Here is a 72,089-nt window from a genome sequence, read left to right on the forward strand (position 1 = left end):
TGTCTTCTCGTGCCCTTTCTACACAATTTTTAACCCTTAATCAGGTCGCTTCTTTAAATGTCACTTTATTACTCTGTTACTTTATTACTCTTAGATTCTCTTGATAAGAGTCCCCAAGAGTTTTGTTTATATTACCACTAATATATTGGCATTATATCTATCTATCTATCTATCTATCTATATATATATATATATATATATATATATATATATATATATACATATCTAACTCCACCATCCAAAAGTATGAGGTCACATAGAACTGTCTCTGAAAACAAATGTTGTCTTTTAAAATGACATGAAATGCATCAGAAATACAGCACAGGCATCATTAATGTTATAAATGACTGAATGATTGTAGCTGAAAACGGCTGATTTTTCAGAGGCTCTTTATCACTCCCATCATTCCTGCGTTCCAACGGTACGTTGTGTTTGCTAATCCAAGTTTAACTTTAAAAGGCTAATCAATCATTAGAAAAACCCCTTTGCCATTTCCAAAAATAAAATAACATGGTGGAAGACAATTGGTATTCAATACCTTAGTATATATCTAATTAATAATATAAAAATTAAATAAAGATTAAGTAGATAAAGATTCCCATTATACATATATAAAAGGAGAATGAAGTAGATAAATAAATAATTAAATAAAAAAGTTAATAGATTAGTGTACAGAGTCACATAGTATATAATGTAAAGTATCTAAACGGAAAAAGAGAAAAAAAAATAAAAAAAAAAAAATTGCATAATAATAAATGTGTACTAATCGACCAATATTAAAGTACTATTTCCACAGATAAAGTGACATTAGTGTGAAACAATTGGTATTCAATACCTGTAAGTGTAATAATTGCACAATATAAATAATTAATAATATATAAATTAAGTCCATTGTACCTAAATTACTGTGCAAAATCGCATAAAGTGTTAAAATAGAGAAAAAAAAAAAAAAAACTATTTCACAATAAAATGTGCTAATCAACCAATATTAAAGTGCCATTTCCACAAATAAAGTGACTTTAGTACGAGACAAATGATGTTCAGTATGTATAAGTGCAGTAATTGCACTATATATCTAATTATTAATAAGTAAATTGAATAAATAAAGATTCCCATTTTACATAAATTAATGTGCAAAATCGCATATTATAATGAAAAGGGGGAAAAAAAAAAAAAAAAAAAAATAGAAATCTGTTCCATAGTAGTAAATTGTGCTAATCAACCAATATTAAAGTGCCATTTCCACAAATAAAGTGGCTTTAGTGCGAAACAATTGGTATTCTATATATATATAAGTGCAATATTTGGACTATATATCTAATTATTAATAAATAAATTAAGTAAATAAAGATTCCCATTTTACATGAATTAGTATATAAAATCACATAATATAAAATGCAAAAATATAAAAAAAAAAACAAAAAAAACCCATAATGATGCCCGTGTAGTCAGAATGGAACGGAAGGGGCCTTGACAGGGATGCAGAGCAGGGCTAGGTCAGGGGGTCATAGAAAGTTCAGTGGGGAGGGGGAGGAAGTGAAGGGGGTATATAAGGATGGGGCTTAAGGGGGTTCGGGGCTTTTTGTTGTGCCAGCATACCCGGTGTGTTTGTCCCACCCTCCCTCCCTTTATTTTGTGATGTTTCATGTGGATATGTGACCTTGTTACTAATTTTCTTTGTTTTGTTTCAGGATTTTGTCACAGCCGGGGGGGCGGTAGCTTGCCAGGTTGCCGGGGGGTGTTATGTGGTTATTGCCACTGGTGTTCAAGTCTCGGTGGGAGGTTCCTGGCTGGGCGGTTGCTGGAACCTCAGGTGGGGGAGGGGCATCATGGTATGCCCTCCCATACGGTTATGCTTACGGTTCGGCCCCGGTTGGTCCTGGCAAGCTTACGGGTGTTTATGGTATTTGGGTCATTGCCGTGTTAATGCACCTTTTTATGTTTACAGGTTGCGTGGCAATGACGTTAATAAATTGGCTGTGGCCTTTATTCATCCCACATTTCGTGTCTGTGTTTTATTGGGGGGTGGTTATCTGGATGACATAGCCCGAGAGTCGAGGCTACCCCTGTCAATAAATAAATAAATGAGAACTCATCAACCAGCACTGAAGTGCAATTTCCACAAATAAAGTGAACTTAGTGCAAAATAATTAATATTCAATACAAAAAAAAAAAGAAAGAAAAAAGAAAAAAGAAAATCTGTTCCATAGTAGTAAATTGTGCTAATCAACCAATATTAAAGTGCCATTTCCACAAATAAAGTGGCTTTAGTGCAAAACAATTGGTATTCTGTATATAATTATTAATAAATAAAATAAATAAAGATTCCCATTTTACATAAATTAGTGTATAAAATCACATAATATAAAATGCAAAAGTACAGAAAAAATAAATAAATAAATAAGAACTCATCAACCAGCACTGAAGTGCAATTTCCACAAATAAAGTGAACTTAGTGCAAAATAATTAATATTCAATACAAAAAAAACCAAAACCATACAGTACAGATAAATTATATAATAAATTAGCTACTCAGTCCATTATTGGCTTTCAGTTGAGATTAGATTATTTAGAAGGTCGTCAAGTTCCAAAGAATTGTTAATTATGTGCGGTCCACCCTCCTTAAACACAATCAGTTTAGAGGGGGAACCCCATTTATATCTTATATTCAAATCGCGGAGTTTCTTGACACCTGTAGAAAATTGTTGCCTGAAGTTGATCCTATGATAATTGTCGAACAAATGGTTGGGTGGACAGTCTTGTTTTACAAAGGTGGATACAAGACCATTTAAATATTCGCCTAAATTAATAATATTTTCAGGAATCCCTCTTATCCTAAGATTTTTACGCCTTGATCTGTCCTCCAAGTATGTAAATTTCGTTTCCATAGCTTGAATTTTGTCTTTCAAGACCTTAGTCTCGTTCCTAGCAGTTCCCAATTCAAGCTGCAATGTCTGAATGGAATTTGCCTGAGAAGTGAGTGTAGCAAAAATGGAGGCAATATCCCGTTTCAAAGAAACTGTGTTAGATTTCATTTCTGCCATGAGTTTTAAATATAAATCATTTATATTTTTAATTTTGGTAGGATGAATTAAATCGGATTGTATAGTATCTGGACAAATGTCCAAAGAGAGATATACTGAAACATCCGAAGAGTCCTTTGAAGGGCGTTTAGTTATATGGGAAGCGGTGGAAGTTACAGATTTAGGAGAATAATATGTTGTCAAGGCTTTAGATTTGTCCAAGCTTATCCTCCTTTCCTTTTCTCGATCTTTTTCTTTTTTGGGCGGCATTATTTCTGATATGACTTAGGACGCCGTTGCTTGTCCTTTAAATATGAACTTCACCTCTACTAAGCCTCTTCTAGGGCTCTTTATGTGTATTTCCAATTATATTTCTTCTGTGTTCTGTGTATCTTCGTCTACTTCACTCCACTCCTTCTCCTATCCTCCCTCCAATCTCCCTCCAATCTACAATCCGTCCCCTCTTTGAGAGATATTTGTCTTATCTTGTATCTTGTATCTTATTTTCCTTCTCAGCTTTATTGTTTTGTATATTTTGTATAGTTATATAGCCAATAAAGCCAATAGTCATCAGAATATCTCCAATAGATGATATTTAACCATACAATCACGTGTTAGCTATGTGAGCTGATATATTATACCAATCAAACGATAAGGATCCAAATAATAAATAGAGTTATAAATAAAGTCACTGAAATCACTTATCTTGGTAAAAAGCCACGTGTACAGACGGTCCGTATTTCTGAATTCTCTATGGCGTGGAGGCTTCGAAGAATTTCTAGGAGTCAAACTCTCTTTGCCCAATATGAGAGCATAGAATCCATCATCATTAGGATGAGTAGCAGGAGAGAGGGAGTCCAGTAAGGGGGGGGGGGGAGAAGTAATCCAATTGCAGTCAGAGACGAAGGGATTCACAGGAGCAAAAAGACGCTGTTATGCGTTTTGGATTCATCAAATTCCCCCGTTCGCGGTAAGTAGCATCAGTCAGTAGCTGCTGCGTCTCCAAGGGCCGGCACTAGCCGCAGGCGTAGTTACGTCGCACGCATATTTTTGGAAATGGCATTCCCATTATTATGAAATAATTTATTTAAATATTTATTTAATTTTTTTTTTTTTCTTTTTCTTTTTATAATTTTATTAATATTATTATATATTCAAAGTATATTTAATTTATTCTTATGTTTGCGGCGTCTCCACCCGTCGGCACTTACGCATGATATAGCCCAATACACTATATGGGGCAACAAACACATGATATGTTTTCTTGTGTAAATAGTACGAATGTAAATGTAATGTTTATGTTTTTTTGTGTATGTAGATGTTTATGTCTTGACGGTAGACCAGATCTAGGGGGGGAGAAGGAGGGACTAATTGTATTTAATATGTATGACACTTAAATTAGTATCTATCAATTGCCAAGGATTAAACTCTCCATATAAAAGAGGTTTCCTATATGATATGTTAATTCGAGAGCAAGTGGATATATGTCTAGCGCAAGAAACCCATTGGAAAAAGGATGATTCTTACTGCTGGAAATATAAGAGATTCCCCATTATTGCATAAGCTAGCTTATGCGGGATAAAGAAAAGAGGTGTTGCAATTTTGATAAACCAAAAAATCAAATTTGAACAGATATATTTGGAAAATGATCATGAGGCAAGATATAATATTCTTCTTTGTAGACTGAACGATGTACTATATACACTCGTTAACATATACACTCCTAATGTACATACAGTAAAATTTTTGGAAAAGATTTTTGATAGAGTTCAAAATATCTCAAAAGGTTCTTTATTGATAGGTGGAGACATGAATTACATTTCAGATGTTAAACTAGATAAAAGTTTCCCGTATGGTTTTTATCCATATTCAACTTTGAAATCTTTGGCTAGATCCTTCTCTCTTTGTCTTGCTCGAAACAAAATATATGACATTTGGAGGACACAAAATCCATCTGTGAAGGAGTTTACTTATTATTCTGCTGTGCATCATTCCTACTCAAGAATTGACATGTTTTTGTCAGATATTAAGTCTATTGAAAGCTGTGAATCCTCTAGCATAGGAAATCTCTCCTGGTCTGATCATGCTCCTATTTTTATAATAATCAAAAATAATGAGGACTTTAATATAAGATCCAATTGGAGGCTAAACGAATCTCTTTTGTCCTCTAGAGATTTTAAAGAACAACTTCGAAAGCTAGCCATAGAATTCATAGAGATGAACGACAACGGTATGGTCTCAGATGCAACTTTGTGGTGCGCCTTTAAAAGTACTATGAGGGGTCATCTTATAAAACAAGGTGCATATATTAAGAAATTAAAAGGGGCACCTCTTACTGATCTCTATATCAAACTAGCACAATTAGAGGCTGCCAATAAACTAAACCCTCTACCCCAGATTTACGATGAGATTAAGGAAATCCAATTTAAGATTAAGGAAAGACTAACGGAGAAGATTAACAGAAACCTAACATCTTTGAAACAGGAATGGTATTATAGCAGTAATAGAGCTAGTAAACATCTAACGAATAAAATTAAAAACAAAAATGCCAAAAATAGAATAAACAAGATAGTGCTAAACGGTAAAAACTTATTTAACTCCAAAATTAACCAGTGAAGCTTTCAGAGAGTATTATTGCACACTATACAATTTACCAGTATTATCGAAAGATAAAACGCAAATTAATTGTTTTCTTAATACTCTCAATCTACCGAAAATCTCTGAAATAAAATTACAAGAACTAAACTCGCCGATTAATTTATTTGAGATAAATAAAACTATAAAAAATTTACCTTTGCACAAAACTCCAGGCCCAGATGGATTCTCGTCTTGTTTTTTTCAAATTTTGGAACCCATTGTCTCTCCTTTATTACTGAGATTATTTAATGGAATATCCTTAGGGAATAACTTTCCATCTGAAATGTTACAGACCATAATTACTCCTATCCCGAAAAGTGGGAAAGACTTAACTAAAGTCATGAATTATCGTCCGATACCACTGATAAATCAAGATATCAAAATATTTTCCAAAGTTTTAGCTGACAGACTTAGTTCTGTTATGGGTGAGTTAATTCATTCAGACCAAACAGGATTCTTATTGGGCAGAAACAGGGAAGATAACACGCGTAGAATACTAAATTTAATTTATGAGATACACTTAAGTAAAACACCAGCTATCTTTCTTGTGCTTGACGCCGAAAAAGCGTTTGACCGCGTGAGTTGGCCCTTTTTAGAACAAACTTTAATTTCTTTTGGTCTGACTGGCCAATTTTTAACTCTCACTATGGCGCTTTATAAGAATTTGTACGCAAAAATCTCAGGTCCTGATCTAAATTCCATGAGTTTCCCCATTAATAATGGAACAAGACAGGGATGCCCTTTAGCTCCTTTATTATATGTCCTCACAATAGAGTCTCTTGTGACATTAATACGTCGATCGAATAAAATTATAGGAATAAATACTGGTCCGTATGAGCACAAGATTTCTTTGTATGCTGATGACATTTTACTTACTTTAGCTTCTCCTGAAAACTCTCTTTTGGAGGTTTTGGAATGCATTAATAAATATACATTATACTCTAATTATAAATTAAACTTAGATAAATCACAAATCATTGAGTTTAATATGGAAAATTCTCGATTTGAGTTTCTTAAGAATAAATCTGCAATACATTGGAACCAAAAGTATATTGATTATTTGGGAATTAAAATATATCAGAACCTCTCAGCTATCATAACTAATAATTATTTGATTCTTTTAGATTCCTTTAAAAATCAATTTACTCAATGGAGGAATTTGGAAATTTCCTGGATGGGCAGACTTAATACATTAAAGGCATATATTTTGCCAAAATTGATCTATCTATTCAGAACTATTCCTCTATCAGTTCCATTGAAAATTCTAAACCAATTCGAAAAAGTTTTCTTATCATATCTATGGATGGGTAAAAAAACCTAGACTTTCACGTGCTATTCTTATTAGAAACCTTACAAGTTCTGGACTTAACTTTCCTAATTTGAGTACTTTACAACAAATTTGCTTATTTAATCATTTTTTAGCTTGGGATATAAAAAGGAATTCGGAACTACCTTGGTATAATTATGAGAGGTGGAAATGTCAAAATTTAGATCCATTCCTCTTATATTGGTTTAACAAAAAAGATATAAACAGACTTAATATTCTTAACCCAACTGTTTCTAACGTATTAAGCAATATGATTATTTTTAAGGGGAAATTTGGTAATATGGAACTTTGTTCGCTATCTTCTCCATTGATGGCTGTGCAAAACATGATCAAGGATATAGATCTGAAATCCTGGTTTCTCCAGGGTATAGATACGATTTCAGATATATGCATTCCTTCTCAGTTGGTTCCATTTAATGAAATTCAAATTAAGTATAATTTATCAAGTAAAGAACTATTTTCTTATTTAAGAATTAGAAATTTCATTAAAAGTAACCCATTAACTCCTTCCACTAATTTAGATAGGTTTATACATGCTCACCATAAAAAAAACTTAATTACACGATTAAGGAACATTTTGGATCAAGAAGAAATGTTAGATAAACCAAACACTATTCTGAAATGGGAAAGAGATTTGGGTGCCTCCTACTCTTTTGATATTTGGTGTGACTCCTGGAATAAAGTACGGAAAGCAATACATTGTATTAATCTTCAAGAACAATATTACAAACTCCTTCACAGATGGTACTATGTTCCAACCTTACTACATAAAATGTATAATACTACCTCCAACAAATGTTGGAGATGTAAACTAGAACTGGGCTCAATGATACACATTTGGTGGGAGTGTGATAAGTTGTTAAACCTTAGATCTGAAATTGTCACTCTATTTAAGAATCTATTTGATACTGCCATAGTTTTGAATCCGCAATCTTTTCTTTTTCATATCGATCTTCCTTGGAAAAATAAATCGAAACTGTTTTTGGCTATTAATGTTTTGGCAGCAGCCAAAATATGTATAGCTCGATCTTGGAAAACAGACCAGGTTCCAACCTGGTCTCAAGTTATAGCTCAAATAAACTATCAATATACAATGGAGAGGCACTTTTACCGAACTCATAACAATATAAAAGATTATGAAGTAATTTGGTCTCCATGGAAAAGATGGCTCTCTGGAACTGGTTATTCATATCAAACTATTACATAATCCTGGCAATACTAATTAAATCATTATATTAATATATAAATACTATCAATGTCTCTCTTTCTTCTCTCCCCCCTAGACGATAAAGAAAACATCCTGGTCTTGATACCGTCTCGTATGTGAATGTTATAAATTTAACCTTTTGATATTGCTTGGTATATTATAAGGATGAAAGGTTATATGTTATGTCTTTTTATTTTTTGTTATAAAAAAAAAAAAGAAAAAGAAAAAAAAAAAAAGAAAAACCCCTTTTGCAATTGTTACAGCTAGACATTTATTTTCCAAGTGACCCCACATTTTAGAATGGTAGTCTGTGTGTGATATATATATATGTGTGTGTGTATATACCGTGTATATATATATATATATATATATATAATCACACACTACTGTTTCAGAATTATATATTGACATTATAACTGTAAGCATTTTCTAGCCGGCTTGTCGCTGAGAGTTCCGAGCCCCACCCTGCTATTGTGATGTAACAGATGTGCCACGCCCTTCTACTGTGACATAGTGTAGGTTATAAAAGCACTGGCCGTTAGGCCAACAGATGCTTTTGTAAGCTGACAGTACAAGATGAGGAGCATAGCTCTGGTTTTCGTTGTTACTGTTCTGATCCATGTGATCTTTACTTTGGAGATTTACACAAATAGCTGGGCTGTGCACATACCTGATGGCTCTGTAGAGGCAGAACGTATTGCACAGAAATTCGGTTTCATCAACCTTGGGCAGGTGGTGCTTGGCAGTGATTTCTACCATCTATCTCATCGTGGCATTCAAAGGAAATCCTTCAGCCCTCACTGGGGTAGAAATATTCAACTGAAAAAAGAACCCAAGGTTAGCTGGTTTGAGCAGCAGACGCTGAGGAGAAGGGAGAAAAGACAGCCTAGTATGGTTCCCACAGACCCCCTCTTCAGCTTGCAGTGGTACCTGGGTAAAAATCTTGACTTAGGCATCCAGACTGCTTGGAACCGTGGATATACCGGACGAGGCGTGGTGGTGACCATTCTGGATAATGGGCTTGAAAAGCACCACCCCGATCTCGCATTAAACTATGATCCGGAAGCGAGTTATGATTTTAATGACGACGATCCTGACCCTCAGCCCCGATATAACTCATCTAATGAGACCAACCACGGGACCCGCTGTGCAGGCGAGGTGGCTGCGGTTGCCAATAATGATATCTGCGGCGCTGGAGTAGCATACAACGCTAGAATAGGAGGTGTGCGAATGCTGGATGGGATAGTCACAGACATTGTTGAAGCTCAGTCGTTCAGTTTGAACCCACAGCATATTGACATTTATAGCGCCAGCTGGGGTCCCACTGATGATGGAAAGGTACTGGATGGACCAGGAGTGTTGTCTTCTGAGGCTTTTTACAAAGGAATACTAAATGGCCGCCGTGGCCTTGGATCTATCTTTGTTTGGGCATCTGGAAACGGTGGCAGGAATGACAACTGCAACAGTGACGGCTACTCCAACAGTATCTACACTGTTGCTGTTGGGGGTGTCACAAATCATGGAACAGTCCCTTGGTACAGTGAGGCGTGTGCATGCAAACTTACAAGCACTTACAGCAGCGGTGGTGGTGAGGAAGAGACTTTTATCACCACTGATATACGCCACACGTGTACAGATAAACACACCGGGACTTCAGCCGCCACTCCACTTGCTGCCGGGATCCTTGCTTTGGCATTGGAGGCAAACCCAGCTCTTACATGGAGGGATATACAACATATCGTGGTAAGAGCGTCCAGTCCTGCCCACCTAATGGCTGACGATTGGGTCATAAATGGAGTGGGAAGAAAAGTGAGCCACTTTTTCGGCTACGGACTCTTGCATGCTGGACGAGTAGTGGAGCTGGCCGAAACATGGGAGACAACGCAGCCTCAAAGAAAGTGCCTCATAACAATTGTGAGCACCCCTAAAAGAGTGCATTCAGATCTGATTTTGACTTACAATGTCACTGCCTGTTCTGGGTCCCCCAATCACATAACATCCCTTGAGCATGTCCAAGCCCAAATGACCCTCAGCTACAGTCGCAGAGGTGACCTGGAAATCTATCTTACCAGTCCTATGGGCACCCGTTCTGTGCTGATGGGCAAGAGACCACATGATACCAGCACTGATGGGTACAGAGATTGGTCCTTCATGACCACACAATCTTGGGATGAAAATCCATTGGGCCTTTGGACCTTAGAATTTAGGAACAGAGGAAGCTACACCAACCACGGATTTCTACATCACGTCACGTTGATTTTGTACGGGACAGATGAACACATGATGTCCAGGAAAATCAAGAAGTCTGTCATGAGAAAGTGTCTGAGGCGGGATAGAAATGGGTCATGCATAGAATGTTTGGCACCATATTATACCTTTGGAAAGCTCTGTCTATCTTACTGCCCTGCCCAATACTTTAAGTCTACGCAGAGAGCGGAGGTGTCAGAGCCCAGCAGCTTTCACCTTGTTCGTTCTTGTGCCGCTTGCCACCCATCCTGCTTTACGTGTAAAGGGTCGTCTGCCAATAATTGCACTTCCTGTTCCCCTTTATACGAATATAATGGAAAAGACAACTCATGCGTAAGATCTGACTCCCCAAGTGTAGACTTACAGAACGCCTCATTCATCCGGATCCCTCAAACAACATTAGTGGCAGTGATAATGAGTGCGGCCATTGTAATGGTTATGGGACCGCTGGTGGTTTTCATTCACTGGTATCTACGAAAAAGATCACGAGTAGACCCCAGTCCCGTCTGATGGGCAACCACCGTGCTCTAAATCAGATCTGGAACCTGCGCAGGGAGGAGATTTCCTCTGCTTTTGAACGCTGATGAGGACAAATTCAACAAGGGAGAGCAGAGACCCAACCTGACGCGGATAGCACTGTTACATCAATAAAATTCCTTTTACTATTTGGCAAAAATACCTTTTCCTTGTTATATTTTACAAATTTAGATTTTAAGTACCTGGAAATTTTATGTTAAATAATAAAACAATTAAACTGTGCTCGCATGCTTGAAGGAAGGAAAAGCATAGACTCAGATTTCTTACCTTGTGTGGATTCCAAAACCAAAAATCAAGCTAACCTGACATTTGGAGACGCTGGCTGTCATCAACTAAGAATTTGTGCCGTTTCTATAATAATTACAAGTTGGCTTTTTGTTTGGGCTGCTGTCTCACTTGCTGAATTTTACCCATTACAGAAATAACTCTTTAATCAGTTTGTCTCATATTTGATCAGAGAATATATAGCTTTTATGTGATTTAATGTCACCACTGACAAATGTATTTTTGAATTTAAGTGACTTAATAGTTATGTATTTAATGAGAAGATGTTTTTGCATTTACAGGTGGGAAACTATATAGATGTCATGACCGTACCGGGTAGCTCATCCTTTTCTCTTTTTTTCTTTTGGTATTTTTTGGCAGAGTAAATGGGTGGCAATTAAATGACCCCAAAAATGCTTGCAGGTGGTGGTGGCAGCGTTGGAATTTTGGGGACACTTATGGTGCAATAAAAGAATATTATTAAACTGCGATAATATGGGATTGGTTTGGGTTATTAACACATTGAAGGCTAAATCTGTGTGATTAATTTATTAAAGCATTTAGTTTACATTTGTTCGATCAATCATATTTGGTTAGAAGCTAAGCATATCCCGGGGAAGAAGAACGTTCTAGCTAACGCCTTGTCATGCTTTGATTTTCAGCTCTTCGGGAAGGTGGTACCTCAAGCAGAGAAGAAAGGGTTGAACTTTCCAAAGAGCATTTGAGAATTGACTTCACCCAGATAAGTGTTTTAATTGCTAGATCTTTATTGCGAGCATTTGGGATATCTATAAAAAGGCATGGAAGTTGTGATCGTGTTTTACGAATATTGTGGCTGCTAGCATTGAGAAGACATTGGCGTTTGTTTTGGACATAATGAAGAAGGGTTTTTCACTGTCTTTTATTAATAGGTGTTTATTATGGTTTTTTTTTCTTTAAATTGTTAGGTAAGCAATGTTTTTAAAGATTTCTTTTTAAGACTGATTTTAAAGGGCTCTGGTTGTATTAAACACAGGACTCTAGGAGACCTCTATATGAGTTACTGCATGAGTTGATGTTTAGGTAAAATTTGTTGAAACCGTTTTGAAGCGTGTCTGTTTAAAATTGCTTTTGTTATTGCCTTTTTTTGAGCTTTTCGTGTTGGTGAGGTTAGTGGCTTTCAACAAGCAGGGCGGCTCAGGTTTACAAGTGGAAGATGTGGTTTGCGGTGATAATTTTAGGAGATGTGGAGGAAACCTCAGGTTTGAAAATGACAAAGTTGATATTTTTTGGTTAGGATAGGTCCATGCAGAAAGTTATGGCGCTGGAAGGGGGGGGGGTTAGTTTAAAGTTTAAAGCATGTGGACCTAGAAGGTGACTGTGAAGGTCTTTACAGAAGTAATGGAATACATTTGTCAGACATCAGTTATGATATTTTTAATTTGAATCTGCAAAGTATGGTGGAGCAGGCCGTGGTTTTTATGGGATGGACCACAAATGGTTGTTGTTTAGTTGGCTTTAGGGCGGATGGCCTGGGACTAGTTTAAAGCTTGGGACAAGAGTGTTTATGTGGTTACAATTTGTTTATGTTCATAAGTAATACGTTGATTTGTAATATTTTATAACGCTAAATAAAAGACCACAGCGTGTTTTATCCAAATTGAATTTATTATTCAAATGATGTATTTATGTTTTATGAGCATTAACTGTTTTGCAGGTGGTGCTTGGCAGTGATTTCTACCATCTATCTCATCGTGGCATTCAAAGGAAATCCTTCAGCCCTCACTGGGGTAGAAATATTCAACTGAAAAAAGAACCCAAGGTTAGCTGGTTTGAGCAGCAGACGCTGAAGAGAAGGGAGAAAAGACAGTCTAATGTGGTTCCCACAGACCCCCTCTTCAGCTTGCAGTGGTACCTGCATAAGGATGAAAATCTTGACTTGGGCATCCAGACTGCTTGGAACCGTGGATATACCGGACGAGGTGTGGTGGGGACCGTTCTGGATGACGGACTTGAAAAGGACCACCCCGATCTCGCATTAAACTATGATCCGGAGGCGAGTTACGATTTTAATGACAATGATCCTGACCCTCAGCCCCGATATAACCCATCTAATGAGAACCACCATGGGACCCGCTGCGCAGGCGAGGTGGCAGCAGTTGCCAATAATGATATTTGCGGCGCTGGAGTAGCATACAACGCTAGAATAGGAGGTGTGCGAATGCTGGATGGGATGGACACAGACATTGTTGAAGCTCAGTCGTTGAGTTTTAACCCACAGCATATTGACATTTATAGCGCCAGCTGGGGTCCCACTGATGATGGAAAGGTACTGGATGGACCAGAAGTGTTGTCTTCTGAAGCATTTTACAAAGGAATATTAAATGGCCGCGGTGGCCTTGGATCTGTCTATGTTTGGGCATCTGGAAACGGTGGCGGGAATAATGACAACTGCAACAGTGACGGCTACGCCAACAGTATCTACACTATTGCTGTTGGGGATGCCACAAAACGCGGAACGGTCCCTTGGTACAGTGAGGCGTGTGCATGCAAACTTACAAGCACTTACAGCAGTGGTGGTGGTGAGGAAGGGACTATTATTACCACCGATATACGCCACACGTGTACAGATCAACACACCGGGACTTCAGCCGCCGCTCCACTTGCTGCCGGGATCCTTGCTTTGGCATTGGAGGCAAACCCAGCTCTTACATGGAGGGATATACAACATATCGTGGTAAGAGCGTCCAGTCCTGCCCACCTAATGGCTGACGATTGGGTCATAAATGGAGTGGGAAGAAAAGTGAGCCACTATTTCGGCTACAGACTCTTGTGTGCTGGACGAGTAGTGGAGCTGGCCGAAACATGGGAGACAACGCAGCCTCAAAGAAAGTGCCTCATAACAATTGTGAGCACCCCCAAAAAAGTGTATTCAGATCTGATTTTGACTTATAATGTCACTGCCTGTTCTGGGGAAAAAAGCAACTCATGCTTAAGAGCTGCCTTTCCAAGTGTAGACTTTCTAAACACCTAATCCATTCTGGTCCCTCGATCTATGTCAATGGCAATGATAATGAGTGTGGCTATTGTAGCGGTTATGGGCATGCTGGTTTTAGTTCAATTATTTTTTACTAAAAAGATTCAGTTGACCTGTTTTTGACATGTAAATAAAGTTTCCATAAATGTTTAGCAAAATAACTTTTCTTTTCTGTTTTATTTTACAAAAGTCTCATGGTCTTAAAAGAAATTCAAATACAAATTTGGTATGATAGTTAAGATATTAGGCTTATCTTCTTTTCTCTTTTCTTTCTTCTGTTTTCAAATCCCTTGCATGTTGTAACTGTAGAAATTAGGACATAAGGAACTATTCTCAAACATTAAATAGTCCCAATATTTGCCTAAAGGGCTAAATTAAACCCGATTCAACTGAGGGTCTGTAGTAGCTGTGAAACTATAAGTTTACTATCTGAGATTTGATGAAAGCTGAATCTGAAACTGCTGTGTTGCACGGAATAACTAGGCCCACAGTGGTTATATTAAAGGTTGATTCACGATATTGTTATATCCGTGTCTGCTCAAATAAATCTGTCTTAAAATGTAATCTAAAAAGTTGCAGCAGAGAAAGGCTTCTCCAAAAGGAAATAAAGATCAGAAGCAAGGATTCTCCAGTCTCTGAAGAAGGGGAAGATGGATCATTAATGGAAATTTCATTAATTCACACATCCACTATTTAGGTTGAAAGTAATAGTCACTCCAGAGCTGTTAAAAAAGCTGTTTAAATGGTATATTGGTTGAAATTAAAGAATTAATAACTAACTCAAAATAAATTAAGGCAGATATTAATTTATTAGTAAACAGAATACAATTGTTGAAAAACAAATCTGGATGACGATTAACAATTTTTATCTGTTAACTGACAAAAATCAAGCCTTAGAAGTAAAATTAAGCTAATTGGAGACAAAATCTGTGTTTTAGAAATATAGAAGAATTAACGCCGCCGCCACCACCGCATGCCACGGTGCCGTCAAAGTCCTATGATATTGTGGAAATTACAAATAGCCTTTACCCACTTAATATGTCAAAACATTTTTAAAACGCGTTAGTGTCTTCTATTAATTTGAATTACATACGTTAAGTGATATGAATCTTTGTATCTTTTAACCAGAAAGTGTAACATAACCAGATCTATATCTACTATTAATTTGAGATACGTTTTTAAGATTATGTTCCTCCAAAACACAACAATAATGTATTGAGGAAACAAAAGATTTACCCAGTTAATATATTATGGTGGTCAAAATAGTTTTTGTTTCAGGAATGACATTCGGGGTGCGTTCCCAAAGAGGGAGGTTCGTGACACCTTCTGGACTCGACTTTCATTATATACATTTTAAAGAAAAAAAGGTTCTCCCCGCCCCAGAGGTAGGACGGTCAAAGTAGTAGCAATAGAAGAGCATTGAGCTGGCAGAGAATGGCAGGTAATAGGCACACGGACCCCCATGGAGAAGGACTGAATTTCCCCAGTATTATAGAATTATTATTTTATTTTTTTTAAAAAGGATCCCCCAAAATAAGGCATGTCAAAGAGGTGCAGCAGCATTAGTAGTAGGGCACTGGGGCTAGACAAGCAGATACTGGCAAATGATAGGCACACGCAGCCCCATGGAGAAGGACTGAATTTCGCCAATATTATAGAAATTTATAAAAATGGTTCCCCCAAAATAAGGACTGTAAAAGAGGTGCAGCAGCAGCATTAGTAGGGCACTGGACCTGGGCAGACAGGCACTGGCAGATGATACACACATGCAGCCCTGTGGAGGACTGAATTTCCCCCAATATTATAAGAAAAAGATGTTAAAAAGGTTCCCCCAGAATAAGGATGGTCAAAGAGGTGCTGTAGTAGTGGGGTAGTAGTAGTGGGGCACTAGGCCTGGGCAGGACTCTACTCAGGAGCAGGGGACAAAATGTCTGCTGCAGTCCCTGTAAAACACTACAATAGCCACTACAGCTTTTCCAATCCACCTCATAACGGTACATGTCCTGCGCTAAAATAAACTATTAACTTGCATTATTGTATATGAGCTAACTGCCGATGTGTCACGCTACAGCTCTTATCAGTTTGTAACTGTGGCAACTGACAGTTTAAAGTGGTGTCGGCACTAATGCTTGCCCCTCCCCTGGTAAATGCTGATTGGCCAGAGTGAAAACGGTGAGGGACAAACTCCCACAGGTTGTTGAACCCATCAATCACAGCCATACCTATCAGCCATTGATATGTAATCTTCTACACACAATCCCTCTTACTTTACCTCATTAATCTATATCATTTTTAAACATAAAATCACACCAGAATAAAAAGTGAGTAGTGCGCAATAGAATTATATAAATAATATAAGATACAAATATACAAGCAAAAAATGTAATAAATAAATAAATGTGAATGTGCTGCTGGTACACCTCAGAACAAATCCCCACTTTGTTAAAGAAAAACTACAATAAACATATATAGGTGACCGCGCCCCTCACACCAAGTGAGTATAAATAATGCAAATGATACCAATTCAATGTAGCTTCAAGGAAATCCGAGCAGTATGTAAAATTCAATCATAAAACAAAGAGAAAAGAAAAAAACATCATAGTGTAATTCATCAAAATAGTTGTGTGTATATATCTAACAGGCAAAATGGACCCTTACGTTTGGTGGGGCTTATTCAAGCCCATAAACCGCGTAGTGGGGTGAGCGGGAGGGATTGTTCGTCTCCCGAATAAATTTAAATCTCCACCGTAGAATTATTCAAAACTTCGTGATCTCGGAAGAAGAGCGAGAAATCAAGGTAACTACTCCCAAATTCTTCAAAGCACAGATCCGGAGGCGAGGGTGAGATAAAGATGAATACTTTAATATATAAAATAAATAAATAATCGGACTAGCGGCAGTTTTCAAAATCACGGCGTCCCGCGTTCATCCACTGCTGCACAGCCGAATGTATATCCGCAAATAAAAGTCACGTCCTCCTTCTCCTCTGTCACAACGTGCAACGTACGACGCGTTTCGTGCTATACTTCCTCAGGTACGTTGGTGGATCCCTTTCTGTGCTCCTTTATAGCCGTCTTTAATTGATTAGATCAATGGTAAATTGTCCACATAGATTTGTCAATTGTCCATAATTGGGTTCTTCATTATAATTAAAGTATATGCATTTTAATAAATTAATTAAACAGGATCACAATATAGAATCATATTAAAATAGTCCTTAGATATATTCAAAACAATCCTTAATTATATTTGAAACAGTTCTTAATTGTATTTTAAAATGTAGGTCTTTATCATTAATACTATAAGGGAATAAATTAGTTAATATACATTATCATAAGTAGTAAATCTATAAGATAACAACTATATAATAGATCATATGTAAATATACAGGATAAGAATATAAATGAATAAATATTTGCGTAATTCGCATGTGTGGTATAAAATTATTATCACCATCCACATTAATTGACCATGTAGTTAGGGGGCTATTTAAACTTCTTGCCTTAAAAATACATTGTCTCCTGAAATGGATTTATAAAAATATAGTAAGAATTCGATAAAGAAAGTACTAATATACCGATAAATAAACGATAAGAAAAAGGCCTCAAAACCATTTATACACTAGATAAAACAATTTTTATAAAATACATCATAAAATATATATAAAACCAAAGTATTGATATATATATCATAATAAATAATTAAAAAATAATAATTTAGAGAAAATGACAAAGTTCAAAGTCATTATTCAATCCATTTTTAAATTATAAATCCATTTCATTTCAGCCTTACCTAACTGGTCTAAAAGGTTGCCCCCTCTCCAAAAGCTATTTATTTTTGCAATACCTAAAAATTTGAGACATTTTGCATCTTTATTATGATGTGTTAAAAAATGTAAGGGTACACTATGGTTTAATGCTCCTTTTTTAATGTTTCTCATGTGTTCTTCTATTCGGATGCGTAATTGTCTCGTAGTGCGTCCTACATACTGTAGTCCGCAAGGACATGTTAGCATGTAGATCACATTTTTTGAATGGCAAGTTAATTGTTGTTTGATGCAGTACTGCTTCTTTGTTACAAATGAAGAGAAAACCTTAACTTTGTTTCTACTGCTTTCTTTCTTAATGATATAAAAATATATGCAGCCATCCTAGCTCAGAGGAGTAAAAAAAAAACCCCTCAGTTATACCCACATATCAAATAGGTTATGTTCTAAAAAGATCAAAATACAAGAAGATGAACTGATATTTTAAATTTAACAGAGAAAAATAGATGCTCCCCTCGCTTACCCTGTCATTAGATGCCGAGAAGGCCTTTGACAGGGTGGGAGATTTCTTAATAAAACAATAATATTAAGCAATAATGGCATTGTATTTTCCCTCATCAGCTAGAACTGTGGCCCCCAACGTATGCTCTAATTGCTTTCATCTAATATGACTATTGAATCATTAGCAATTAATATAAGAAATAATCGAAAAATAAAAGGTAAGAAATAATCGAAATATAAAAGGATTCCCAAACGGTAAAGATAGTGTTAAAAATGATCTTCATGCATCATCATCTTTTGCCTTATTTATTGAAAGAGATTGAAGATTATAGGAAAATCACAAAATATAAATTAAGCACAAATAAATCAGTCGTACAAACTAAAAACGTAGATGATATTTAGGTATAACTTTTACAGAAAATCTGATGGAAATGAATTTCTTGAAAATAATTTAAAGATACAAATTATTTAAGGAATTGAGGCATTTAGATATCTCTTGCTGGGATATAATAAAAACCTCAAAATCTTATACTGAAAAAACCCTGTGTAAATAGCACAGGGTTACATGTGGTTGTTGGGGAGCTAAGGATGTGAAAGGGTTAACTCTGCAGGGGTCAGGCAAAGGACAGCCTGGTTTGTGTTTGGCATGCGCTCGCGCCGCTTAGTTTTGCCCCCCTTTTTTGAAAAGAATGTTCTGGTAGCGGCTCGCGCCGCTTAGTTTGCCTCGCGCCGCTTAGTTTGCCTCGCGCTGCTGCTTTTTGTTGCGCTCGCGGACAGCTCGCGCTATGGTTTGGGCGGGATTTTGCCCTATATAAGCGCTGTTCCTGAGGCGTGCTTTTCACTACCCCAGGCTGCGTTAACCGACTGCACTGAACTTTATTGCGTCTGGTGAGCAGCGGTTTTCAGCAAGGCTTCGGGGGGCAGCATGGAAGAGCTGCTGAATTGTCGCCCGCCCCCCCTCCCCTTTTTTATTTTATGTATATGTATTTTTCTATTTTATAAAAAAAAAAAAAAAAAAGTATATATTTTGTCGTGGCTTTTATTGGGGTTAAGTTGCTTTCTGTAAAGAGAGTGAACATAGGGGTTGTTTTCAGTGGTAGGCCGACCGGCTTTGGGGCAGTCGGCCTTGTTTTAATTTATTAACTCTGTGGTTTGGCCCAAGAGTTGTGGTTATTTATGAAGTTGATACTAAGTTATTGGTTGAGTGTTTATATGGTAAATTTGTGATATGCTAAATAAAAGACCACGGCCTTTGTTCATCCAAAGAAATTGTGTCTGTGTTTTATTTATTATCTGGTTACATTGTAATACACCATACAACCACATGTTCCTAATGGACGTATTTTATTATTGTTTTTAAGGATGGTAAAAAAAACCTAAAAGATGTTAAGTTCATTAATAGTCATAAAGAACATGTAATCAATATATCTTTTATAGGTAACTAGATTTGGATCAATATATACATATACAGGACAGTCGCTCGGGGAACATCTCTTTGTCTACACTAAATAAGTTAACTTCCATCTTTTGTGGTGATGAAGTTGGTTTTTTGGACCTAAACATTTATGTTGTAAATTCTAATTTAAAGACCTTGAAATCAGTCGATGTAAATAGTTACATTAATTATAGTAAAAAAAAGAAACTGTACGAATAAAAAAACAATATGTCAAACAAGCCCAAACAATTAAGAATTCTTTTATTGAAAAGAAGTATGATCCAGAAAGATCTTTTATATGTTGAACGCAAGAAAAAAGATCAGCGGAGAATGAGAAGCATTCCTCTTGTTTGAAATTATAACGGAGCAGGTGAGAAAATGAAAAGGATTATTAAGCGTCGTTGGCATCTCCTGAGTAAGGATGATGACTTAAGAGATATTTTGGAAGAACATCCCAATATAGTTTTTAGAGGGGCACCTAAAGGGAAATTAGTGAGGAGCTACTTAAAAGAGCTATGTGTGTGCGAGTGAAGTATTCACCGTAAGCAGACATGGAAGTTGTTAACCCATTAAAACTGCTAGTTTACCCTTTTGTTTTTATAGTGACTTCGCTATCAATACGTGGCTTGTGACTAAAAGTCCGATGAACGGTTATCAATGATTATATTAATTCCACCTGTCTTGTGTTATTATAGATGTATTATAAATGTATGAAACGGATCAGGATTTTGTGTCGTTTTTCTCCTTAATAAAATTCCATGAACCCTGGTTGTACCTTTTGCTTCCCAAAGCTTCTGATTATGTCTCTTAATTAATGATGTCGCTGGTTGAAGAGTTGGGGCTTGCCTGATGCGCAGTGTATGATGTATGTTGTATGCATCTCTTCATTGCATAGTGTGATAGTTATGTACGGTGGTTTTATTGCCCATTGGGATAACACAAAATGTGTCCCCTACATTGCGATCGTCCACAAGGAGTTCACGGTATGTCTGGAGCCGCTGCTGTTACAATGTTATGTCACAAAATGACTGAGCTGAAACCGGATGCTAACAAGAAAGTAGGTTTTTTAACCCTTGCAAGAAAAAACACGTATTTGTTACAAGCAGAAAATGAATAACTCGTAGCCTAATGGTCTACTAATTAAGTAGGTGTTTAGGGTACCAGAACCTGCATAAGTACACACTCCTGTGAAAAGCGCTTTGGGCATGCGCACGTTGACGATTGAAACACATAATATAGGCATTTAGATTAATGTTAGTGTATATTCTCATTAAAATAAGGTCATCATGGAGGACCTTGTGGATCCCACAGGTGACCGTCCCCAGGGTTATATATGTGTGTATGCATTAGCTAACACTGTATCACACTGGGGAAAAAAAAGATCATTAAATCATATTTAATTTTGTACAGGAAACACAGGAATAGAGTTTGACTGCAGACTCCGACCTTAATCAGTCCTTGGTCGCATCTTCACTCAGTCGTCGGGATAACAATATGCCGATCCCGTTCTTATCCCAAGACCTTGCTAGGACATACAGCTACATGCCATGGATTTGATGTTTTTATATCCGGAGCCATCTTGTTCAGTGTTCAAGGGTTGACCCTGCGACTGCTTGTCTTCTCGTGCCCTTTCTACACAATTTTTAACCCTTAATCAGGTCGCTTCTTTAAATGTCACTTTATTACTCTGTTACTTTATTACTCTTAGATTCTCTTGATAAGAGTCCCCAAGAGTTTTGTTTATATTACCACTAATATATTGGCATTATATCTATCTATCTATCTATCTATCTATCTATCTATCTATATATATATATATATATATATATATATATATATATATATATATATATACATATCTAACTCCACCATCCAAAAGTATGAGGTCACATAGAACTGTCTCTGAAAACAAATGTTGTCTTTTAAAATGACATGAAATGCATCAGAAATACAGCACAGGCATCATTAATGTTATAAATGACTGAATGATTGTAGCTGAAAACGGCTGATTTTTCAGAGGCTCTTTATCACTCCCATCATTCCTGCGTTCCAACGGTACGTTGTGTTTGCTAATCCAAGTTTAACTTTAAAAGGCTAATCAATCATTAGAAAAACCCCTTTGCCATTTCCAAAAATAAAATAACATGGTGCAAGACAATTGGTATTCAATACCTTAGTATATATCTAATTAATAATATAAAAATTAAATAAAGATTAAGTAGATAAAGATTCCCATTATACATATATAAAAGGAGAATGAAGTAGATAAATAAATAATTAAATAAAAAAGTTAATAGATTAGTGTACAGAGTCACATAGTATATAATGTAAAGTATCTAAACGGAAAAAGAGAAAAAAAAAAAAAAAAAATTGCATAATAATAAATGTGTACTAATCGACCAATATTAAAGTACTATTTCCACAGATAAAGTGACATTAGTGTGAAACAATTGGTATTCAATACCTGTAAGTGTAATAATTGCACAATATAAATAATTAATAATATATAAATTAAGTCCATTGTACCTAAATTACTGTGCAAAATCGCATAAAGTGTTAAAATAGAGAAAAAAAAAAAAAAAAACTATTTCACAATAAAATGTGCTAATCAACCAATATTAAAGTGCCATTTCCACAAATAAAGTGACTTTAGTACGAGACAAATGATGTTCAGTATGTATAAGTGCAGTAATTGCACTATATATCTAATTATTAATAAGTAAATTGAATAAATAAAGATTCCCATTTTACATAAATTAATGTGCAAAATCGCATAGTATAATGAAAAGGGGGAAAAAAAAAAAAAAAAAAAAATAGAAATCTGTTCCATAGTAGTAAATTGTGCTAATCAACCAATATTAAAGTGCCATTTCCACAAATAAAGTGGCTTTAGTGCGAAACAATTGGTATTCTATATATATATAAGTGCAATATTTGGACTATATATCTAATTATTAATAAATAAATTAAGTAAATAAAGATTCCCATTTTACATGAATTAGTATATAAAATCACATAATATAAAATGCAAAAATATAAAAAAAAAAACAAAAAAAACCCATAAATAAATAAATAAATGAGAACTCATCAACCAGCACTGAAGTGCAATTTCCACAAATAAAGTGAACTTAGTGCAAAATAATTAATATTCAATACAAAAAAAAAAAGAAAGAAAAAAGAAAAAAGAAAATCTGTTCCATAGTTGTAAATTGTGCTAATCAACCAATATTAAAGTGCCATTTCCACAAATAAAGTGGCTTTAGTGCAAAACAATTGGTATTCTGTATATAATTATTAATAAATAAAATAAATAAAGATTCCCATTTTACATAAATTAGTGTATAAAATCACATAATATAAAATGCAAAAGTACAGAAAAAATAAATAAATAAATAAGAACTCATCAACCAGCACTGAAGTGCAATTTCCACAAATAAAGTGAACTTAGTGCAAAATAATTAATATTCAATACAAAAAAAAACAAAACCATACAGTACAGATAAATTATATAATAAATTAGCTACTCAGTCCATTATTGGCTTTCAGTTGAGATTAGATTATTTAGAAGGTCGTCAAGTTCCAAAGGATTGTTAATTATGTGCGGTCCACCCTCATTAAACACAATCAGTTTAGAGGGGGAACCCCATTTATATCCTATATTCAAATCGCGGAGTTTCTTGACACCTGTAGAAAATTGTTGCCTGAAGTTGATCCTATGATAATTGTCGAACAAATGGTTGGGTGGACAGTCTTGTTTTACAAAGGTGGATACAAGACCATTTAAATATTCGCCTAAATTAATAATATTTTCAGGAATCCCTCTTATCCTAAGATTTTTACGCCTTGATCTGTCCTCCAAGTATGTAAATTTCGTTTCCATAGCTTGAATTTTGTCTTTCAAGACCTTAGTCTCGTTCCTAGCAGTTCCCAATTCAAGCTGCAATGTCTGAATGGAATTTGCCTGAGAAGTGAGTGTAGCAAAAATGGAGGCAATATCCCGTTTCAAAGAAACTGTGTTAGATTTCATTTCTGCCATGAGTTTTAAATATAAATCATTTATATTTTTAATTTTGGTAGGATGAATTAAATCGGATTGTATAGTATCTGGACAAATGTCCAAAGAGAGATATACTGAAACATCCGAAGAGTCCTTTGAAGGGCGTTTAGTTATATGGGAAGCGGTGGAAGTTACAGATTTAGGAGAATAATATGTTGTCAAGGCTTTAGATTTGTCCAAGCTTATCCTCCTTTCCTTTTCTCGATCTTTTTCTTTTTTGGGCGGCATTATTTCTGATATGACTTAGGACGCCGTTGCTTGTCCTTTAAATATGAACTTCACCTCTACTAAGCCTCTTCTAGGGCTCTTTATGTGTATTTCCAATTATATTTCTTCTGTGTTCTGTGTATCTTCGTCTACTTCACTCCACTCCTTCTCCTATCCTCCCTCCAATCTCCCTCCAATCTACAATCCGTCCCCTCTTTGAGAGATATTTGTCTTATCTTGTATCTTGTATCTTATTTTCCTTCTCAGCTTTATTGTTTTGTATATTTTGTATAGTTATATAGCCAATAAAGCCAATAGTCATCAGAATATCTCCAATAGATGATATTTAACCATACAATCACGTGTTAGCTATGTGAGCTGATATATTATACCAATCAAACGATAAGGATCCAAATAATAAATAGAGTTATAAATAAAGTCACTGAAATCACTTATCTTGGTAAAAAGCCACGTGTACAGACGGTCCGTATTTCTGAATTCTCTATGGCGTGGAGGCTTCGAAGAATTTCTAGGAGTCAAACTCTCTTTGCCCAATATGAGAGCATAGAATCCATCATCATTAGGATGAGTAGCAGGAGAGAGGGAGTCCAGTAAGGAGGGGGGGGGGAGAAGTAATCCAATTGCAGTCAGAGACGAAGGGATTCACAGGAGCAAAAAGACGCTGTTATGCGTTTTGGATTCATCAAATTCCCCCGTTCGCGGTAAGTAGCATCAGTCAGTAGCTGCTGCGTCTCCAAGGGCCGGCACTAGCCGCAGGCGTAGTTACGTCGCACGCATATTTTTGGAAATGGCATTCCCATTATTATGAAATAATTTATTTAAATATTTATTTAATTTTTTTTTTTTTCTTTTTCTTTTTATAATTTTATTAATATTATTATATATTCAAAGTATATTTAATTTATTCTTATGTTTGCGGCGTCTCCACCCGTCGGCACTTACGCATGATATAGCCCAATACACTATATGGGGCAACAAACACATGATATGTTTTCTTGTGTAAATAGTACGAATGTAAATGTAATGTTTATGTTTTTTTGTGTATGTAGATGTTTATGTCTTGACGGTAGACCAGATCTAGGGGGGGAGAAGGAGGGACTAATTGTATTTAATATGTATGACACTTAAATTAGTATCTATCAATTGCCAAGGATTAAACTCTCCATATAAAAGAGGTTTCCTATATGATATGTTAATTCGAGAGCAAGTGGATATATGTCTAGCGCAAGAAACCCATTGGAAAAAGGATGATTCTTACTGCTGGAAATATAAGAGATTCCCCATTATTGCCCAAGCTAGCTTATGCGGGATAAAGAAAAGAGGTGTTGCAATTTTGATAAACCAAAAAATCAAATTTGAACAGATATATTTGGAAAATGATCATGAGGCAAGATATAATATTCTTCTTTGTAGACTGAACGATGTACTATATACACTCGTTAACATATACACTCCTAATGTACATACAGTAAAATTTTTGGAAAAGATTTTTGATAGAGTTCAAAATATCTCAAAAGGTTCTTTATTGATAGGTGGAGATATGAATTGCATTTCAGATGTTAAACTAGATAAAAGTTTCCCGTATGGTTTTTATCCATATTCAACTTTGAAATCTTTGGCTAGATCCTTCTCTCTTTGTCTTGCTCGAAACAAAATATATGACATTTGGAGGACACAAAATCCATCTGTGAAGGAGTTTACTTATTATTCTGCTGTGCATCATTCCTACTCAAGAATTGACATGTTTTTGTCAGATATTAAGTCTATTGAAAGCTGTGAATCCTCTAGCATAGGAAATCTCTCCTGGTCTGATCATGCTCCTATTTTTATAATAATCAAAAATAATGAGGACTTTAATATAAGATCCAATTGGAGGCTAAACGAATCTCTTTTGTCCTCTAGAGATTTTAAAGAACAACTTCGAAAGCTAGCCATAGAATTCATAGAGATGAACGACAACGGTATGGTCTCAGATGCAACTTTGTGGTGCGCCTTTAAAAGTACTATGAGGGGTCATCTTATAAAACAAGGTGCATATATTAAGAAATTAAAAGGGGCACCTCTTACTGATCTCTATATCAAACTAGCACAATTAGAGGCTGCCAATAAACTAAACCCTCTACCCCAGATTTACGATGAGATTAAGGAAATCCAATTTAAGATTAAGGAAAGACTAACGGAGAAGATTAACAGAAACCTAACATCTTTGAAACAGGAATGGTATTATAGCAGTAATAGAGCTAGTAAACATCTAACGAATAAAATTAAAAACAAAAATGCCAAAAATAGAATAAACAAGATAGTGCTAAACGGTAAAAACTTATTTAACTCCAAAATTAACCAGTGAAGCTTTCAGAGAGTATTATTGCACACTATACAATTTACCAGTATTATCGAAAGATAAAACGCAAATTAATTGTTTTCTTAATACTCTCAATCTACCGAAAATCTCTGAAATAAAATTACAAGAACTAAACTCGCCGATTAATTTATTTGAGATAAATAAAACTATAAAAAATTTACCTTTGCACAAAACTCCAGGCCCAGATGGATTCTCGTCTTGTTTTTTTCAAATTTTGGAACCCATTGTCTCTCCTTTATTACTGAGATTATTTAATGGAATATCCTTAGGGAATAACTTTCCATCTGAAATGTTACAGACCATAATTACTCCTATCCCGAAAAGTGGGAAAGACTTAACTAAAGTCACGAATTATCGTCCGATACCACTGATAAATCAAGATATCAAAATATTTTCCAAAGTTTTAGCTGACAGACTTAGTTCTGTTATGGGTGAGTTAATTCATTCAGACCAAACAGGATTCTTATTGGGCAGAAACAGGGAAGATAACACGCGTAGAATACTAAATTTAATTTATGAGATACACTTAAGTAAAACACCAGCTATCTTTCTTGTGCTTGACGCCGAAAAAGCGTTTGACCGCGTGAGTTGGCCCTTTTTAGAACAAACTTTAATTTCTTTTGGTCTGACTGGCCAATTTTTAACTCTCACTATGGCGCTTTATAAGAATTTGTACGCAAAAATCTCAGGTCCTGATCTAAATTCCATGAGTTTCCCCATTAATAATGGAACAAGACAGGGATGCCCTTTAGCTCCTTTATTATATGTCCTCACAATAGAGTCTCTTGTGACATTAATACGTCGATCGAATAAAATTATAGGAATAAATACTGGTCCGTATGAGCACAAGATTTCTTTGTATGCTGATGACATTTTACTTACTTTAGCTTCTCCTGAAAACTCTCTTTTGGAGGTTTTGGAATGCATTAATAAATATACATTATACTCTAATTATAAATTAAACTTAGATAAATCACAAATCATTGAGTTTAATATGGAAAATTCTCGATTTGAGTTTCTTAAGAATAAATCTGCAATACATTGGAACCAAAAGTATATTGATTATTTGGGAATTAAAATATATCAGAACCTCTCAGCTATCATAACTAATAATTATTTGATTCTTTTAGATTCCTTTAAAAATCAATTTACTCAATGGAGGAATTTGGAAATTTCCTGGATGGGCAGACTTAATACATTAAAGGCATATATTTTGCCAAAATTGATCTATCTATTCAGAACTATTCCTCTATCAGTTCCATTGAAAATTCTAAACCAATTCGAAAAAGTTTTCTTATCATATGTATGGATGGGTAAAAAAACCTAGACTTTCACGTGCTATTCTTATTAGAAACCTTACAAGTTCTGGACTTAACTTTCCTAATTTGAGTACTTTACAACAAATTTGCTTATTTAATCATTTTTTAGCTTGGGATATAAAAAGGAATTCGGAACTACCTTGGTATAATTATGAGAGGTGGAAATGTCAAAATTTAGATCCATTCCTCTTATATTGGTTTAACAAAAAAGATATAAACAGACTTAATATTCTTAACCCAACTGTTTCTAACGTATTAAGCAATATGATTATTTTTAAGGGGAAATTTGGTAATATGGAACTTTGTTCGCTATCTTCTCCATTGATGGCTGTGCAAAACATGATCAAGGATATAGATCTGAAATCCTGGTTTCTCCAGGGTATAGATACGATTTCAGATATATGCACTCCTTCTCAGTTGGTTCCATTTAATGAAATTCAAATTAAGTATAATTTATCAAGTAAAGAACTATTTTCTTATTTAAGAATTAGAAATTTCATTAAAAGTAACCCATTAACTCTTTCCACTAATTTAGATAGGTTTATACATGCTCACCATAAAAAAAACTTAATTACACGATTAAGGAACATTTTGGATCAAGAAGAAATGTTAGATAAACCAAACACTATTCTGAAATGGGAAAGAGATTTGGGTGCCTCCTACTCTTTTGATATTTGGTGTGACTCCTGGAATAAAGTACGGAAAGCAATACATTGTATAAATCTTCAAGAACAATATTACAAACTCCTTCACAGATGGTACTATGTTCCAACCTTACTACATAAAATGTATAATACTACCTCCAACAAATGTTGGAGATGTAAACTAGAACTGGGCTCAATGATACACATTTGGTGGGAGTGTGATAAGTTGTTAAACCTTAGATCTGAAATTGTCACTCTATTTAAGAATCTATTTGATACTGCCATAGTTTTGAATCCGCAATCTTTTCTTTTTCATATCGATCTTCCTTGGAAAAATAAATCGAAACTGTTTTTGGCTATTAATGTTTTGGCAGCAGCCAAAATATGTATAGCTCGATCTTGGAAAACAGACCAGGTTCCAACCTGGTCTCAAGTTATAGCTCAAATAAACTATCAATATACAATGGAGAGGCACTTTTACCGAACTCATAACAATATAAAAGATTATGAAGTAATTTGGTCTCCATGGAAAAGATGGCTCTCTGGAACTGGTTATTCATATCAAACTATTACATAATCCTGGCAATACTAATTAAATCATTATATTAATATATAAATACTATCAATGTCTCTCTTTCTTCTCTCCCCCCTAGACGATAAAGAAAACATCCTGGTCTTGATACCGTCTCGTATGTGAATGTTATAAATTTAACCTTTTGATATTGCTTGGTATATTATAAGGATGAAAGGTTATATGTTATGTCTTTTTATTTTTTGTTATAAAAAAAAAAAAGAAAAAGAAAAAAAAAAAAAGAAAAACCCCTTTTGCAATTGTTACAGCTAGACATTTATTTTCCAAGTGACCCCACATTTTAGAATGGTAGTCTGTGTGTGATATATATATATGTGTGTGTGTATATACCGTGTATATATATATATATATATATATATATAATCACACACTACTGTTTCAGAATTATATATTGACATTATAACTGTAAGCATTTTCTAGCCGGCTTGTCGCTGAGAGTTCCGAGCCCCGCCCTGCTATTGTGATGTAACAGATGTGCCACGCCCTTCTACTGTGACATAGTGTAGGTTATAAAAGCACTGGCCGTTAGGCCAACAGATGCTTTTGTAAGCTGACAGTACAAGATGAGGAGCATAGCTCTGGTTTTCGTTGTTACTGTTCTGATCCATGTGATCTTTACTTTGGAGATTTACACAAATAGCTGGGCTGTGCACATACCTGATGGCTCTGTAGAGGCAGAACGTATTGCACAGAAATTCGGTTTCATCAACCTTGGGCAGGTGGTGCTTGGCAGTGATTACTACCATTTATCTCATCGTGGCATTCAAAGGAAATCCTTCAGCCCTCACTGGGGTAGAAATATTCAACTGAAAAAAGAACCCAAGGTTAGCTGGTTTGAGCAGCAGACGCTGAGGAGAAGGGAGAAAAGACAGCCTAGTATGGTTCCCACAGACCCCCTCTTCAGCTTGCAGTGGTACCTGGGTAAAAATCTTGACTTAGGCATCCAGACTGCTTGGAACCGTGGATATACCGGACGAGGCGTGGTGGTGACCGTTCTGGATGATGGGCTTGAAAAGGACCACCCCGATCTCGCATTAAACTATGATCCGGAAGCGAGTTATGATTTTAATGACGACGATCCTGACCCTCAGCCCCGATATAACTCATCTAATGAGACCAACCACGGGACCCGCTGTGCAGGCGAGGTGGCTGCGGTTGCCAATAATGATATCTGCGGCGCTGGAGTAGCATACAACGCTAGAATAGGAGGTGTGCGAATGCTGGATGGGATAGTCACAGACATTGTTGAAGCTCAGTCGTTGAGTTTGAACCCACAGCATATTGACATTTATAGCGCCAGCTGGGGTCCCACTGATGATGGAAAGGTACTGGATGGACCAGGAGTGTTGTCTTCTGAGGCTTTTTACAAAGGAATACTAAATGGCCGCCGTGGCCTTGGATCTATCTTTGTTTGGGCATCTGGAAACGGTGGCAGGAATGACAACTGCAACAGTGACGGCTACTCCAACAGTATCTACACTGTTGCTGTTGGGGGTGTCACAAATCATGGAACAGTCCCTTGGTACAGTGAGGCGTGTGCATGCAAACTTACAAGCACTTACAGCAGCGGTGGTGGTGAGGAAGAGACTTTTATCACCACTGATATACGCCACACATGTACAGATAAACACACCGGGACTTCAGCCGCCACTCCACTTGCTGCCGGGATCCTTGCTTTGGCATTGGAGGCAAACCCAGCTCTTACATGGAGGGATATACAACATATCGTGGTAAGAGCGTCCAGTCCTGCCCACCTAATGGCTGACGATTGGGTCATAAATGGAGTGGGAAGAAAAGTGAGCCACTTTTTCGGCTACGGACTCTTGCATGCTGGACGAGTAGTGGAGCTGGCCGAAACATGGGAGACAACGCAGCCTCAAAGAAAGTGCCTCATAACAATTGTGAGCACCCCTAAAAGAGTGCATTCAGATCTGATTTTGACTTACAATGTCACTGCCTGTTCTGGGTCCCCCAATCACATAACATCCCTTGAGCATGTCCAAGCCCAAATGACCCTCAGCTACAGTCGCAGAGGTGACCTGGAAATCTATCTTACCAGTCCTATGGGCACCCGTTCTGTGCTGATGGGCAAGAGACCACATGATACCAGCACTGATGGGTACAGAGATTGGTCCTTCATGACCACACAATCTTGGGATGAAAATCCATTGGGCCTTTGGACCTTAGAATTTAGGAACAGAGGAAGCTACACCAACCACGGATTTCTACATCACGTCACGTTGATTTTGTACGGGACAGATGAACACATGATGTCCAGGAAAATCAAGAAGTCTGTCATGAGAAAGTGTCTGAGGCGGGATAGAAATGGGTCGTGCATAGAATGTTTGGCACCATATTATACCTTTGGAAAGCTCTGTCTATCTTACTGCCCTGCCAAATACTTTAAGTCTACGCAGAGAGCGGAGGTGTCAGAGCCCAGCAGCTTTCACCTTGTTCGTTCTTGTGCCGCTTGCCACCCATCCTGCTTTACGTGTAAAGGGTCGTCTGCCAATAATTGCACTTCCTGTTCCCCTTTATACGAATATAATGGAAAAGACAACTCATGCGTAAGATCTGACTCCCCAAGTGTAGACTTACAGAACGCCTCATTCATCCGGATCCCTCAAACAACATTAGTGGCAGTGATAATGAGTGCGGCCATTGTAATGGTTATGGGAGCGCTGGTGGTTTTCATTCACTGGTATCTACGAGAAAGATCACGAGTAGACCCCAGTCCTGTCTGATGGGCAACCACCGTGCTCTAAATCAGATCTGGAATCTGCGCAGGGAGGAGATTTCCTCTGCTTTTGAACGCTGATGAGGACAAATTCAACAAGGGAGAGTAGAGACCCAACCTGACGCGGATAGCACTGTTACATCAATAAAATTCCTTTTACTATTTGGCAAAAATACCTTTTCCTTGCTATATTTTACAAATTTAAATTTTAAGTACCTGGAAATTTCATGTTGAATAATAAAACAATTAAACCGTGCTCGCGTGCTTGAAGGAAAAGCTTAGACCGATCTTAGATTTCATATCTTGTGTGGATTCCAAAACAAGAATCAAGCATTCTATAGCAATGCACATTGATTAAAGATTGGAAATACATCATTTTTATGTGACTTAATGTCACCACTGACATGCTTTTTTTTTTTGCATTTAAGTGACTTAAAAGTTATGTAATAGCCCAGAGGCTATTCCACTTTACATCACACGTAATCATACAGAAAAATATTTTGTTATATCTTACAGAAAATATATTTTGAGCATGAATGTCTATGTGTAAGGGTGAGTGAGCATGGATAAAGTATTATATATTGGAAACAATATTTATATGCCACTCTGCCCCATAATATGCCTTTTAACCCCCTAAATGCCAGAGTGGCATATAGGGGTATAAGGCATTTCTGGAGGCAGAGTGCTCTATACAATGCCTTTTAACTCCCTTAATGCCACTCTGCCTCCTGGAATGCCTTATACCCCCCTATATGCCACTCTGCCCCATAATATGCATTTTAACCCCCTAAATGCAACTCTGGCATTATAAGGCATTTCTGGAGGCAGAGTGGCACATAGGGGGTCAAAAGGCATACCATGGGGCACAGTGGCATATAGAGGGTTAAAAGGCATATCATGGGCCACAGTGCCATATTGGAGTGGCGAGCCTGGGGGCAGATGTGCGTAACTGGGGGACAGGTTGGAAAATACAAGGAAATAAAAACAAAAAAAATATTTTTCTCAATCATAGCTTTTATTAAAAAAAATAGTTTACATGAATTAACATTTTCTGGTAAAACTTTTTTCCTTTAGGGTCGTCTTATATTCAGGCTTTTTCTTTTTTTCCTAAATTAATATTCAGATTTGGGGGGTCGTCTTATAATCGAGCAAATGCGGTAATTAGATTAGATGGAATTATTATTACCCTTTATCTGTTCAGAGAAAGAAATTAAGATGCGCTGTACAATTAAATTGGAGCAGTTAACACATTAGTAGTTGAGAACCCTGCATGTGAGCCATTATCACCCTTTATAGCATTTTAAACAATTGCTGTGTTTTAGGGAGTGACAGATGAATGATTAAATGTTAAATGGTTAAATGTCCAATGTAATAAGATGTTTTGTGTTTTTTTCTGGAGTCAAACTAAGTGAAATTATATCTTTTTTTTTCCCCCCTACGGAATGACAGCACTGGGTCAGTGTTCATAGGAATAAAACGTAGATTTTGGTACACACATACCTAGTACAGTCACAGGTTCTAAGAGTCAGATTAAGTGAAAATATAGCTGTGTGCTAGAGAATGACAGATGAATCCCTATAAGGTATAATAAGAGAAAATAAGTTGTTTCACTGCCGAAACGCTGTGGCATATCCTATAGGTCGTCAGCACACATTTTCCCATTAATCTCTTCTGTGTCCCCATCTTCTTTTTTGGTCATCTTCTTCCTGATTTCTGCTCGGCTATGCTGGCTGGCGAAAAAGGTATGGGGACATTGAGAGTGTGATAGTGAATGGAGCACTAATAATAATAATAATAAAAATAAAAAATAAAAAAAACCCCTGAATCTCATCCAAACCGAAAGGTGCAGGAAACGAAATTTGTTGTCTGAAAACAAGTGCAGCAAAAAGGAAAAATTTAAATTGTGTCCAAATCATTTTTGGTCCATGTACTCAAGTCTAGTTAAACATTCAGTGATTAATATGCTCCCTTTAACTGCCTTGTATTGTATTATAAAAATACAGCATGCTTTTTTTGGATGAGGCTGGCAGAGATAGTTTGAGTTTGGTAGAATTATGAATATTATGTGTTTTATTAATTTAATTATAAAATTAAAAATTAAAACCCCTATATTATAACAGAAAAGTGTTAATTGGTTCTCTGCCTTAATAATCTTATTATTATTATTATCTTTTATTTATATAGCGCCAACAGTTTACGCAGCGCTTAATACAATACATAAATTCAAGGGGTCTGACGAGACAAACCGATACATTTGGTGGAGAGGACCCTGCAAGCTTACAATCTTGAGGGAATGGGGTGACAAACATAAGGCACAGAGGAAGGGTGAGAGGTGGTGTGGGGGTATCAGTGATGGGGTGAGAGGTAGTATGGTGGTCGTGTCAATGACAAGGAAGTTCTAGAAGCTAAGATGGTAGACGGTAGTAGAAGTGTGGATCAGGGGGTCGCGGTGGATGGAATCTACTTGGATTTTGCCAAGGCGTTTGACTCGGTTCCACACAATAGGTTAGTATTCAAACTGAAGGAAATTGGCCTAGATGCAAATTCTTGTTCTTGGGTAGAACATCGGCTTAGAGGTAGAGAACAGAGAGTTGTTATAAATGGTAAATTTTCAAGCTGGTCAAAAGTGGTAAATGGTGTCCCTCAGGGTTCTGTTCTGGGACCAATTTTATTCAACATATTTATAAATGACCTGGCAGGAGGCATTGAAAGTCATGTTTCTGTGTTTGCAGATGACACAAAACTAGGTAAAGTTATACAGGGCGAGCAGGATATTAATGTGCTGCAGAGGGATCTAGATAGACTGGGGGACTGGGCACTCAAATGGCAGATGAAATTCAATGTAGATAAATGTAAAGTTATGCACTTCGGGGTAGCGAATGCACAAGCAACCTACACCCTAAACGGTAGTGAATTAGGGGTAATGACAAATGAGAAGGATTTGGGAATTGTTATAGACAACAAACTAGGCAACAATGTGCAGTGTCAGTCTGCGGCCGCTAAGGCCAGTAAGGTATTGTCGTGTATAAAAAGGGGCATCAAGTCGCGGAATAAAGATATAATTTTGCCTCTGTATAAATCAATGGTAAGGCCGCACCTTGAATATGCTGTGCAATTTTGGGCGCCTTTTCTAAAGAAGGATATCATAGCACTAGAAAGGGTGCAGAGGCAGCTACACAATTAATAAAAGGAATGGAGCAATATAGTTATGAAGAAAGGTTAACTAATTTAAATCTGTTTAGTTTAGAAAAACGTCGCCTCAGAGGGGATATGATAACATTATATAAATATATTCGGGGCCAATACAAACCATTGTGTGGAAATGTGTTCATAAACAGGACTATGCATAGGACACGTGGTCATGCATTTAGACTGGAAGAAAGGAGATTTAGACTAAAGCAGAGGAAAGTGTTTTTTACAGTAAGGGCAGTAAGGATGTGGAATTCTCTGCCTGCAGAGGTAGTTTTATCAGAGTCTACAGACGTTTAAACTGCAACTGGATGGATACCTGGAAAAACATAACATTCGGGGATATAATCTTTAATTATGGGGAAACAGCTTATTGATCCAAGGAGAAATCTGACTGCCATTTTGGGGTCAAGAAGGAATTTTTTTCCCTGGTTAGTGCAAAATTGGAAAGAGCGAAGCCAGGGTTTTTTGCCTTCTTTTGGATCAAACAGCAACAAATTAACAGATATAGGAAAGGCTGAACTTGATGGACGCATGTCTTTTTTCAGCCTATGTAACTATGGAACTATGTAACCGGAGCAAAAGTGGTAGATGTGTTAATTTTTGCGTTTTAATCTAGGATGGTGGCCATTGAATCGAAATATCCTCTAGACTGTAAGTTTACAGACCGGTCTCTATTTACTTAACGTAAATGATCGTTTTTAATCTGTCAGTTCTAGTTTTGTCAGACTCTGAATGTATGGACTATAGGAATATATTCTAAATATATATTATATTATAAATAAAAGATAATATTCTTGATGTTTTTCAGCACGGAAACACGATCAGCACTGTCAAAGTGACAGCGTCCAGCTTACCGTGGAATGAGGAGAGCTCTGGTCTCGTATATATATAAAGCTTCCGCATAAAGAGGACGTGTTGGCGGGTCACTGCCTGTTACCAGCCGCACTAAACATGTCGGTGTTTTAGCAGCAATCAAACGAGGGACTGGATTATATACAAAACCGAACAACAAATACAGAGGGTTTTTTTTAACGTATTTATTTCATGCTTCTAGTGCCGTTCTGTACACCCAGTGCCCTCCCGCGGTCTGCCATCTGTACCTCATCTCAAGGAGCTGCCGTGTTTGTGAGGGCGAAATGTTCACCATAAGCAGACATGGAAGTAGTTAACCCATTAAAACGGATAGTCGGCATAGAAAGTATAAATCAAGCTATTATGTGGCTTTTGTTTATATTATGACTAAAGATCTGAACAGTTTTCAATTATTACAGATTAAATGGAATATATGTATGTACTGCATGTCTGTGCATAGATGTATAATAACTGTATGAAACGGATCAGGATTTTGTGTAGTTTTTCTCCTTAATAAAATTCCATGAACCCTGGTTGTGCCTCTCTCATCATGGAGGACATCCTTATTGATCCCACAGGTCCCCCCAGGGTTATATACGTGTGTATGCATTTGCTAACACTGTGGGTATCACACTGGGAAAAAAAGGGATCATTAAAACATATTTCACTTTGTACATGAAACATAGCAATGGGAATCAAAAAAAAAAAGAAACATAGGAATAGAGTTTGACTGCAGACTCGCATCTTCACTCAGGAGTCGGGATAACAATATGCCGATCCCATTCATATCTATATTCCCTTACTGTGTTAACCGCCACCGCTACATGCCATGGATTTGATGTTTTTATATCCGGAGCCATCTTGGTCAGTGGCGTAAGTACAGGGGCCGACCCTGCGACTGCTTGTCTTCTCGTGCCTTTTTTACACCATTTTGAACCCTTAATCACGTCGCTTCTTTAAATGTCACTTTATTACTCTGTTAGATTATCTTGATTAGAGTCCCCAAGGGTTTTGTTTATACTTGGCGTTCTCTTGGCAATATATATATATATATATATATATATATATATATATATATATATATAATTATAATTATATATATATACTCTACCATTCAAAAGTACGAGGTCACATAGATCTGTCTCTCTTTTTGTAAGAAAACGAATGTTGTCTATTAAAATGACATGAAATGCATCAGAAATACAGCACAGGCATCATTAATGTTATAAATGACTGAATGATTGTAGCTGCGTTCCAACGGCACGTTGTGTTTAATCCAAGTTTAAATTTAAAAGGCTAATCAATCATTAGAAAACCCCTTTTGCAATTGTTACAGCTAGACATTTATTTTCCAAGTGACCCCACATTTTAGAATGGTAGTCTGTGTGTGATATATATATATGTGTGTGTGTATATACCGTGTATATATATATATATATATAATCACACACTACTGTTTCAGAATTATATATTGACATCATAACTGTAAGCGTTGTCTAGCCGGCTTGTCGCTGAGAGTTCCGAGCCCCGCCCTGCTATTGTGATGTAACAGATGTGCCACGCCCTTCTACTGTGACATAGTGTAGGTTATAAAAGCACTGGCCGTTAGGCCAACAGATGCTTTTGTAAGCTGACAGTACAAGATGAGGAGCATAGCTCTGGTTTTCGTTGTTACTGTTCTGATCCATGTGATCTTTACTTTGGAGATTTACACAAATAGCTGGGCTGTGCACATACCTGATGGCTCTGTAGAGGCAGAACGTATTGCACAGAAATTCGGTTTCATCAACCTTGGGCAGGTGGTGCTTGGCAGTGATTTCTACCATCTATCTCATCGTGGCATTCAAAGGAAATCCTTCAGCCCTCACTGGGGTAGAAATATTCAACTGAAAAAAGAACCCAAGGTTAGCTGGTTTGAGCAGCAGACGCTGAGGAGAAGGGAGAAAAGACAGCCTGATATGGTTCCCACAGACCCCCTCTTCAGTTTGCAGTGGTACCTGGGTAAAAATCTTGACTTAGGCATCCAGACTGCTTGGAACCGTGGATATACCGGACGAGGCGTGGTGGTGACCGTTGTGGATGATGGGCTTGAAAAGGACCACCCCGATCTCGCATTAAACTATGATCCGGAAGCGAGTTATGATTTTAATGACGACGATCCTGACCCTCAGCCCCGATATAACTCATCTAATGAGAACAACCACGGGACCCGCTGTGCAGGCGAGGTGGCTGCGGTTGCCAATAATGATATCTGCGGTGCTGGAGTAGCATACAACGCTAGAATAGGAGGTGTGCGAATGCTGGATGGGATAGTCACAGACATTGTTGAAGCTCAGTCGTTGAGTTTTAACCCACAGCATATTGACATTTATAGCGCCAGCTGGGGTCCCACTGATGATGGAAAGGTACTGGATGGACCAGGAGTGTTGTCTTCTGAGGCGTTTTACAAAGGAATACTAAATGGCCGCCGTGGCCTTGGATCTATCTTTGTTTGGGCATCTGGAAACGGTGGCAGGAATGACAACTGCAACAGTAACGGCTACTCCAACAGTATCTACACTGTTGCTGTTGGGGGTGTCACAAATCATGGAACAGTCCCTTGGTACAGTGAGGCGTGTGCATGCAAACTTACAAGCACTTACAGCAGCGGTGGTGGTGAGGAAGAGACTTTTATCACCACTGATATACGCCACACGTGTACAGATAAACACACCGGGACTTCAGCCGCCACTCCACTTGCTGCCGGGATCCTTGCTTTGGCATTGGAGGCAAACCCAGCTCTTACATGGAGGGATATACAACATATCGTGGTAAGAGCGTCCAGTCCTGCCCACCTAATGGCTGACGATTGGGTCATAAATGGAGTGGGAAGAAAAGTGAGCCACTTTTTCGGCTACGGACTTTTGCATGCTGGACGAGTAGTGGAGCTGGCCGAAACATGGGAGACAACGCAGCCTCAAAGAAAGTGCCTCATAACAATTGTGAGCACCCCCAAAAAAGTGCATTCAGATCTGATTTTGACTTACAATGTCACTGCCTGTTCTGGGTCCCCCAATCACATAACATCCCTTGAGCATGTCCAAGCAAAAATGTCCCTCAGCTACAGTCGCAGAGGTGACCTGGAAATCTATCTTACCAGTCCTATGGGCACCCGTTCTGTGCTGATGGGCAAGAGACCACATGATACCAGCACTGATGGGTACAGAGATTGGTCCTTCATGACCACACAATCTTGGGATGAAAATCCATTGGGCCTTTGGACCTTAGAATTTAGGAACAGAGGAAGATACACCAACCACGGATTTCTACGTCACGTCACGTTGATTTTGTACGGGACAGATGAACACATGATGTCCAGGAAAATCAAGAAGTCTGTCATGAGAAAGTGTCTGAGGCGGGATAGAAATGGGTCGTGCATAGAATGTTTGGCACCATATTATACCTTTGGAAAGCTCTGTCTATCTTACTGCCCTGCCAAATACTTTAAGTTTACGCAGAGAGCGGAGGTGTCAGAGCCCAGCAGCTTTCACCTTGTTCGTTCTTGTGCCGCTTGCCACCCATCCTGCTTTACGTGTAAAGGGTCGTCTGCCAATAATTGCACTTCCTGTTCCCCTTTATACGAATATAATGGAAAAGACAACTCATGCGTAAGATCTGACTCCCCAAGTGTAGACTTACAGAACGCCTCATTCATCCGGATCCCTCAAACAACATTAGTGGCAGTGATAATGAGTGCGGCCATTGTAATGGTTATGGGACCGCTGGTGGTTTTCATTCACTGGTATCTACAAAAAAGATCACGAGTAGACCCCAGTCCCGTCTGATGGGCAACCACCGTGCTCTAAATCAGATCTGGAATCTGCGCAGGGAGGAGATTTCCTCTGCTTTTGAACACTGATGAGGACAAATTCAACAAGGGAGAGTAGAGACCCAACCTGACGCGGATAGCACTGTTACACCAATAAAATTCCTTTTACTATTTGGCAAAAATACCTTTTCCTTGCTATATTTTACAAATTTAGATTTTAAGTACCTGGAAATTTTATGTTGAATAATAAAACAATTAAACCGTGCTCGCATGCTTGAAGGAAAAGCTTAGACCGATCTCAGATTTCATATCTTGTGTGGATTCAAAAACAAGAATCAAGCATTCTATAGCAATGCACATTGATTAAAGATTGGAAATACATCATTTTTATGTGACTTAATGTCACCACTGACATGTTTTTTTTTTTTGCATTTAAGTGACTTAAACCCAGAGGCTATTCCACTTTACATCACACGTAATCATACAGAAAAATATTTTGTTATATCTTACAGAAAATATATTTTGAGCATGAATGTCTATGTGTAAGGGTGAGTGAGCATGAATGTCTCTGTAACAGTGTATGTGAGCATGAATGTCTATGTGTAAGGGTGAGGGAGCATGAATGTCTCTGTAACAGTGTATGTGAGCATGAATGTCTATGTGTAAGGGTGAGTGAGCATGGATAAAGTATTATATATTGGAAACAATATTTATTTTATTCAACAATCGTTTTGCTTCAGATAATAAACATATAGACAGTGTTATGAGAATCCACACGAATTCCGTTCCGTACGCAAAACAGATAAATGAAAAAGCGACAGATCACGAAACAGTAGCGTAATCGCTGCCAGGAGTAAAGATGGCGGATGCGCCTTGCAATTGGGAGGACGTGTCATCAGTTCTGACCAATACTGAGCGAGCATTCAGCCGCTAGAATGCGTGGACCAATCACAATGCTCTTTTCTCGCCAGCTGAGCAGGAAGCAGGAAGCGACGTTGTGTCAGAATGCTGTGAGGGAATCCGGTATGAGTGACAGGACATGAACCCGCTCCTGCTCCCTGTGTGTTTGGGGTTCGTGGTCGCCCTGCCGCCGGTACAGAATGCCAAGGAGAGCCGGTTTAGTGAGCAGGACGCGGCGCATTACAGGTAGAGATGGCGCTGCCGGTGACCGCGTTCCTTTATGTTTAAATGGGCCGGTGTTGGGGCTCCTACCGGAGTCGTCTATGTGGGTGTCTGTAGTACCACCAGAGGCGTATATAGGGTATGGCAGCCATGGCACGTGCCATGGGCGCCATCCCAAGGGGGGCGCCGGTGAGCGGCTTTTAAATGCCGCTCACCGGCATTTTTTTAATTTTTTTTTGATGCGGAGGAGAGAGAGGGGTCTACCCCCATCCCGGTGCCGGCATTTCATGCAGAGCGCCGCAATATGCCGGCATATTGCGGCCCTCTGCATGAAATGCCGGCACCAGCGAGCGGCTTTTAAACACTGATGCGGAGGAGATAGAGGGGCGCCGAGCGGTTGCTAGGCGGCCCTCTATCTCCTCCGCATCAGTGTTTAAAAGCCTCTCGCTGGTGCCCGCTGCTTCACTGCTGGGCGACGAAATATGACGTCATATTACGGGTTAAAAAGTGGTAAGGGAGGGGGTTAAAAAGTGGTAAGGGAGGGAGGGGGGTTAAAAAGTGGTAAGGGAGGGAGGGAGGGGGGTAAAAAGTGGTAAGGGAGGGAGGGAGGGGGGTAAAAAGTGGTAAGGGAGGGAGGGGGGTAAAAAGTGGTAAGGGAGGGAGGGAGGGGGGTAAAAAGTGGTAAGGGAGGGAGGGAGGGGGGTAAAAAGTGGTAAGGGAGGGAGGGAGGGGGGTAAAAAGTGGTGAGGGAGGGGGTGGGTTAAAAAGTGATGAGGGAAGGAGGGGGTTAAAAAGTGATGAGGGAGGGGGGTAGATATAAGTAAAGAGTGTGCATTAATGTGTGGATGCATTGAGTGAATGAGAGAGAGCATGAGTTAATGTGTGGATGAGTTGTCTGAATGAGGGCGAGCATGAGTTAATGTGTGGATGAGTTCTCTGAATTAAAGTGTGAATTAGTGAGTGACTGTAAAAGTGTTTGTGTATCATAGATGTATAATTGTGGAAGGGCAAAGATGGCACTAGCAGGAGGTTTGAGCCTTGGGGACCGAGATGGCACAGGCAGGGTGTATATGGGACAAAGATGGCACTGGCCGGACTGTTTGGGGACAAAGTTGACTTGTGGTGGGCTATTTGGGGACAAAGATGGCAAATCTTATGTGTGTAATCTGGGTGCTGGCCAGGTTCTATGTCGGCAGTGTGGACGCCAGGGCTGGCTTTGCGGTGTGCAACCTGTGATCTATGCCTGTAATTTAGGGGGTTTTAAATATACCTTTAATGCCGTGTTTTTATGTGAATTCCAATTGATCTTTACCTGCAAAGCTGGGTTTTTGTGTTATGCTGTAGATCCATATCTGCTATGCTATGTTTCCATACATTATTTATGTGTACCTGCAAATACAGGGTTAATATGTCTTATTCAGTTGATCTATACCTGCGATGCTACGTTTCATATATTATTATTGTATACCTGCAAATACAGGACTTGTATGTCTGATTCTGTTTATTTGATATATACCTTCAGTGCTGAGATCACAAGTGAATTTCAATTGATCTGGGTTTGCGTGTTGATCTATACCCGCTATCGGCAGCAGGGACTAATATATATATATATATATATATTTACTCACAGAGTCCATTGCACACCATTCCAAATGTTCCAAGCCCGGTGCTAGTAACCAGCAGTTTCCATATAAAACACTTTCAAAAAGATGGTCAGCACTCCAGGTCTTTAAATTGACAATTTCATTTTATTCAAAGTCAAGTCGACGTTTCAGTCATTACTGACTTTCATCAGGACATGATGTCCTGATGAAAGTTAGTAATGACTGAAACGTCGACTTGACTTTGAATAAAATGAAATTGTCAATTTAAAGACCTGGAGTGCTGACCATCTTTTTGAAAGTGTTTTATATATATATATATATATATATATATATATATATATAGGCAGCAGGGGCTAGTAAATGGGTTTTTATTTGGACAGGGGCGCAATTTCAGTGCTTGCCATAGGCGCTATTTTCAGTAGATACGCCTCTGAGTACCGCCAAATACCTTTATTCTGCCCGAGTCTAGTTAAACATTCGGCGATTAATGTTTCTTTTTTCCTTTGTCATCCTCAGGGATCGAGTGAAGTCCATGTTTTATCACGCTTACAACAATTACCTGGAGAATGCCTTCCCGTATGATGAGTTGCGACCTCTTACCTGTGATGGACAAGATACGTGGGGCAGGTGATGAGACTGCATCGAGAAAAACATGATTAAGTAGTAAATTGCCGAATATTGTAGGAGAGTACCAGACAATAGAGAAAGATTAAATAGGAATGAAGAAGGAATGTTAGTCACCCAGAATAAATTTAGTTGATTGTGGGGAATATGAAGATGGGTATTGCAGGCTATGAGAGCTGTAATAGAGAGAGTTACATACTGGACAGGGGCAGATATAGGAGATAAGGGGTTATTGGAGCAGAAAGATAGAAAGTAAAATATAACTCACTTAAGTAGTGACCGGCATGACATAAATTTTACCAAATAAAAATCAGTGAAAAAAGCTTTCTCTCTCTCTCTACCGTTCTGTTTTTGTCTTTCAGTTTTTCTTTGACATTAATTGATGCTCTGGATACGTTACTAGTGAGTGTACATTTCATCTTGGGTGTTTGGGAGTCACAATTTATTTTCTGTATGGAGGTGGCATTATGCATTGAAAAGATATTTACATTAAAAGTGTATCCTACCTAACTTTAATCTCAACCTAATATGTAAAGGATACATGAAGTTACTCCTGTGACCTAGTGAATGTTTCCATCGCAACTTTAGAAGTAGCTTCTTTTTATCTTTCTGCATTTCAGTGGATATATATATATAAAAAAATATATATATTAGCTTTATTTTGCTAACAATCCCATTAATATATATATCCGCTTCTTGCACCCACAGTGCTATATTTTCCTTTTTAATGTCCCGAATAATCTCTGATCTCACGCATGTAAATTTAGAGTCTGGCGGGGGAACCGTCCCATAAACTAAAACGGTACCGTAAAACTGGGTGAGGGTGCATCCCCGCCTGCCTCCAGCAGAGGGAGCTCTGGGAATTGGTTGATGGTGCATTCCTGCCTGGCTCCACCAGAGGGAGCTCTGTGCCCATTGTGTAGCGCTGCGGAATACGATGGCGCTACATCAAACAGTGATAGTGTTTTGCTAACAGCAAGACCCTTGTGTTGCGGGACCCGGCGGGCTGCGCAGCGTACATTGACAGACTGGGATTTAAACCGCCTTACTTCGTAAAGAATCCGATCTCTACCAATAGCCTATTTTACCTTTACTGATGCTTTTCGCTCTCTTCTTGTTCTGCAGAAGATGGCGGGAGGATACGGCGTGATGGCAGATGATGAAACCATCGATTATTCCGTCCACGAGGCATGGAACGAGGCCACAAACGTCTATTTGATTGTGATTCTCGTCAGCTTTGGACTCTTCATGTATGCAAGGAAGTGAGTTACGTTTGTCTTAGTGGGAGATTCTTCACGACATTCTAGAGTAATTAAGAAAATGTGATATCTAATAATATGTATTAATCCCTGTGACAGAATTACCTGTCATACAGGGGCCCAAGGTACTCAGATCATTAACAGGATGGCTACCAGGGGGATATTCAGTAGCTAAAGGGGATTAAAGGTTGGGTTGTCTACCTGTTTATCAATGTTAATTTATGTTAATGAAGTTCTGTGGCTATATCAGTCTATGTTTTACAACAATAAACTGTTCATTCCTGCTGTACTCAGTTCAAGGTAGTTGTGTCTACTTATTGGGTACACATAGCAGGGTTCCAAGGTGCGCATGCTGACTGGTGCTGGAAGTGATTCCGGGGACAACAGGAGGATACATGTGGGTGATCTCTGGGAGTTACTACAGCTCTCTTGGTGAACCCGTTACATTGGCGGCAGCGGCGGGAACCTCCTTGCAAACGTCCCAGCGGAGTACCAGCGGGTATACCAGCAGCAAGCCAAAGATGGTTCCAGCACTACAGGACGTGTTGGTGCACAGCAGAGTCGCAAGTTACATAAATGCCTGGATGGAGGCTCTCAGAGTGGACCAGGGTGTCCGGGGAATAGTCCTCCCATCCTCCAAGGAATGGTACGTGCTACAACTAGATTGGCAAATGCAGTACCTGGGAGAGCAGCCTCAAGAGAACTTGGTGGCTGAGTTGGAGAAGTTGCTTCCACTTGAAATGACTGTGGATTGTGGATACCGGGCCCTGTATTGGCAGGCCGTGCAGTGGTGTCCAGAGCTGAAGGATGACTACGTGCCAGAGGGCGATGACTTTGGCAGCCCGGGATTGATAATGGAAAGCCTACAAGAGGACCGAGATTTTGGGAGCCCATCGAAATATCGGTGCGAGGAGATCTGGGAGTTCAGGGAAGGGATTCTCGCAGATGTGCCCTGTTACCTGCCCGACTTGTGGGCTGATTTCGATTATTTGGTTTACCAAGAATGGTTCCTGGAGCAGGCCTACCGAGAACTCTTTGACCGTGCTCAGCAGTGTGCCCCAGTGGATCCTGTGAGTATTGTGCCCCCACCAGAAGCACAAACATCCAAGCAGAGCGCAACTGGCCTCTGCCCACTCCCTTCCCTCACCCCAGACACTTTGCCCTATTCCCCGCAATATGGCCCAGAAACTGACCAAGACCCCCCCTGCATGTCCCAGCCAGATCCCCCAGCTGAACTGCTGGCTTCGAGGCAGAGCACTGCTGGCCTCTGCCCACCCGTTCTACTTGTTCCCAAGCCTGACCGCAGTAACCAAGGAGGGTCCAGTCAGGCAGCCACAGAGTTGGTGGTGCCCCTGGATTTTACAAATGCAGCTGAAGCGCTGCCCTCGGGGCAGAGTGCCGCTGGCCTCTGCCCGCTCCCCTCTGTGACCCCAGCTCCATTGGCTTTACCCCCCCAATGTTGCCCAGAGGCAGTGATTTTTATGGATCCTGTATCCCCAGCAGAAGTGTTGGCAATGGGAGAGAGGCAGATCGACATCTCTCCCCAGCAAATGGAGTATACAGGAGGGGATGCATGTGGCTTTCCTCCCCTCGCCGAGGATCATACAAGCATTTGTACCATGCAGGTGGATTGGACTACGGTCACCACCTGCAGTCCCGAGAGGTGCCGAGCAGTCAGCCCAGAACCCCATATGGAAGGGACCCCAGCCTCTCTGTTTTCTCCCCAGCGGCTGAGAGGACTCCAGGGAGAAGGCACATTTGGCCCTTCTCCCCAGCGGCAGTTACACTATTTGGGAGAAGCAGAGTGCGGCTGGGTGAGTACCAGGCCCGGACTGGCCATCGGGCACACCGGGCGTTTGCCCGGTGGGCCGGGCCACGGCAGGGCCGCATTGACTTAGGGGCTGATGGAGCTGCAGCTCCAGGCCCCTATCCTACCTACGGCCGCATTAACGCAGGGCATAAGGGGCACCTGCCCCTTAAGCCCGCCGCAACTGCGACCGGGTCCGCCACTCTAAGGGGCCGGGAAGTCCCCACCAAGGCCGGCCTTACGGGTCTGCGGCCGCACAGGGTTTAAATTAAAACATCGGGGTTTTTTTAACTTTATTTAACATCCTCCATGTTAAATAAAGTTTTTTTTAACTTTATTTAACATGGAGGATGTTAAATAAAGTTGAAAAAAACCCCCGATGTTTTAATTTAAACCCTGTGCGGCCGCAAACCCCTAAGGCCGGCCCTGGTGGGGGCTTCCCGGCCCCTTAGAGCAGGACCGGCCTTTGGGGTGTGCGACCGCACAGGGCGTCACACTCTAGGGGGCGGTCCGCACCGGGTGCCGCTCATCAGCGGGTGCCAACTTGCGGCACCCGGCACCCCTCCAGAGACGGACAGTAATGTCCGCCGCTGGAGGAGCAGGCTCGCAAGGGAGCGGTATCGGAGGTCTTTAACAGACCTCCGGTTCCCTTGAGTGATTTTAAGCCGGGTTCAACCCGGCTTAAAATCACTCAAGGGAGCCGGAGGTCTGCTAAAGACCTCCGATACCGCTCCCTTGTGATCCGCGCGGCAACAGCTGCTGTGCGCCGGGGTTTGTTGTTAGATCCCGGCGCACAACACTGAAGCCGCACCCACCGCTGTCCGTGCCCTCTGAACCGGAAGAAGACAGAGAAGACAGAAGAACTGAAGAAGAAGAACGAAGAGGAGGAAAAGTAGCTGTAAGGAGAAGAGAGGAAAGGTAGGAAAATATTCAGTGAGAGTGGATTAGTATATATGTGTGGATTGGTATATATGTGTGGATTGGTATATATGTGTGGATTGGTATATACAGGGCCGGCCTTAGGGGTGTGCGACCTGTGCGACCGCACAGGGCGCCATGGTTGCAGGGGCGCCTAGCCGGGACTTAGATTAAAGCATCGTTTTTTTTTTTTGTGTTTTTTTTTAAACTTTATTTAACATCATTCATGTTAAATAAAGTTTAAAAAAAAAAACGATGCTTAAATCTAAGTCCCGGTCAGGGGCGCCGAGCGGTTGCTCGTGAAGTTCTCGGCAACCGCTCGGCGCCCCTTACTCTCCGTGACTCCGTCGCTGTGCCGGCATCTCATGTTGAGCGCCGGACTATTCCGGCGCTCAACATGAAATGCCGGCACCGCGAGAAGACGGATGCCTCCCGCTCTCACCGCAGGACTCCGGCAACAAGGTTAGTGGGGGGGGGGTGTAGTTTGAAGGGGCAGAGGGGGGGGGTGTAGTTTGAAGGGGCAGAGGGGGGGGTGTAGTTTGAAGGGGCAGAGGGGGGGTGTAGTTTGAAGGGGCAGAGGGGGGGGGTAGTTTGAAGGGGCAGAGGGGGGGGTAGTTTGAAGGGGCAGAGGGGGGGGTAGTTTGAAGGGGCAGAGAGGGCGGGTAGTGAGGGGGGGCGCCAGAGGAGTAGTCCGCACAGGGCGCCACAACACCTAAGGCCGGCTCTGGGTATATATGTGTGGATTGGTGTATGTGTGGATTGGTGTATGTGTGGATTGGTATATATGTGTGGATTGGTGTATGTGTGGATTGGTATATATGTGTGGATTGGTGTATATGTGTGGATTGGTGTATACGTGTGGATTGGTGTATACGTGTGGATTGGTGTATACGTGTGGATTGGTGTATACGTGTGGATTGGTGTATACGTGTGGATTGGTGTATACGTGTGGATTGGTATATAGGTGTGGATTGGTATATAGGTGTGGATTGGTAAGTGTGTGAGAGTGATGGGTGTTATGCTGTACCATTTCCAATGTCTTTTTCATGATCTAATTATGCTCTAAAAGTACATCATAACTCCCATCACTCTATACTGTTCCATACAGTGGCAGAGCTGGGAGGCAGAGGCCTTGCACCCTCACCGCAGGACTCCTGAAAGGTAAGTGAACTTCAAAGAGGGAGAGGGTAGATAGTTAGGAGGGGGTAGATAGGGAGAAGGGCGTGAGACGGGGGAAAGGGGGTAGATAGGGGAGAAGGGAGTGAGAAGGGGTAGATGGGGCAGAAGGGAGTGAGAAGGGGTAGATAGGGCAATCATACTCCTATCATGCCAAGTCTGCGAGTACATCCTGGAATCTGGGTATGCCTGGGCATGATAGGAATGTGATTGCTGTTAACAATCATATATATATACATATAATATTGTTTTTTAATTGTTTTGTCCTATTTTGGTGTGTTACTTACTTTAAATAAAAGGGTTTTTTTTATGGTGTGGGGAGGTCATATTCGGTTTCGGACAGGTAAATGCTGCATTTTCGGTTTCAGTCCAGAATTCGTTTCGGTGCATCCCTACTACTAAGCCAGACAATGAAGTGGTAGGCCTACACCACAACAATGTTTGGCGTAGTATATAGTGATTGGGGTTATGCTGCACTATTGTCAATGTCTGGCTCAATGTATAGTGATAGGGATTACGCTGTACCACTGTCAATGTGTGCCTCAGTATATAGTGATAGGTGTTATGCTGTACCACCGTCATTGTCTGCCTCAGTATATAGTGGTAGATGTTATGCTGTACCACCGTCAATTTCTGCCTCAGTATATAGTGATAAGTATTATGCTGTACCACCGTCAATGTCTGCCTCAGTATATAATGATAACAGTGAGAAGAGGCAGAGGTGGTAGATAGTGATACAGGGGGATAGATAGTGAGAAAGGGGAGTTTTGTTACAAGTTTTTATTCCTTTCTTTTTTTGGGATGGGGGGGCACCAGAGGAGTAGTCCGCACAGGGCGCCAGAAAACCTAAGGCCGGCTCTGCCTTAGAGTGGCGGACCCGGTTGCAGTTGCGGCGGGCTTAAGGGGCTCTGCCATAATGCGGCCATATAGGCCCAGTCAGTCCGGTCCTGACTGGGCCTATTTTAAGGTAGGAGCCTGGAGCTGCAGCTCCATCAGCCCCTAAGTCAATCCTGCCCTGCCACAGGCACGGTCACAGTTGCTGCTTGCTCTGGCAACAAGGTAAATAGGGTGAGGGAAGGGGCTGCAGTGAGAAGGGGCAGAGGGGGGTTAGGTAGTGAGAAAGGGGGAGAGGGGATAGATAGAGGCGGTACATATTGAGAAGTGGGGAAGGGGGTTACATAGTGAAAAGGGGGAACATAGTGAGAAGGGGCAGATAAGATGATGAGAGGGGGTAGTGTGAATGCGTATGAGAATGAATGAATAAATGTGTGGATGAATTGTGTGAATGCGTATGACAATTAATGAATTCATGTGTGGATGAATTGCTTGAATGATTTGTGAGACTGCATTAATGAATGTGTTAATGATTTGTGTGAATGATTAAATGCAAAGATGGTACATGAAGGGTGGGCTTTAACAATAAATAAATAAATATGGGCTGCTCAGGCTTAAATGCCCGGGCCTATTTTTGGTCCCAGTCCGGGCCTGGTGAGTACTGGTCCTTTGTTAAATTGTTTTGGGGAGTACCAATTTGTGGCTGGCAGTGGTGGTTCGGATATACAGACTGACTTTGGAGTCAAGCCGTGTGGGGTCTTATCAGACGTCAGTCTCCCCCAGAAAAAGGAGATATGTGATGGAGTGTGTGACGGAACTGTCCATCACTGGGGCCCCTGGAGAGGACTGAAAGCATGCCTGCTACCCGCAGATTATGGACCCTGTCTCCCTGCCCTGGCGAGTGGGACTGTTGTCCTCGTCTGGGACCCGAACTCCCCAGTCTCTTAAGTGCACCCCAGGACTGGTTAGTGGGAAAGGTGCCCTTTGCCAGCCCCCTGCATCCACAACTCCAGGAGCGACGGAGCTGTGCTGTCCGACTGAACTGGATGCAGACCCGGTTGGGGTCTGGCTCCAGTTCAGTCTTCTTTTTAAAAGGGGAGATATGTGACAGAATTACCTGTCATACAGGGGCCCAAGGTACTCAGAGATGGCTCCAGCCTGGCTGCCAAACAGGCAGGAACTCCATTGTGTAAAGTAATCCCATTAACAGGATGGCTACCAGGGGGATATTCGGTAGCTAAAGAGGATTAAAGGTTGGGTTGTCTACCTGTTTATCAATGGTAATTTATGTTAATGAAGTTCTGTGGCTATATCAGTCTATGTTTTACAACAATAAACTGTTCATTCCTGCTGTACTCAGTTCAAGGTAGTTGTGTCTACTTATTGGGTACACATAGCAGGGTTCCAATTATGGAATTATTTAAACATAATATGTAACCTTTCATCAAGTCGGTGGGCAACCGGAGCAAAAGTGGTGGATGTGTTAACTTTTGCATTTTGATCTAGGATGGTGGCCATTGAATCGAAATATCCTCTAGACTGTAAGTTTACGGACCGGTCTCTATTTACTTAACGTAAATGATCATTTTTAATCTGTCGGTTTTAGTTTTGTCAGACTCTTTGAATGTATGGACTATATGAAGGGCTATATGCACAAATTGTTAGCGCTGTATGAATAAAAGGTAATATTCTTGATGTTTTTCAGCACGGAAACACGATCATCACGGTCAAAGTGACAGCGCCCAGCTTACCGTGGAATGAGGAGAGCTCTGGTCTCGTGTGTTTGTGTGTGTGTGTATATATATATATATATACACATTACAAAGCTTCCGCATGAAGAGGACGTGTTGGCGGGTCACCGCCTGTTACCAGCCACACTAAACATGTTGGTGTCTGTGCAGCGATCAGATGAGGGACCGGATTATATACAAAACCGAACAACAAATACTTTTTTTACATATTTATTTCATGCTTCTAGTGCCGTTCTGTATACCCAGTGCCCTCCCGCGGTCTGCCATCTGTACCTCATCTCAAGAAGCTGCCATGTTTGTGAGGGCGAAATGTAGTTAACCCATTAAAACTGATAGTCGGCATAAAAAGTATAAATCAGGCTATTAATATGTGGCTTGTGTTTATATTATGACTAAAGATCATCTGAGCAGTTGTCAGTTATTACAGATTAAATGGACTACATGTCTGTGCATAGATGTATGCGCCCTCTGCTGAAGTCTCTGAGCAGCGTCCAGGAGCTGCAGTGCAGGTAAGGGGTGGGGAGGGAGTTTGAATGAGAATGTGTGATTGAGGGAATGAATCTGTGAATGAATGAGTATATGAATGAATGAGTGTGTGTGTGATAGCATGGATGTGTAAGTGCTGGAACCTAGGCATGATGGGACTGTGATTGCTGTTAGCAATCACACTCCTATCATGCCAAGTCAGCCAGTACATGCTGAAACCTAGCTAGCTGCCCCCCTTGTCTATGGATGCTGCCAGCAGTATGGGGTCTCCACATCACTTACAGCCATCCTGTACCAGCATGTACTGGCTGACTTGGCATGATAGGAGTGTGATTGCTAACAGCAATCACAGTCCCATCATGCCTAGGTTTCAGCATTTACTGGTTGGATGTGTAAGTGCTGGAACCTAGGCATGATGGGACTTTGATTGCTGTTAGCAATCAAACTCCTATCATGCCAAGTCAGCCAGTACATGCTGAAACCTAGCTAGCTGCCCCCCTTGTCTATTGATGCTGCCAGCAGTATGGGGTCTGCCCATCACTTACAGCCACCCTGTACCAGCATACACTGGCTGACTTGGCATGATAGGAGTGTGATTGCTAACAGTGGCAGAGCCTGTCCTGGTGTGTGTGTGTGTTTGGATGTGGGTGTGGCAGAGCCTGTCCTGATGTGTGTGTATGTTTGGTTGTCGGTGTCGCAGAGCCTGTCCTGGTGTGTGTGTCTGAGTGTTGGTGTGACAGAGTCTGTGTTGGTGTGTGTGTCTGGGTGTCTGTGTGGCAGAGCCTGTCCTGGTGTGTGTGTATGTTTGGTTGTCGGTGTCGCAGAGCCTGTCCTGGTGTGTGTGTCTGAGTGTTGGTGTGACAGAGTCTGTGTTGGTGTGTGTGTCTGGGTGTCTGTGTGGCAGAGCCTGTCCTGGTGTGTGTGTATGTTTGGTTGTCGGTGTCGCAGAGCCTGTCCTGGTGTGTGTGTCTGAGTGTTGGTGTGACAGAGCCTGTGTTGGTGTGTGTGTCTGGGTGTTGGTGTGACAGAGCCTGTGTTGGTGTGTGTGTTTGGTCATCTGTTCCTGGCACTTAACTTACAGTAGGAATTATTTAATTTATATTTATCCAGAGATAAAATGCCCTCCTGAAGTTGTAGTGACCTCAGGGGACAAAATGTTCAAGGCCCTGAAATCATTTAGTGGAAAAGTTATTTATTGTGTTATAATATTTATTTCAAGGATTAGTCGCACTCAATTGTGGCTTCAGGCTTCCCATGTTGAATGATCAAGTATTATTTTAGCCCAATAACAAAAGTATAATTCCATAGCACATTACTTTTGGAAATTATGAATGCCCCCCCAGTTTGACTGTGGTATCTTGTGTTCCCCCCCTATATATTGTTTCTAGAGTCGCCACTGGAGTGAAGTATTCACCGTAAGCAGACATGGAAGTTGTTAACCCATTAAAACTGCTAGTTTACCCCTTTGTTTTTATAGTGACTTCGCTATCAATACGTGGCTTGTGACTAAAAGTCCGATGAACAGTTTTCAATGATTATATTAATTCCACCTGTCTTGTGTTATTATAGATGTATTATAAATGTATGAAACGGATCAGGATTTTGTGTCGTTTTTCTTCTTAATAAAATTCCATGAACCCTGGTTGTACCTTTTGCTTCCCAAAGCTTCTGATTATGTCTCTTAATTAATGATGTCGCTGGTTGAAGAGTTGGGGCTTGCCTGATGCGCAGTGTATGATGTATGTTGTATGCATCTCTTCATTGCATAGTGTGATAGTTATGTACGGTGGTTTTATTGCCCATTGGGATAACACAAAATGTGTCCCCTACATTGCGATCATCCACAAGGAGTTCACGGTATGTCTGGAGCCGCTGCTGTTACAATGTTATGTCACAAAATGACTGAGCTGAAACCGGATGGTAATAAGAAAGTAGGTTTTTGAACCCTTGCAAGAAAAAAACACGTATTTGTTACAAGCAGAAAAAGAATAACTCGTAGCCTGATGGTCTACTCATTAAGTAGGTGTTTAGGGTACCAGAACCTGCATAAGTACACACTCCTGTGAAAAGCGCTTTGGGCATGCGCACGTTGACGATTGAAACACATAATATAGGCATTTAGATTAATGTTAGTGTATATTCTCATTAAAATAAGGTCATCATGGAGGACCTTGTGGATCCCACAGGTGACCGTCCCCAGGGTTATATATGTGTGTATGCATTAGCTAACACTGTATCACACTGGGGAAAAAAAAGAGATCATTAAATCATATTTAATTTTGTACAGGAAACACAGGAATAGAGTTTGACTGCAGACTCCGACCTTAATCAGTCCTTGGTCGCATCTTCACTCAGTCGTCGGGATAACAATATGCCGATCCCGTTCTTATCCCAAGACCTTGCTAGGACATACAGCTACATGCCATGGATTTGATGTTTTTATATCCGGAGCCATCTTGTTCAGTGTTCAAGGGTTGACCCTGCGACTGCTTGTCTTCTCGTGCCCTTTCTACACAATTTTTAACCCTTAATCAGGTCGCTTCTTTAAATGTCACTTTATTACTCTGTTACTTTATTACTCTTAGATTCTCTTGATAAGAGTCCCCAAGAGTTTTGTTTATATTACCACTAATATATTGGCATTATATCTATCTATCTATCTATCTATCTATCTATCTATCTATCTATATATATATATATATATATATATATATATATACATATCTAACTCCACCATCCAAAAGTATGAGGTCACATAGAACTGTCTCTGAAAACAAATGTTGTCTATTAAAATGACATGAAATGCATCAGAAATACAGCACAGGCATCATTAATGTTATAAATGACTGAATGATTGTAGCTGAAAACGGCTGATTTTTCAGAGGCTCTTTATCACTCCCATCATTCCTGCGTTCCAACGGCACGTTGTGATTGCTAATCCAAGTTTAACTTTCAAAGGCTAATCAATCGTTAGAAAACCCCTTTGCAATTGTTATTTTCCAAGTGACCCCATATTTTAGAATGGTAGTCTGTGTGTGATATATATATATATATATATATATGTGTGTGTATATATACCGTGTTTATAATATATATATATATATATCACACGCTACTGGTTCAGAATTATATATTGAAATCATAACTGTAAGCATTTTCTAGCCGGCTTGTCGCTGAGAGTTCCGAGCCCCGCCCTGCTATTGTGATGTAACAGATGTGCCACGCCCTTCTACTGTGACATAGTGTAGGTTATAAAAGCACTGGCCGTTAGGCCAACAGATGCTTTTGTAAGCTGACAGTACAAGATGAGGAGCATAGCTCTGGTTTTCGTTGTTACTGTTCTGATCCATGTGATCTTTACTTTGGAGATTTACACAAATAGCTGGGCTGTGCACATACCTGATGGCTCTGTAGAGGCAGAACGTATTGCACAGAAATTCGGTTTCATCAACCTTGGGCAGGTGGTGCTTGGCAGTGATTTCTACCATCTATCTCATCGTGGCATTCAAAGGAAATCCTTCAGCCCTCACTGGGGTAGAAATATTCAACTGAAAAAAGAACCCAAGGTTAGCTGGTTTGAGCAGCAGACGCTGAGGAGAAGGGAGAAAAGACAGCCTGATATGGTTCCCACAGACCCCCTCTTCAGTTTGCAGTGGTACCTGGGTAAAAATCTTGACTTAGGCATCCAGACTGCTTGGAACCGTGGATATACCGGACGAGGCGTGGTGGTGACCGTTGTGGATGATGGGCTTGAAAAGGACCACCCCGATCTCGCATTAAACTATGATCCGGAAGCGAGTTATGATTTTAATGACGACGATCCTGACCCTCAGCCCCGATATAACTCATCTAATGAGAACAACCACGGGACCCGCTGTGCAGGCGAGGTGGCTGCGGTTGCCAATAATGATATCTGCGGCGCTGGAGTAGCATACAACGCTAGAATAGGAGGTGTGCGAATGCTGGATGGGATAGTCACAGACATTGTTGAAGCTCAGTCGTTGAGTTTTAACCCACAGCATATTGACATTTATAGCGCCAGCTGGGGTCCCACTGATGATGGAAAGGTACTGGATGGACCAGGAGTGTTGTCTTCTGAGGCGTTTTACAAAGGAATACTAAATGGCCGCCGTGGCCTTGGATCTATCTTTGTTTGGGCATCTGGAAACGGTGGCAGGAATGACAACTGCAACAGTAACGGCTACTCCAACAGTATCTACACTGTTGCTGTTGGGGGTGTCACAAATCATGGAACAGTCCCTTGGTACAGTGAGGCGTGTGCATGCAAACTTACAAGCACTTACAGCAGCGGTGGTGGTGAGGAAGAGACTTTTATCACCACTGATATACGCCACACGTGTACAGATAAACACACCGGGACTTCAGCCGCCACTCCACTTGCTGCCGGGATCCTTGCTTTGGCATTGGAGGCAAACCCAGCTCTTACATGGAGGGATATACAACATATCGTGGTAAGAGCGTCCAGTCCTGCCCACCTAATGGCTGACGATTGGGTCATAAATGGAGTGGGAAGAAAAGTGAGCCACTTTTTCGGCTACGGACTTTTGCATGCTGGACGAGTAGTGGAGCTGGCCGAAACATGGGAGACAACGCAGCCTCAAAGAAAGTGCCTCATAACAATTGTGAGCACCCCCAAAAAAGTGCATTCAGATCTGATTTTGACTTACAATGTCACTGCCTGTTCTGGGTCCCCCAATCACATAACATCCCTTGAGCATGTCCAAGCAAAAATGTCCCTCAGCTACAGTCGCAGAGGTGACCTGGAAATCTATCTTACCAGTCCTATGGGCACCCGTTCTGTGCTGATGGGCAAGAGACCACATGATACCAGCACTGATGGGTACAGAGATTGGTCCTTCATGACCACACAATCTTGGGATGAAAATCCATTGGGCCTTTGGACCTTAGAATTTAGGAACAGAGGAAGATACACCAACCACGGATTTCTACGTCACGTCACGTTGATTTTGTACGGGACAGATGAACACATGATGTCCAGGAAAATCAAGAAGTCTGTCATGAGAAAGTGTCTGAGGCGGGATAGAAATGGGTCGTGCATAGAATGTTTGGCACCATATTATACCTTTGGAAAGCTCTGTCTATCTTACTGCCCTGCCAAATACTTTAAGTTTACGCAGAGAGCGGAGGTGTCAGAGCCCAGCAGCTTTCACCTTGTTCGTTCTTGTGCCGCTTGCCACCCATCCTGCTTTACGTGTAAAGGGTCGTCTGCCAATAATTGCACTTCCTGTTCCCCTTTATACGAATATAATGGAAAAGACAACTCATGCGTAAGATCTGACTCCCCAAGTGTAGACTTACAGAACGCCTCATTCATCCGGATCCCTCAAACAACATTAGTGGCAGTGATAATGAGTGCGGCCATTGTAACGGTTATGGGACCGCTGGTGGTTTTCATTCACTGGTATCTACGAAAAAGATCACGAGTAGACCCCAGTCCCGTCTGATGGGCAACCACCGTGCTCTAAATCAGATCTGGAATCTGCGCAGGGAGGAGATTTCCTCTGCTTTTGAACACTGATGAGGACAAATTCAACAAGGGAGAGTAGAGACCCAACCTGACGCGGATAGCACTGTTACACCAATAAAATTCCTTTTACTATTTGGCAAAAATACCTTTTCCTTGCTATATTTTACAAATTTAGATTTTAAGTACCTGGAAATTTTATGTTGAATAATAAAACAATTAAACCGTGCTCGCATGCTTGAAGGAAAAGCTTAGACCGATCTCAGATTTCATATCTTGTGTGGATTCAAAAACAAGAATCAAGCATTCTATAGCAATGCACATTGATTAAAGATTGGAAATACATCATTTTTATGTGACTTAATGTCACCACTGACATTGTAATAAAATGTATTCGGGCCAATACAAACTTCAAATAATTGGATCACATATAAATGTATGTGCGTCAAAAATAGGCAGAGTCACTTAGATGCAAACAAAGGTAAAACATTTAATACGAACAAAAATAGAAGAAGAATATTAAAAGTAGATAACAAAAATAATACAAAACGAGTCTTACAAAACCTTGGAGAGGAATTTAGTTCATGACATCTGTCCTATGCATTCCTGAGGATGGAGGGAGGGAGTGTTGGGACGTGAAGAGTACCTGGATGGCAAGTACATCTCCCCTCTACCTCTCCTCCTATGCTTCTCCAAGGCCTTAACTTATATACACAGTTTGAATAATGATGTCAGTCTTGTCAGTCTATTGGTCTTCACCTAATTGGGTAAACATGCTCACTAAGATCTTTACACGTCGAGACCCTATTTTAGGTGGTGGCTGTACGCATACTGTAATGCCCTTTTACAGTTACAACTATACCATGCATTAGCAAGTTACTATCCTATCTATAGAATGCCTGTTCAGCAAATCCTTCATTCCATATCTTAAGGTCAAGGAAACCTTGAAGCCTATCATTGAACTATTGCCTATACCAATAATTATATATGGTCCATTTCTTAATTGAGGTTTATTAGAATCTTTTACAGACATGGTTTTTTTTTTTGCATTTAAGTGACTTAAACCCAGAGGCTATTCCACTTTACATCACACGTAATCATACAGAAAAATATTTTGTTATATCTTACAGAAAATATATTTTGAGCATGAATGTCTATGTGTAAGGGTGAGTGAGCATGAATGTCTCTGTAACAGTGTATGTGAGCATGAATGTCTATGTGTAAGGGTGAGGGAGCATGAATGTCTCTGTAACAGTGTATGTGAGCATGAATGTCTATGTGTAAGGGTGAGTGAGCATGGATAAAGTATTATATATTGGAAACAATATTTATTTTATTCAACAATCGTTTTGCTTCAGATAATAAACATATAGACAGTGTTATGAGAATCCACACGAATTCCGTTCCGTACGCAAAACAGATAAATGAAAAAGCGACAGATCACGAAACAGTAGCGTAATCGCTGCCAGGAGTAAAGATGGCGGATGCGCCTTGCAATTGGGAGGACGTGTCATCAGTTCTGACCAATACTGAGCGAGCATTCAGCCGCTAGAATGCGTGGACCAATCACAATGCTCTTTTCTCGCCAGCTGAGCAGGAAGCAGGAAGCGACGTTGTGTCAGAATGCTGTGAGGGAATCCGGTATGAGTGACAGGACATGAACCCGCTCCTGCTCCCTGTGTGTTTGGGGTTCGTGGTCGCCCTGCCGCCGGTACAGAATGCCAAGGAGAGCCGGTTTAGTGAGCAGGACGCGGCGCATTACAGGTAGAGATGGCGCTGCCGGTGACCGCGTTCCTTTATGTTTAAATGGGCCGGTGTTGGGGCTCCTACCGGAGTCGTCATTGTGGGTGTCTGTAGTACCACCAGAGGCGTATATAGGGTATGGCAGCCATGGCACGTGCCATGGGCGCCATCCCAAGGGGGGCGCCGGTGAGCGGCTTTTAAATGCCGCTCACCGGCATTTTTTTATTTTTTTTTTGATGCGGAGGAGAGAGAGGGGTGCCTAGCAACCGCTCGGCGCCCCTCATTCTCCTCCACGAGCCCTCTACCCCCATCCCGGTGCCGGCATTTCATGCAGAGCGCCGCAATATGCCGGCAAAAAGTGGTAAGGGAGGGAGGGAGGGGGGTAAAAAGTGGTAAGGGAGGGAGGGAGGGGGGTAAAAAGTGGTAAGGGAGGGAGGGAGGGGGTTAAAAAGTGGTGAGGGAGGGGGTGGGTTAAAAAGTGATGAGGGAGGGAGGGGGTTAAAAAGTGATGAGGGAGAGGGGTAGATATAAGTAAAGAGTGTGCATTAATGTGTGGATGCATTGAGTGAATGAGAGAGAGCATGAGTTAATGTGTGGATGAGTTGTCTGAATGAGGGCGAGCATGAGTTAATATGTGAATGTATTGTCTGAATGAGGGAGAGCATGAGTTAATGTGTGGATGAATTGTCTGAATGAGGGAGAGCATGAGTTAATGTGTGGATGAGTTCTCTGAATTAAAGTGTGAATTAGTGAGTGACTGTAAAAGTGTTTGTGTATCATAGATGTATAATTGTGGAAGGGCAAAGATGGCACTAGCAGGAGGTTTGAGCCTTGGGGACCGAGATGGCACAGGCAGGGTGTATATGGGACAAAGATGGCACTGGCCGGACTGTTTGGGGACAAAGTTGACTTGTGGTGGGCTATTTGGGGACAAAGATGGCAAATCTTATGTGTGTAATCTGGGTGCTGGCCAGGTTCTATGTCGGCAGTGTGGACGCCAGGGCTGGCTTTGCGGTGTGCAACCTGTGATCTATGCCTGTAATTTAGGGGGTTTTAAATATACCTTTAATGCCGTGTTTTTATGTGAATTCCAATTGATCTTTACCTGCAAAGCTGGGTTTTTGTGTTATGCTGTAGATCCATATCTGCTATGCTATGTTTCCATACATTATTTATGTGTACCTGCAAATACAGGGTTAATATGTCTTATTCAGTTGATCTATACCTGCGATGCTACGTTTCATATATTATTATTGTATACCTGCAAATACAGGACTTGTATGTCTGATTCTGTTTATTTGATATATACCTTCAGTGCTGAGATCACAAGTGAATTTCAATTGATCTGGGTTTGCGTGTTGATCTATACCCGCTATCGGCAGCAGGGACTAATATATATATATATATATATATATATATATATATATATATAGGCAGCATGGGCTAGTAAATGGGTTTTTATTTGGACAGGGGCGCAATTTCAGTGCTTGCCATAGGCGCTATTTTCAGTAGATACGCCTCTGAGTACCGCCAAATACCTTTATTCTGCCCGAGTCTAGTTAAACATTCGGCGATTAATGTTTCTTTTTTCCTTTGTCATCCTCAGGGATCGAGTGAAGTCCATGTTTTATCACGCTTACAACAATTACCTGGAGAATGCCTTCCCGTATGATGAGTTGCGACCTCTTACCTGTGATGGACAAGATACGTGGGGCAGGTGATGAGACTGCATCGAGAAAAACATGATTAAGTAGTAAATTGCCGAATATTGTAGGAGAGTACCAGACAATAGAGAAAGATTAAATAGGAATGAAGAAGGAATGTTAGTCACCCAGAATAAATTTAGTTGATTGTGGGGAATATGAAGATGGGTATTGCAGGCTATGAGAGCTGTAATAGAGAGAGTTACATACTGGACAGGGGCAGATATAGGAGATAAGGGGTTATTGGAGCAGAAAGATAGAAAGTAAAATATAACTCACTTAAGTAGTGACCGGCATGACATAAATTTTACCAAATAAAAATCAGTGAAAAAAGCTTTCTCTCTCTCTCTACCGTTCTGTTTTTGTCTTTCAGTTTTTCTTTGACATTAATTGATGCTCTGGATACGTTACTAGTGAGTGTACATTTCATCTTGGGTGTTTGGGAGTCACAATTTATTTTCTGTATGGAGGTGGCATTATGCATTGAAAAGATATTTACATTAAAAGTGTATCCTACCTAACTTTAATCTCAACCTAATATGTAAAGGATACATGAAGTTACTCCTGTGACCTAGTGAATGTTTCCATCGCAACTTTAGAAGTAGCTTCTTTTTATCTTTCTGCATTTCAGTGGATATATATATATAAAAAAATATATATATTAGCTTTATTTTGCTAACAATCCCATTAATATATATATCCGCTTCTTGCACCCACAGTGCTATATTTTCCTTTTTAATGTCCCGAATAATCTCTGATCTCACGCATGTAAATTGAGAGTCTGGCGGGGGAACCGTCCCATAAACTAAAACGGTACCGTAAAACTGGGTGAGGGTGCATCCCCGCCTGCCTCCAGCAGAGGGAGCTCTGGGAATTGGTTGATGGTGCATTCCTGCCTGGCTCCACCAGAGGGAGCTCTGTGCCCATTGTGTAGCACTGCGGAATACGATGGCGCTACATCAAACAGTGATAGTGTTTTGCTAACAGCAAGACCCTTGTGTTGCGGGACCCGGCGGGCTGCGCAGCGTACATCGACAGACTGGGATTTAAACCGCCTTACTTCGTAAAGAATCCGATCTCTACCAATAGCCTATTTTACCTTTACTGATGCTTTTCGCTCTCTTCTTGTTCTGCAGAAGATGGCGGGAGCATACGGCGTGATGGCAGATGATGAAACCATCGATTATTCCGTCCACGAGGCATGGAACGAGGCCACAAACGTCTATTTGATTGTGATTCTCGTCAGCTTTGGACTCTTCATGTATGCAAGGAAGTGAGTTACGTTGGTCTTAGTGGGAGATTCTTCACGACATTCTAGAGTAATTAAGAAAATGTGATATCTAATAATATGTATTAATCCCTGTGACAGAATTACCTGTCATACAGGGGCCCAAGGTACTCAGATCATTAACAGGATGGCTACCAGGGGGATATTCAGTAGCTAAAGGGGATTAAAGGTTGGGTTGTCTACCTGTTTATCAATGTTAATTTATGTTAATGAAGTTCTGTGGCTATATCAGTCTATGTTTTACAACAATAAACTGTTCATTCCTGCTGTACTCAGTTCAAGGTAGTTGTGTCTACTTATTGGGTACACATAGCAGGGTTCCAAGGTGCGCATGCTGACTGGTGCTGGAAGTGATTCCGGGGACAACAGGAGGATACATGTGGGTGATCTCTGGGAGTTACTACAGCTCTCTTGGTGAACCCGTTACATTGGCGGCAGCGGCGGGAACCTCCTTGCAAACGTCCCAGCGGAGTACCAGCGGGTATACCAGCAGCAAGCCAAAGATGGTTCCAGCACTACAGGACGTGTTGGTGCACAGCAGAGTCGCAAGTTACATAAATGCCTGGATGGAGGCTCTCAGAGTGGACCAGGGTGTCCGGGGAATAGTCCTCCCATCCTCCAAGGAATGGTACGTGCTACAACTAGATTGGCGAATGCAGTACCTGGGAGAGCAGCCTCAAGAGAACTTGGTGGCTGAGTTGGAGAAGTTGCTTCCACTTGAAATGACTGTGGATTGTGGATACCGGGCCCTGTATTGGCAGGCCGTGCAGTGGTGTCCAGAGCTGAAGGATGACTACGTGCCAGAGGGCGATGACTTTGGCAGCCCGGGATTGATAATGGAAAGCCTACAAGAGGACCGAGATTTTGGGAGCCCATCGAAATATCGGTGCGAGGAGATCTGGGAGTTCAGGGAAGGGATTCTCGCAGATGTGCCCTGTTACCTGCCCGACTTGTGGGCTGATTTCGATTATTTGGTTTACCAAGAATGGTTCCTGGAGCAGGCCTACCGAGAACTCTTTGACCGTGCTCAGCAGTGTGCCCCAGTGGATCCTGTGAGTATTGTGCCCCCACCAGAAGCACAAACATCCGAGCAGAGCGCAACTGGCCTCTGCCCACTCCCTTCCCTCACCCCAGACACTTTGCCCTATTCCCCGCAATATGGCCCAGAAACTGACCAAGACCCCCCCTGCATGTCCCAGCCAGATCCCCCAGCTGAACTGCTGGCTTCGAGGCAGAGCACTGCTGGCCTCTGCCCACCCGTTCTACTTGTTCCCAAGCCTGACCGCAGTAACCAAGGAGGGTCCAGTCAGGCAGCCACAGAGTTGGTGGTGCCCCTGGATTTTACAAATGCAGCTGAAGCGCTGCCCTCGGGGCAGAGTGCCGCTGGCCTCTGCCCGCTCCCCTCTGTGACCCCAGCTCCATTGGCTTTACCCCCCCAATGTTGCCCAGAGGCAGTGATTTTTATGGATCCTGTATCCCCAGCAGAAGTGTTGGCAATGGGAGAGAGGCAGATCGACATCTCTCCCCAGCAAATGGAGTATACAGGAGGGGATGCATGTGGCTTTCCTCCCCTCGCCGAGGATCATACAAGCATTTGTACCATGCAGGTGGATTGGACTACGGTCACCACCTGCAGTCCCGAGAGGTGCCGAGCAGTCAGCCCAGAACCCCATATGGAAGGGACCCCAGCCTCTCTGTTTTCTCCCCAGCGGCTGAGAGGACTCCAGGGAGAAGGCACATTTGGCCCTTCTCCCCAGCGGCAGTTACACTATTTGGGAGAAGCAGAGTGCGGCTGGGTGAGTACCAGGCCCGGACTGGCCATCGGGCACACCGGGCGTTTGCCCGGTGGGCCGGGCCACGGCAGGGCCGCATTGACTTAGGGGCTGATGGAGCTGCAGCTCCAGGCCCCTATCCTACCTACGGCCGCATTAACGCAGGGCATAAGGGGCACCTGCCCCTTAAGCCCGCCGCAACTGTGACCGGGTCCGCCACTCTAAGGGGCCGGGAAGTCCCCACCAAGGCCGGCCTTACGGGTCTGCGGCCGCACAGGGTTTAAATTAAAACATCGGGGTTTTTTTAACTTTATTTAACATCCTCCATGTTAAATAAAGTTTTTTTTAACTTTATTTAACATGGAGGATGTTAAATAAAGTTGAAAAAAACCCCCGATGTTTTAATTTAAACCCTGTGCGGCCGCAAACCCCTAAGGCCGGCCCTGGTGGGGGCTTCCCGGCCCCTTAGAGCAGGACCGGCCTTTGGGGTGTGCGACCGCACAGGGCGTCACACTCTAGGGGGCGGTCCGCACCGGGTGCCGCTCATCAGCGGGTGCCAACTTGCGGCACCCGGCACCCCTCCAGAGACGGACAGTAATGTCCGCCGCTGGAGGAGCAGGCTCGCAAGGGAGCGGTATCGGAGGTCTTTAACAGACCTCCGGTTCCCTTGAGTGATTTTAAGCCGGGTTCAACCCGGCTTAAAATCACTCAAGGGAGCCGGAGGTCTGCTAAAGACCTCCGATACCGCTCCCTTGTGATCCGCGCGGCAACAGCTGCTGTGCGCCGGGGTTTGTTGTTAGATCCCGGCGCACAACACTGAAGCCGCGCCCACCGCTGTCCGTGCCCTCTGAACCGGAAGAAGACAGAGAAGACAGAAGAACTGAAGAAGAAGAACGAAGAGGAGGAAAAGGAGCTGTAAGGAGAAGAGAGGAAAGGTAGGAAAATATTCAGTGAGAGTGGATTAGTATATATGTGTGGATTGGTATATATGTGTGGATTGGTATATATGTGTGGATTGGTGTATGTGTGGATTGGTGTATGTGTGGATTGGTGTATGTGTGGATTGGTGTATGTGTGGATTGGTATATATGTGTGGATTGGTGTATGTGTGGATTGGTATATGTGTGCATTGGTGTATATGTGTGGATTGGTGTATACGTGTGGATTGGTGTATACGTGTGGATTGGTGTATACGTGTGGATTGGTGTATACGTGTGGATTGGTGTATACGTGTGGATTGGTATATAGGTGTGGATTGGTATATAGGTGTGGATTGGTAAGTGTGTGAGAGTGATGGGTGTTATGCTGTACCATTTCCAATGTCTTTTTCATGATCTAATTATGCTCTAAAAGTACATCATAACTCCCATCACTCTATACTGTTCCATACAGTGGCAGAGCTGGGAGGCAGAGGCCTTGCACCCTCACCGCAGGACTCCTGAAAGGTAAGTGAACTTCAAAGAGGGAGAGGGTAGATAGTTAGGAGGGGGTAGATAAGGAGAAGGGCGTGAGACGGGGGAAAGGGGGTAGATAGGGGAGAAGGGAGTGAGAAGGGGTAGATGGGGCAGAAGGGAGTGAGAAGGGGTAGATAGGGCAATCATACTCCTATCATGCCAAGTCTGCGAGTACATCCTGGAATCTGGGTATGCCTGGGCATGATAGGAATGTGATTGCTGTTAACAATCATATATATATATACATATAATATTTTAATTGTTTTGTCCTATTTTGGTGTGTTACTTACTTTAAATAAAAGGGTTTTTTTATGGTGTGGGGAGGTCATATTCGGTTTCGGACAGGTAAATGCTGCATTTTCGGTTTCAGTCCAGAATTCGTTTCGGTGCATCCCTACTACTAAGCCAGACAATGAAGTGGTAGGCCTACACCACAACAATGTTTGGCGTAGTATATAGTGATTGGGGTTATGCTGCACTATTGTCAATGTCTGGCTCAATGTATAGTGATAGGGATTACGCTGTACCACTGTCAATGTGTGCCTCAGTATATAGTGATAGGTGTTATGCTGTACCACCGTCATTGTCTGCCTCAGTATATAGTGGTAGGTGTTATGCTGTACCACCGTCAATTTCTGCCTCAGTATATAGTGATAAGTATTATGCTGTACCACCGTCAATGTCTGCCTCAGTATATAATGATAAGAGTGAGAAGAGGCAGAGGTGGTAGATAGTGATACAGGGGGATAGATAGTGAGAAAGGGGAGTTTTGTTACAAGTTTTTATTCCTTTCTTTTTTTGGGATGGGGGGGCACCAGAGGAGTAGTCCGCACAGGGCGCCAGAAAACCTAAGGCCGGCTCTGCCTTAGAGTGGCGGACCCGGTTGCAGTTGCGGCGGGCTTAAGGGGCTCTGCCTTAATGCGGCCATATAGGCCCAGTCAGTCCGGCCCTGACTGGGCCTATTTTAAGGTAGGAGCCTGGAGCTGCAGCTCCATCAGCCCCTAAGTCAATCCTGCCCTGCCACAGGCACGGTCGCAGTTGCTGCTTGCTCTGGCAACAAGGTAAATAGGGTGAGGGAAGGGGCTGCAGTGAGAAGGGGCAGAGGGGGTTAGGTAGTGAGAAAGGGGGAGAGGGGATAGATAGAGGCGGTACATATTGAGAAGTGGGGAAGGGGGTTACATAGTGAAAAGGGGGAACATAGTGAGAAGGGGCAGATAAGATGATGAGAGGGGGTAGTGTGAATGCGTATGAGAATGAATGAATAAATGTGTGGATGAATTGTGTGAATGCGTATGACAATTAATGAATTCATGTGTGGATGAATTGCTTGAATGATTTGTGAGACTGCATTAATGAATGTGTTAATGATTTGTGTGAATGATTAAATGCAAAGATGGTACATGAAGGGTGGGCTTTAACAATAAATAAATAAATAAATATGGGCTGCTCAGGCTTAAATGCCCGGGCCTATTTGTGGTCCTAGTCCGGGCCTGGTGAGTACTGGTCCTTTGTTAAATTGTTTTGGGGAGTACCAATTTGTGGCTGGCAGTGGTGGTTCGGATATACAGACTGACTTTGGAGTCAAGCCGTGTGGGGTCTTATCAGACGTCAGTCTCCCCCAGAAAAAGGAGATATGTGATGGAGTGTGTGACGGAACTGTCCATCACTGGGGCCCCTGGAGAGGACTGAAAGCATGCCTGCTACCCGCAGATTATGGACCCTGTCTCCCTGCCCTGGCGAGTGGGACTGTTGTCCTCGTCTGGGACCCGAACTCCCCAGTCTCTTAAGTGCACCCCAGGACTGGTTAGTGGGAAAGGTGCCCTTTGCCAGCCCCCTGCATCCACAACTCCAGGAGCGACGGAGCTGTGCTGTCCGACTGAACTGGATGCAGACCCGGTTGGGGTCTGGCTCCAGTTCAGTCTTCTTTTTAAAAGGGGAGATATGTGACAGAATTACCTGTCATACAGGGGCCCAAGGTACTCAGAGATGGCTCCAGCCTGGCTGCCAAACAGGCAGGAACTCCATTGTGTAAAGTAATCCCATTAACAGGATGGCTACCAGGGGGATATTCGGTAGCTAAAGAGGATTAAAGGTTGGGTTGTCTACCTGTTTATCAATGTTAATTTATGTTAATGAAGTTCTGTGGCTATATCAGTCTATGTTTTACAACAATAAACTGTTCATTCCTGCTGTACTCAGTTCAAGGTAGTTGTGTCTACTTATTGGGTACACATAGCAGGGTTCCAATTATGGAATTATTTAAACATAATATGTAACCTTTCATCAAGTCGGTGGGCAACCGGAGCAAAAGTGGTGGATGTGTTAACTTTTGCATTTTGATCTAGGATGGTGGCCATTGAATCGAAATATCCTCTAGACTGTAAGTTTACGGACCGGTCTCTATTTACTTAACGTAAATGATCATTTTTAATCTGTCGGTTTTAGTTTTGTCAGACTCTTTGAATGTATGGACTATATGAAGGGCTATATGCACAAATTGTTAGCGCTGTATGAATAAAAGGTAATATTCTTGATGTTTTTCAGCACGGAAACACGATCATCACGGTCAAAGTGACAGCGTCCAGCTTACCGTGGAATGAGGAGAGCTCTGGTCTCGTGTGTTTGTGTGTGTGTGTATATATATATATATATATATATACACATTACAAAGCTTCCGCATGAAGAGGACGTGTTGGCGGGTCACCGCCTGTTACCAGCCACACTAAACATGTTGGTGTCTGTGCAGCGATCAGATGAGGGACCGGATTATATACAAAACCGAACAACAAATACTTTTTTTACATATTTATTTCATGCTTCTAGTGCCGTTCTGTACACCCAGTGCCCTCCCGCGGTCTGCCATCTGTACCTCATCTCAAGAAGCTGCCATGTTTGTGAGGGCGAAATGTAGTTAACCCATTAAAACTGATAGTCGGCATAAAAAGTATAAATCAGGCTATTAATATGTGGCTTGTGTTTATATTATGACTAAAGATCATCTGAGCAGTTGTCAGTTATTACAGATTAAATGGACTACATGTCTGTGCATAGATGTATGCGCCCTCTGCTGAAGTCTGTGAGCAGCGTCCAGGAGCTGCAGTGCAGGTAAGGGGTGGGGAGGGAGTTTGAATGAGAATGTGTGATTGAGGGAATGAATCTGTGAATGAATGAGTATATGAATGAATGAGTGTGTGTGTGATAGCATGGATGTGTAAGTGCTGGAACCTAGGCATGATGGGACTGTGATTGCTGTTAGCAATCACACTCCTATCATGCCAAGTCAGCCAGTACATGCTGAAACCTAGCTAGCTGCCCCCCTTGTCTATGGATGCTGCCCGCAGTATGGGGTCTCCACATCACTTACAGCCATCCTGTACCAGCATGTACTGGCTGACTTGGCATGATAGGAGTGTGATTGCTAACAGCAATCACAGTCCCATCATGCCTAGGTTTCAGCATTTACTGGTTGGATGTGTAAGTGCTGGAACCTAGGCATGATGGGACTTTGATTGCTGTTAGCAATCAAACTCCTATCATGCCAAGTCAGCCAGTACATGCTGAAACCTAGCTAGCTGCCCCCCTTGTCTATTGATGCTGCCAGCAGTATGGGGTCTGCCCATCACTTACAGCCACCCTGTACCAGCATACACTGGCTGACTTGGCATGATAGGAGTGTGATTGCTAACAGTGGCAGAGCCTGTCCTGGTGTGTGTGTGTGTTTGGATGTGGGTGTGGCAGAGCCTGTCCTGATGTGTGTGGGTGTCTGTGTGGCAGAGCCTGTCCTGGTGTGTGTGTATGTTTGGTTGTCGGTGTGGCAGAGCCTGTCCTGGTGTGTGTGTCTGAGTGTTGGTGTGACAGAGCCTGTGTTGGTGTGTGTGTCTGGGTGTTGGTGTGACAGAGCCTGTGTTGGTGTGTGTGTTTGGTCATCTGTTCCTGGCACTTAACTTACAGTAGGAATTATTTAATTTATATTTATCCAGAGATAAAATGCCCTCCTGAAGTTGTAGTGACCTCAGGGGACAAAATGTTCAAGGCCCTGAAATCATTTAGTGGAAAAGTTATTTATTGTGTTATAATATTTATTTCAAGGATTAGTCGCACTCAATTGTGGCTTCAGGCTTCCCATGTTGAATGATCAAGTATTATTTTAGCCCAATAACAAAAGTATAATTCCATAGCACATTACTTTTGGAAATTATGAATGCCCCCCCAGTTTGACTGTGGTATCTTGTGTTCCCCCCCTATATATTGTTTCTAGAGTCGCCACTGGAGTGAAGTATTCACCGTAAGCAGACATGGAAGTTCTTAACCCATTAAAACTGCTAGTTTACCCCTTTGTTTTTATAGTGACTTCGCTATCAATACGTGGCTTGTGACTAAAAGTCCGATGAACAGTTTTCAATGATTATATTAATTCCACCTGTCTTGTGTTATTATAGATGTATTATAAATGTATGAAACGGATCAGGATTTTGTGTCGTTTTTCTTCTTAATCAAATTCCATGAAACCTGGTTGTATCTTTTGCTTCCCAAAGCTTCTGATTATGTCTCTTAATTAATGATGTCGCTGGTTGAAGAGTTGGGGCTTGCCTGATGCGCAGTGTATGATGTATGTTTTATGCATCTCTTCATTGCATAGTGTGATAGTTATGTACGGTGGTTTTATTGCCCATTGGGATAACACAAAATGTGTCCCCTACATTGCGATCATCCACAAGGAGTTCACGGTATGTCTGGAGCCGCTGCTGTTACAATGTTATGTCACAAAATGACTGAGCTGAAACCGGATGGTAACAAGAAAGTAGGTTTTTGAACCCTTGCAAGAAAAAAAACACGTATTTGTTACAAGCAGAAAAAGAATAACTCGTAGCCTGATGGTCTACTCATTAAGTAGGTGTTTAGGGTACCAGAACCTGCATAAGTACACACTCCTGTGAAAAGCGCTTTGGGCATGCGCACGTTGACGATTGAAACACATAATATAGGCATTTAGATTAATGTTAGTGTATATTCTCATTAAAATAAGGTCATCATGGAGGACCTTGTGGATCCCACAGGTGACCGTCCCCAGGGTTATATATGTGTGTATGCATTAGCTAACACTGTATCACACTGGGGAAAAAAAAGATCATTAAATCATATTTAATTTTGTACAGGAAACACAGGAATAGAGTTTGACTGCAGACTCCGACCTTAATCAGTCCTTGGTCGCATCTTCACTCAGTCGTCGGGATAACAATATGCCGATCCCGTTCTTATCCCAAGACCTTGCTAGGACATACAGCTACATGCCATGGATTTGATGTTTTTAGATCCGGAGCCATCTTGTTCAGTGTTCAAGGGTTGACCCTGCGACTGCTTGTCTTCTCGTGCCCTTTCTACACAATTTTTAACCCTTAATCAGGTCGCTTCTTTAAATGTCACTTTATTACTCTGTTACTTTATTACTCTTAGATTCTCTTGATAAGAGTCCCCAAGAGTTTTGTTTATATTACCACTAATATATTGGCATTATATCTATCTATCTATCTATCTATATATATATATATATATATATATATATATATATATATATATACATATCTAACTCCACCATCCAAAAGTATGAGGTCACATAGAACTGTCTCTGAAAACAAATGTTGTCTTTTAAAATGACATGAAATGCATCAGAAATACAGCACAGGCATCATTAATGTTATAAATGACTGAATGATTGTAGCTGAAAACGGCTGATTTTTCAGAGGCTCTTTATCACTCCCATCATTCCTGCGTTCCAACGGTACGTTGTGTTTGCTAATCCAAGTTTAACTTTAAAAGGCTAATCAATCATTAGAAAAACCCCTTTGCCATTTCCAAAAATAAAATAACATGGTGGAAGACAATTGGTATTCAATACCTTAGTATATATCTAATTAATAATATAAAAATTAAATAAAGATTAAGTAGATAAAGATTCCCATTATACATATATAAAAGGAGAATGAAGTAGATAAATAAATAATTAAATAAAAAAGTTAATAGATTAGTGTACAGAGTCACATAGTATATAATGTAAAGTATCTAAACGGAAAAAGAGAAAAAAAAATAAAAAAAAAAAAATTGCATAATAATAAATGTGTACTAATCGACCAATATTAAAGTACTATTTCCACAGATAAAGTGACATTAGTGTGAAACAATTGGTATTCAATACCTGTAAGTGTAATAATTGCACAATATAAATAATTAATAATATATAAATTAAGTCCATTGTACCTAAATTACTGTGCAAAATCGCATAAAGTGTTAAAATAGAGAAAAAAAAAAAAAAAACTATTTCACAATAAAATGTGCTAATCAACCAATATTAAAGTGCCATTTCCACAAATAAAGTGACTTTAGTACGAGACAAATGATGTTCAGTATGTATAAGTGCAGTAATTGCACTATATATCTAATTATTAATAAGTAAATTGAATAAATAAAGATTCCCATTTTACATAAATTAATGTGCAAAATCGCATATTATAATGAAAAGGGGGAAAAAAAAAAAAAAAAAAAAAATAGAAATCTGTTCCATAGTAGTAAATTGTGCTAATCAACCAATATTAAAGTGCCATTTCCACAAATAAAGTGGCTTTAGTGCGAAACAATTGGTATTCTATATATATATAAGTGCAATATTTGGACTATATATCTAATTATTAATAAATAAATTAAGTAAATAAAGATTCCCATTTTACATGAATTAGTATATAAAATCACATAATATAAAATGCAAAAATATAAAAAAAAAAACAAAAAAAACCCATAATGATGCCCGTGTAGTCAGAATGGAACGGAAGGGGCCTTGACAGGGATGCAGAGCAGGGCTAGGTCAGGGGGTCATAGAAAGTTCAGTGGGGAGGGGGAGGAAGTGAAGGGGGTATATAAGGATGGGGCTTAAGGGGGTTCGGGGCTTTTTGTTGTGCCAGCATACCCGGTGTGTTTGTCCCACCCTCCCTCCCTTTATTTTGTGATGTTTCATGTGGATATGTGACCTTGTTACTAATTTTCTTTGTTTTGTTTCAGGATTTTGTCACAGCCGGGGGGGCGGTAGCTTGCCAGGTTGCCGGGGGGTGTTATGTGGTTATTGCCACTGGTGTTCAAGTCTCGGTGGGAGGTTCCTGGCTGGGCGGTTGCTGGAACCTCAGGTGGGGGAGGGGCATCATGGTATGCCCTCCCATACGGTTATGCTTACGGTTCGGCCCCGGTTGGTCCTGGCAAGCTTACGGGTGTTTATGGTATTTGGGTCATTGCCGTGTTAATGCAC

General features: G+C 40.8%; 4 pseudogenes; all 4 read left to right on the forward strand.

Moving 5' to 3' along the window:
• Positions 1-8,770: 8,770 nt before the first annotated feature.
• Positions 8,771-17,103, forward strand: LOC149281716 (proprotein convertase subtilisin/kexin type 4 pseudogene; annotated as a pseudogene).
• A 12,622-nt stretch (positions 17,104-29,725) lies between these two features.
• On the forward strand, positions 29,726-31,906 carry LOC149281717 (proprotein convertase subtilisin/kexin type 4 pseudogene; annotated as a pseudogene).
• A 5,680-nt stretch (positions 31,907-37,586) lies between these two features.
• On the forward strand, positions 37,587-44,367 carry LOC149281718 (proprotein convertase subtilisin/kexin type 4 pseudogene; annotated as a pseudogene).
• A 10,270-nt stretch (positions 44,368-54,637) lies between these two features.
• Positions 54,638-56,818, forward strand: LOC149281719 (proprotein convertase subtilisin/kexin type 4 pseudogene; annotated as a pseudogene).
• The last annotated feature ends 15,271 nt before the right edge of the window (positions 56,819-72,089 follow it).

Source organism: Sceloporus occidentalis, unplaced genomic scaffold (assembly GCF_023333645.1).
Source record: "Sceloporus occidentalis isolate IW3139 unplaced genomic scaffold, rSceOcc1.0.p SCAF_128, whole genome shotgun sequence".
Lineage (NCBI taxonomy): Eukaryota > Metazoa > Chordata > Lepidosauria > Squamata > Phrynosomatidae > Sceloporus > Sceloporus occidentalis.